This window comes from Xenopus laevis, chromosome 3L (genome assembly GCF_017654675.1).
Source record: "Xenopus laevis strain J_2021 chromosome 3L, Xenopus_laevis_v10.1, whole genome shotgun sequence".
Taxonomy (NCBI): Eukaryota; Metazoa; Chordata; class Amphibia; order Anura; family Pipidae; genus Xenopus; species Xenopus laevis.
This window is the reverse complement of record NC_054375.1, coordinates 152128167-152200255: the sequence shown is the minus strand read 5'-3', so window position 1 is coordinate 152200255 and position 72089 is coordinate 152128167. Positions and strand designations below refer to the sequence as shown.

The 72089-nt window shown below is 40.0% G+C and overlaps 1 protein-coding gene and 1 long non-coding RNA gene across 4 annotated transcripts; both read right to left on the bottom strand.

Annotated features, from left to right (window-relative positions):
* Positions 1 to 12283: 12283 nt before the first annotated feature.
* LOC108711738 (mucin-3B) lies at positions 12284 to 30161 on the bottom strand. 3 transcript variants are annotated; one of them, XM_018253743.2, is made up of 8 exons: positions 29883 to 30143; positions 17616 to 17714; positions 17079 to 17197; positions 16923 to 16981; positions 16589 to 16731; positions 14986 to 15042; positions 14716 to 14878; positions 12284 to 14449 (listed from the first exon to the last, which is right to left on the bottom strand). In XM_018253743.2, the coding sequence occupies exons 2-8, from the start codon at positions 17635 to 17637 to the stop codon at positions 14257 to 14259; spliced, it is 756 nt and encodes a 251-aa protein (XP_018109232.1). In that variant the 5' UTR covers positions 17638 to 17714; positions 29883 to 30143; the 3' UTR covers positions 12284 to 14256. The 3 variants fall into 3 exon arrangements, with proteins under 3 accessions (XP_018109232.1, XP_018109231.1, XP_041443258.1); XM_018253742.2 differs by having other exon boundaries at positions 17616 to 17717; positions 29883 to 30142; XM_041587324.1 differs by lacking the exons at positions 14716 to 14878; positions 14986 to 15042 and having other exon boundaries at positions 17616 to 17717; positions 29883 to 30161.
* Positions 30162 to 44197: 14036 nt separating this feature from the next.
* On the bottom strand, positions 44198 to 47092 carry LOC121401653. The gene is made up of 4 exons (XR_005966418.1): positions 47009 to 47092; positions 46405 to 46511; positions 45516 to 45592; positions 44198 to 44315 (listed from the first exon to the last, which is right to left on the bottom strand). It is a non-coding gene; the product is annotated as an uncharacterized LOC121401653 (long non-coding RNA).
* Between the last annotated feature and the right edge of the window lie 24997 nt (positions 47093 to 72089).

Sequence of the window (72089 nt, the reverse complement as noted above, 5' to 3'; positions counted from 1 at the left end):
TCCAGAGACCGAACTGAACTGTTCAGCTGCTGGATCCACCAAATTGGTTTCTTATACTATGAACCCGATTTATGATGTTCTCTAATCTTTATGAGTGCACTATTTATACGCACACCCTACGGGTGCCTCCCCACCTAACTCTGCGTACACATGTTTTAGTTGGCACATTAGAGCAGATCTTGTTTTTAACCTAAACTGATTCATTTTCATTATGGAGTTATTAGACTGACAAATTTACAACTTCACCCTCTGGGGCAAATTCACTAAGATTCGTAGTTGCGCCAGGCGTAACTTCGCCGCACTTCGCCGCACTTCGCCAGGCGTAGTTTCGCCAGCACTTCGCAAATTCACTAAAATCCGAAGTTGCGCTCAGGGGTAGCGTAAGGTTGCAAAGTTGCGCTAGCATTGATTCGCTAAGTAAAGCGAAGTTTCGCTAGTGAAGGCTAATTTGCATACGGCGCTAAATTCAAATTTCAATGGAGGAATACGTATCAGCACTACAAATGGCTAGAAAACCTTCAAATCATCAAATAAAAATTTTATTTTGCCCTATACATGTGCCCACTGTATAGTTAAGTTGCCATGAGTCAGGAAATGTAGGGGGGAAGGAGGGGAGCCCCTAAAAAATTTACGATCTTTTTCAGCCTATCACCCATAATGTAGAAAACACGCCAGCGTTTTTTTTGACTTTTTTTGAAACAATCCCTATCTACTCTATTGCGCTTCGCCTGGTCTGAGGTGGCGAAGGAAGTCTAACGTAAAAGGTAGCGTTCAGTACACTGCGCGCGTTAGTGAATTTGCGTAGTTACGTCGCTAGCAAAACTTCGCCAGGCGTAAGGGTGCGAAGTAACACTAGCGAAACTACGCCAGCGTTCGTTAGTGAATTTGCGCAGTAACGAAAATGACAAACGCTAGCGAAGTAACGCTAGCGTTCGGCGCTTCGGCGCTTAGTGAATTTGCTCCTCTGTGTTTTATTGTTTGTGGGTAGTGATGGGCGTATTCGTCCCGTTTTTGCAAAACACGAATTTTGACGCCAGCATCAATTGTGACGCCCACGTTAATTTTGACACCAGTCAATGGGCGTCCGAATATATGATGTGAGCGACGTTCAAATATTTTTGGTGCCGGCGAATTTTCACAGCAGTTTTGCAAATTTATTCACCGGTGGCGAAATGCAGAAATTCAATATAAATTCGCACATAGCGAAAATTTGCTTTGTGGGAATAAAATCTGATTTTCAAGTTTTTTTTGGATTTTTCATCCGATCTTCACAATATTTACGGAATTTTCACCCAAAAACTCTGAAAACTGGGTAGTCCACGAAACCCAGTGCACGTAAAAAAATACAACCTTAACAGGTCTGAGATGCCGAATTTTCAGATACTGATTTTTCCATCCTCAGGGTTTAATAAATTACGAAAAAATTTTGATTCTTTAAAAGTCTGATTTATAAAAAAAAGCACACATCTTTCATGATTTTTGCATTCAGAGTTTAGTAAATAACCCCCTTAGTATTTCTCCAAGAAACTTTTGAATTGGTCTGCATTATGTATTCTTTCATAGTATTTTAATTATTTCCCTTCTTCTTCTGACTCTTTCCAGCTTTCAAATAAGGGTCACTGACCCCATCTAAAATTAAAATGCTCTGTAACGCTACACATTTATTTTTATTGCAACTTTTTTATTACTCGTCATTCTGTTCAGGCTTCTCCTATTCATATTCCAGTCTCTTATTCAATTGAATGGAAGGTTGCTGGGGTAAATTGGACCCTAGCAACCAGATTGCTGAAATTACAAACTGGAGAGCTGCTGAATAAAAAGCTAAATAACTCCAAAACCACAAATAACAAAAAATGAAAACCAATTGCAAATTGTCTCAGAATATCCCTCTCCTCTACATTCAACTAAAAGTTAACTCAAAGGTGAACAACCCTTTTAAGACTATGAAGATTTTCATTCATTCAGATCATGGTATATCTCATATAAGTAAATCTAAAACAACTGGACTTGGTGAGTAATCAATGAAGACGTTTCACTACTCATCCGAGCAGCTTCTTCAGTACAACTGACTAATCCAATCACAATGGCCCATTGTAACTCTTCAGAGAGGTGACTTCTGAAATTCACTGAAACCCTTTTAAGTAGTGATGGGCGAATTTGCGACGTTTTGCCGAAAAATTCGCGAGTTTCGCGAAACGGCGAAAAATCTGCGAAATTTTTTTGGCACCGGCATCTCGTTTTTGACGCCGGCGCCCGTTTTTGACGGCGACGGCCGTTTTTTCGAAAAACATTTTTTGACACCGGCGAATTTTTGCCGCGAATTTATTCACTGGCGGCGAATCGCGCAAATTCGCTGCGAATTTGCGCCTGCCGAATAAATTCGCCCATCACTACTTTTAAGAGATCTAAATTACAGAAAGACCCCTTATCTGGAAAACCCCCATCCTAAGCATCCTAGATCACCATTCCCATTTGCTTTTTGATGCCAACATTTCAGTCTAGTAACTCTTTCTATTACAATTGATTTTACTAGATAATCAAAGCAACTCATTAGACGTTTAATAGTAGAGCCCCCACACAAATTCAGGCCAAAATCGTGCCAACAAAATCCCATGTCAATGCTCCGCATTTTATAAGAATTCCCTTAAATACCACACTCTTAAATACCCCATTATTTTATTATAATACACATCTCCATCAAGTTCAGCCTGTACTCAAATCACAAGGGAAACCTTTGTATGATCGACTAGAGAATATGAGAAGATTGTCGTCCCTCCGATATTATCACCTTATGACCCTTTCCAATGTTAACAATCCCAGGTCGGTCAGGCTATTGTTTATAAATGAGATTGTCCATTCCCTTTATTAGTTTAGTTGCTTTTCTCTGTACTGTAATTAAATGATTCTATTTATGTGTATTATACATTTGCATTTAATATTCAGCACTAATCTCTTCACACCACAGCACCTCTACTGAAATGAATAAAAAGCCAAAAACTTACCGGAGACTGCCAATACAAGATAAAGCAGCACCGCAGTTATCGCGGCATTCATGTCCGGGACTCTCCGTATCGTCCTTAGGAGGTGGAAGGCATTACCCAGAGAATCTGTCAACAACGCTGTCGCTTCATGAAATGAGTAAATTCTTTGATATGATCAGGATCTTTAATCCCTCTGTAACAGAGCTGGTCAGTCTTAAGTCATACAATGAGATAGATAAGGTGCTGAGGTTTTTTTTTTTAATAGCACCCTCTGAGTAACATGCAGATATGCGAGAAGTCTGCCAAGTTCTGATCAATGTAATCGTATTTAGACTTTCTCTTACATAGTTCCATCTCATTCTTCTGATCAGGTACAGAGTTTTAAACCAGCTAATGATACATTTATTACTTACTTTAACCAACAATGAATTGTGCAAAAAAGAGGACATTTCATTTACTAGACCAGTAGAGGCTCCTGGGGAAGATTAAGGTAGTAGATATAAAGGAAAGGTTGATCTGCTGTAACCTTGTTATGAGCTAAGGGGCCCAGCCTGAAGGTCAATTAGGGGGAGATTTGGGGTGAGTGCTTATTTGTACCCTGGGTACCCCTGGAACTATAGCAGGGTGACACCCCAATGTTTCTATATATCTGTAACCTTGTTATGAGCTAAGGGGGCCCAGTCTGAAGGCCAGTTAGGGGGAGATTTGAGGTGAGTGCTTATTTGTACCCTGGGTACCCCTGGAACTATAGCAGGGTGACTGTTACCCCAATGTTTCTATATATCTGTAACCTTGTTATGAGCTAAGGGGGCCCAGCCTGAAGGTCAATTAGGGGGAGATTTGGGGTGAGTGCTTATTTGTACCCTGGGTACCCCTGGAACTATATCAGGGTGACTGTTACCCCAATGTTTCTATATATCTGTAACCTTGTTATGAGCTAAGGGGGCCCAGTCTGAAGGCCAGTTAGAGGGAGATTTGGGGTGAGTGCTTATTTGTACCCTGGGTACCCCTGGAACTATATCAGGGTGACTGTAGGGACAGAAGCTGCATTTAATGAATATAAACACTGTAATAAATGTTGTAAATCAGCAATCCGGAAGGCTAAGAAAAGAAATGAAGAGTTAATTGCGGTGGAGGTGAAAACTAACCCTAAAAAGTTTTTTAAATATATTAATAGTAAAAAGATGCAGGTTGAGAGTGTTGCTCCATTAAATAATGGTACCAGTATGGTTGTAACAGATACAGATAAGGCTAATGTGTTAAATCAGTTCTTTTCTTCAGTGTATACAATAGAGGAGTCTGGGTTCACAGGCTCACTTAATAACTGCACGAATGGTTCAGCTCAATCTAGTCAGTGGCTGACTCAGGATATGATTCAAAAAGCTTTAATACAAATTAATGTAAACAAGGCTCCAGGGCCTGATGGCATACACCCCCGGGTTCTAAGAGAGCTTAGTTCAGTTTTAGACCAGCCCCTATTTCTGATTTTCTCAGATTCACTGTCATCTGGTATGGTGCCTATGGATTGGAGAAAAGCTGATGTTATTCCAATATTTAAAAAGGGATTACGATCTCAGCCTGGCAATTATAGGCCAGTAAGATTGACATCTGTGGTGGGCAAATTATTTGAAGGCTTGTTAAGGGATCACATACAAAATTTTGTCCTAATGAATGGCATTATGAGCAGCAATCAGCATGGCTTTATGAAGGATAGGTCATGTCAGACGAATTTGATTGCATTTTATGATGAGGTAAGTAAGATGCTGGACAGTGGGGGGGCAGTAGATGTGATCTATTTGGATTTTGCCAAAGCGTTTGATACTGTGCCCCACAAACGACTGCTTTCTAAACTAAGGTCTGTTGGGCTTAATGAAGTCGTTTGCACATGGATAGGAAACTGGCTACAGGATCGGGTACAGAGGGTGGTTGTTAATGGGACATTCTCTACTTGGAGTAAGGTTCTTAGTGGGGTCACTCAGGGCTCAGTATTGTATTTAACTTGTTCATTAATGACTTAGGGGAGGGTATTGTAAGTAATGTATCAGTGTTTGCAGATGACACAAAACTATCAGCCCAATTAATTCCATCCAGGATGTGGCACTTGCAACATGATCTTGACAAACTGGCAATCTGGGCAGCTAAGTGGCAAATGAGATTCAATGTTGATAAATGTAAAGTCATGCACCTGGGATGTAAAAATATCCACTTATACCCTTAATGGGACTGCACTAGGCAAATCCATTATGGAAAAGGACCTTGGAGTCCTTGTAGATGATAAACTTGGCTGTAGCAAGCAATGCCAGTCAGCAGCATCAAGGGCAAATAAGCAAATAAGGTCTTGAGCTGTATTAATAGGGGCAGAGAGTCACGGGAGGAGGGGTCATTCTTCCACTGTATAGAGCACTGGTAAGGCCCATCTAGAATATGCCGTACAGTTTTGGTCTCCATCACTCAAACAGGACATTATTGTATTAGAGAGGGTACAGAGAAGGGCAACTAAGCTGGTAAAGGGAAAATCTTAGCTATGAGGAAAGACTGGCCAAATTGGGGATGTTCACGCTGGAGAAGAGGCGCTTAAGGGGTGATATGATAACTATGTATAAATATATAAGGGGATCATATAATAATCTCTCTAATGCTTTATTTACCAGTAGGTCTTTCCAGCTGACACGAGGTCACCCATTCCGATTAGAAGAAAAGAGGTTCCGCCTAAATATTCGGAAGGGGTTTTTTACAGTGAGAGCTGTGAAGATGTGGAATTGTCTCCCTGAATCAGTGGTACAGGCTGATACATTAGATAGGTATAAGAAGGGGTTGGATGGTGTTTAGCAAGTGAGGGAATACAGGGATATGGGAGAAGTTCATAGTACAAGTTGATCCAGGGACTGGTCCCATTGTCATTTTGGAGTCAGGAAGGAATTTTTCCCCCTCTGAGGCAAATTGGAGAGGCTTCAGATGGGTTTTTTGCCTTCCTCTGGATCAACTGGCAGATAGGTAGTTAATAAACAAAAAAAAAAAAAAGGTTGAACTCGATGGACATGTGTCTTTTTTCAACCTTACTTACTATGTGACTGTTACCCCAATGTTTCTATTTATCTGTAACCTTGTTATGAGCTAAGGGGGCCCAGACTGAAGGCCAGTTAGGGGGAGATTTGGGGTGAATGTTCATCTGTTGCCCTGCATGGTGCTGTAAGTAGAACAGGGTGATTGTACACAGGGTATCTAATTCATACCCGCTGGGGATAGTTACGCAAAATTTACTCTTTAGGAAATTGTAAGAAAAATTGCATCTAATCATTATTTTGCTTCTATTTGTCATTTTTTAAATTATTATGTTGGCTTTGAAAAAGCCAACATCTTGATCTACTAGTTCAGCTCGTTCTTATTATGTTGGCTATGAAATAGCCAACATACTGTTCTTCGAGTTCAGCTCGTTCTTCTTCTTATTATTATTGGCAAACCCCATTTTCTAAACGCTACTCCTCCTACAGTTTTAGGGGTGCAAGCGCCAAACTTTCCACACTTATTCCTCTTATAGCAAAGTACGTTGCTTGTGCTTTAATAAGCGATCCCACCCACCCCGCCCCTGTGGCGACCCCCCTACGACCCCTTTTTTCCCATTGACTTTGACAGGGAAAAATTTCAAATCGCCGCCACTCGTACAGTTTTGAAGATACAGTCCCCAAACTCGGACCACATATTGTTGATGTCACCCCGAATAAAAATAAGTGGGCGGAGCTACCAACGCCCAATGAAAATTTAGCAATTTTCTATACGCTACTCCTCCCAGAGGTTTAGGAGTACAATTATGAAACTTTGCACACTTGTTCGGCTCATACCCGAATAGGTTGCTTGTGCTTTGTTAAGCGATCCCACCCTCCGTGCCCCTGTGGCGACCCCCCGACGACCCCATTTTTCCCCATAGACTTTCATTGGAAAACTTGAAACTTTTGCCACTTGTACAGCTTTGAAGTTACACTCACCAAACTTGGCTCATTTAGTCAAGAGGTGAAGCTGAAAAATTCTGTCCTATTTTGGGGACCCACCCCGCCCCTGTGGCGACCCCCCGACGACCCCTTTTTTCCCATTGACTTTGACAGGGAAAAATTTCAAATCGCTGCCACTCGTACAGTTTTGAAGATACACTCCCCAAACTCGGACCGCATATTGTTGGTGCCACCCCGAATAAAAATATGTATTTTGGGGGGGGCACCCCAAAGTGGGCGGAGCTACCAACAGCCAATGAAATTTTAGCAATTTTCTAAACGCTACTCCTCCCAGAGTTTTAGGAGTACAATTATGAAACTTTGCACACTTGTTGGGCTCATACCCGAATAGGTTGCTTGTGCTCTGTTAAGCAATCCCACCCTCCGTGGCCCTGTGGCGGCCCCCCAAAGACCCCATTTTTTCCCATAGACTTTCATTGTAAAATGTGAAACTTTTGCCACTCGTACAGCATTAAAGTTACACTCACCAAACTTGGGTCACTTAGTCATGGGGTCAACCTGAAAAGTTCTGTCACATTTTGGGGACTCCAAAAAGTGGGCGGAGCAACAAACAGCCAATCAGATTTTCCCTATTGACTTCAATGAGAAAATGTCAAACACTGTCATTCCCACAGTGTTAAAGCCAGAGACCCAAAACTTGGCACCATGGGTCACTGGGGTTAAAATTTGGAAAAGTGGGCGGAGTCTACCACAGCCAATCAAATATTAGCCATTTGTTTCAATGGGAAAAGTTAAAGCTGTCGCCGCTCTTAGATTGTTCATGGGAGGGTCCTCAAACTTGGCACAGTTGGTCACTGGAGGACCGGGATCAAAATTTGGAAAAGTGGGTGGAGCCAAAAATCTGATTTCTTTGATGATTTCAATGGGAAAAATTAAAATTGCTGCCATTTGCACATTATTGCTGCTATCAAATGTCATTCATTGATTTTCAATAGAAACACATAAAATTGCTGCCATTTTCACATTTTAAATGTCATGATTTCGAAACCTTAAAGTGTTAGTCACTTGGTGACTCTGGTTCAGAATTAGGAAAAAAAGGGGGCGGGGCAACAACAGCCAATCGGACTTCAGCCATTGACCTTAATGAAAAACGCCAAATTGCTGTTATTATTACGGCGTCCATGCCAAGTGTCCCAAACTCAGCACAATTACTCACTGGGTGACTGTGGTCAAAATTTAGGAAAAGTGGGCGGAGCCAATAACAGCCAATCAGATTTTACCTATTGACTTCAATGTAAAAGTTTCAAATACTGCCATTCTCACAGTTTTAAAGCCAGAGGCCCCAAACTTGGTACAGACCATGACTGGGTGACTGGGGTTAAAATTCGGAAAACTGGGTGGAGCTTAAAACAGCCAATCAAATGTTACCTATTGCTAATCAATGTCAATATATAAGTTGCTGCCATTCTTTCACAGTTAAAGGACCAGTAACATCAAAAATTTTTACAATAAATTTCGTTAGAGTAGAACGAAAAAAAAACACCAACACAAATTAAAATTTAAAATAGCAAAGCCTTTATTAAGAAATAACTTACAGAAATTCCACTTCCTGTCCTCTTCAGCAACGGCGAAAAGGCGACCATCCATCCTGCAGCACTCGATTTCTCCTCCCTGGATATTCACAGATCTTCTTCAAACTCCTTCATCCAGCAGCAGTAGGAAGGCGATGTCAGTGGGTTCCATTGAAGAGAACCAGCTGGGCGATTTTGCTTGGGAGTCCGGACTGAGCCTGATTATATGGAGCGGGGCAGATACCGGCGCTGGGGAGACTGACCGCAATGACTGCAGACAATGACTGTAATGCTCCGCAAACCATGGACTGTGTTTAGGCAGTAAAAACATAGAAGTTTGCACCGGCCCTGCTGCCCCCACACCGGTACCCGAAAATAAAAGTATTACAATGAGACGCTTCTATGCACTAACCGATCCGAATTCCCCCAGCACCCTCCTATCTCAGGTACATCAACCCGGCAGCCCAGCTCTTACCTCCTGCTCTAAACTGCCAGCCAGAGGGGTGATAATCAGAGACGTCTCCTGCGACTGATGGAGCTGACCGGCACCTTGTACTTGTCACACGCCATCTGCGAGCAGCCGGTCCCTGATCTCCCTGATGTGCCGGTCAGCTCCAGTACTTGTCACACGCCAATCAGTCCAAGCGCAATCGCTCAGCTGCTTCACTTGCAGGGACTTACAAGCAGAGGTAACCGGGCATATTCGCATGGGAGATCAGGGACCGGCTGCTCGCAGATGGCGTGTGACAAGTACAAGGTGCCGGTCAGCTCCATCAGTCGCAGGAGACGTCTCTGATTATCACCCCTCTGGCTGGCAGTTTAGAGCAGGAGGTAAGAGCTGGGCTGCCGGGTTGATGTGCATGCACGGGAAGTACCTGAGATAGGAGGGTGCTGGGGGAATTCGGATCGGTTAGTGCATAGAAGCGTCTCATTGTAATACTTTTATTTTCGGGTACCGGTGTGGGGGCAGCAGGGCCGGTGCAAACTTCTATGTTTTTACTGCCTAAACACAGTCCATGGTTTGCGGAGCATTACAGTCATTGTCTGCAGTCATTGCGGTCAGTCTCCCCAGCGCCGGTATCTGCCCCGCTCCATATAATCAGGCTCAGTCCGGACTCCCAAGCAAAATCGCCCAGCTGGTTCTCTTCAATGGAACCCACTGACATCGCCTTCCTACTGCTGCTGGATGAAGGAGTTTGAAGAAGATCTGTGAATATCCAGGGAGGAGAAATCGAGTGCTGCAGGATGGATGGTCGCCTTTTCGCCGTTGCTGAAGAGGACAGGAAGTGGAATTTCTGTAAGTTATTTCTTAATAAAGGCTTTGCTATTTTAAATTTTAATCTGTGTTGGTGTTTTTTTTCCGTTCTACTCTAACAAAATTTATTGTAAAAATTTTTGATGTTACTGGTCCTTTAATGGCAGGGACATGAAACTTGGCACAGTCGGTCACAGGGGGACTGGAGTTCAAATTTTAAAAGTGGGTGGAGCCAAAAACAGCCAATCAGGTTTTTTGGATTGATTTTAATGGTACAATTTGATCTGCTTCAATTTTCACAGTTTTAAACCAGATTCTACCAACTTTGTGTACTCTCTATGCACCAGGGGCGACTGGCCCCAACACCTCTTGCGTTTCAAAGCCAACATCTTGTGGTTTCTTCAGAAACGACACCATCTAGTTTAACTTCTTATTCTACAGCTCTCCATTGCAGAGTTTAAACTGTTATCTGTTTGGTAGTATTGACACTTACCATAGAAACTAGGCAGGGTTTTGAATGGCATATTTGATGATAATAAGCAGAGATTGTGGTTTCCCAGTTTTGAATATCTAACAAAGACAAACAATGAAAAAAACAAAAAATACAGGCCAGTTCAAATGCTTGGGGAACCAACTACCCTCTAAAGTTTTCTTGAAGAATCCTCTCTGGTCCAATGAGGTTTTCTGTTGGATCTATAGACCATTCAGTTAATCTAAAAGTAATACATGTTGAATTATTCATCATTAACATCAGTCAATGCCCAAGTGGAGCTTACAATCTAAGGTTATTAGAGTTAGGTTTATACACTAGCCCTAATACATTTGAATGATAACCAGTGGCGTAATTATAGAGGAAGCAGACCCCGCATGTAAGAGGGTGATTAAGTATTGAATGTGAATTTGAATGTAAGTTATGTAAGATGTGTGATTGATGGAATGTTGAATGGATATGTGATTGAAAATTTTTGTAGAGTTTGCATGTAATGTTTAAGTGTCACCACTAGGTGGCATTTTTGTGTTACAGTTGGGGTTGGGAATTGTCTCATGTGTTTAGAGGGTTGATAGGCACATGTACAGAATTTGGGGAAGCACGTGCACAGGAAATGGTTGGATAATTAGTAAAGTATTTAAAGGGGAGACACACCCAGAAGAGATAATACGTATTTTAGATGTAGACAGTTGCAAGGCATTAGTGTAAAAGTACTAGGTACTTGAGCTAGCTAGATGGTAGCTAAGTGAGAATGGGTAGCTGTTAGTGATGAGCGAATTTGCGCCATTTCGCTTCGCTGAAAAATTCGCAAATTTCTTGCGAAACGGTGACGGCGTCTCGTTTTTTGACGCCGGTGCCCGTTTTTTGACGCCGGCGCCCGTTTTTGACGGCGGCGTCCGTTTTTTCGTAAAATTCGCACCTGACGAATAAGTTCGCCCATCATTAGTAGCTGTCACTCCAACCAGGAGCATTAGAGGCTTAGAAGCCGTGGTTCTGCCATAGTGAGGGAACAAGTGTGTATTCAGGATTCAGCGGACAACCCAAGCAGAGGTCAAGGAAAAAAAGTCCTACCCAGAAAGGTGAGAGGGGCAATGAAGCGGTGTCAGCCTGGCTGAAGGAGGGAGGTGGCACAAGGTAAAATTCATGGTTGGGGCGAGGTGGAGGGTCACAGGTCGTGTGACGGACTACTTGACATATTAGGTGGTGCACAGAAGACCTTGGTTGGGTTTGTGAATCCCTTGTATCTTGGAAGCATCCTGTTAGAGTTCACATGTGCCACTGAAGGTGTTCTGGCGGTTTTTTGTGTGAGTACCCTGCAACTGTTAAATAAAAATAATTTTTTCTTCAAGTTCAACTATTGGGTGTACTTGGCCTTTAATCCACCGGAAGGCCCCTTACACGCAGTCGCAGGTGGCCCTGGGGAACAGGGGGGCCCAGAATGTGGGGTCTGCTTTCTATTACCGACAAGGAAGAGGGAAGTAAGTCGGGCGGGAGTGGGTGGAGTAGGGGCAGGGCATGGGAGGAGTCTGGTATGATGTGGGTGGGGCAGAACATGGGTGGGGTGGAGGCAGGACAGGAAGTGGGCAGGAGGATAGGGATTGGAGTGCACTGGGCCCCTCTGAAGATTTTTTTTGCAGAGGGGCCGACACATTCTACTTACCCCACTGATAATAACTATAGACATTCACTATATGACAATAAAAACATACTATAAATATAGTTCAAAGCTAACAGGTCTTCCATTGTGATGTTTATGTCAATTCATCAATGCCAAAATAATAATGCCCATGTGCTATAGGCAATTCATGCTAAATAACAGCACATAACTATTCAGTGACTTCATTTGGAGGTTACATTATTGTATATAATTAACAAGACAAACCTGTGTATCCTCTGTATTCCAACCTAAGGCTGATTCCCATTGGGATGTATAGTGCACCGCTTACATTCAACTGAGCCCTCGCTTCGAGGGACTAGAGTAGCAGAACTGCATCTCTCTGCCGTACAATTTCAACAGATAGGACACCAGAGGTTCTGGATCATGACCAAAAGGTTTATTTGCAAAACACAACAGGGTTAATACACACAGCATCAATTGAGGCAGATGAACTGCAATAATAAATCACGCACAGAGCATAATGATTGCAACACTGGGGAGATGGTCTGGCAGGTTTTCAGTTAAAACTTTAGGACTACCAGCAAATGGCATGAGTCCCCTCCAGCAGGAATATTTAGGGAATAATAGACTGATATCTTTCCCAACTGTGGTCCCTCCATTATAAGGCCAGTATTGACTAGGAAGTGCTGCCTCCAACTATCTCCTGTGATAGAGCTACTCTAGTTGTTGTCTAAATCTTGTTCTTGTTCTCCGACTCCTCCAAATGGTTTGTCCCTTTGGAGCCTTGTTGTCCCAGACTCCCCAGCAGACATCCACCTTGGTCAGTAGGTGGAGGACAAAAAGGAAGAGACCTGGGGCTTCAAATCACCCAGCCAGGCCTATAGCGAACAAATTTCTCCCAGGTACCCAAGTTACAGGTACCAGGCTTTCCTAAACAAAATTCGAGGGGAAAGCCTAACGGGGTTTTCTAAGCCAAGTAGGGAAGTGAACCCTATGGGTCTCTACAGATGCAGAAAGTAGTGTTTCTAGTCTTTTTTTAGCAACCAAACTGCTATAAACCAATTGCATATTGTCTCAGAATATCACACTCTACATCATACTAAAAGTTGATTTAAAGGTCAACAAGCCCTTTAACTGTGAGTTCTGATGTAGGGTCATGAATATTAGTTATTTCCATTATTATTTGTTTACAAACTCATTATAGCTTGATATGTTCATGGAAAAATGGAAGGCATATAGGTACAGATTTGAGCTTAAAGGAGACATATAGGATAACTGAAAAACCCCTAATATTGTATGCAATAATGAATACTATATGGTGCTGGTTTTGGCCTAAAAATGTATATTATGTTCAAAAATGGCCCCTTTATTAAAGCTCCCTATAGATCTGCTACAGTCCCTGGATGTGTTTTAAATGAGGGGTAGGCGTGTCTTAATGGTCCCTGCCAGAAGCACAGTAGGAAGGGGGCAGCCAATCACAGCCATGCAGTCACACAAGCTACCAAATGATTCAGTTCCCTATCAGGTCAGCCTAGCTTGCTGATTGGTTCCTGTCCTACTTGCAGCATGCTGAGTGCCATCGACTCCCCAGCACAGCCTAGGAAAGGAGGCAGCAGAAAATTAAACAAATTGGCAGGACTAGTAGGGTTATTCCTTCGTTATTTAAAAGAGCATAATGCATTGGTACATTCTTGGTTTTCACACAATGCAGCAGCTTTACTAACATTTGGCTTTCCTTTTCTTCATTAATCATGAATTATTATTTTTTTACTAAGGGGGTTATGTAATAAAAGGCTCTACGTTTGCCCAGGAGCAGTAACCCATAGCGACCAACCAGCAGGTAGGATTTACTGGTTTAAAAGCAAACATGTTATTGGTATTTTTTAATCACATAAAGGGGGATGCGATTTATGAAGTGTAAAAACCACGAAAAACAATGGGAGCTGTGCTGATACTATTGGATATTTTTTCACTTATAATTGTCAAAAAAAATTGAATTATTTTTAGGTTTTTGAGATATTCAGATTTTTTTTTGGATCATTCAGCACTTTTCCGTTCATACTTTTTAAATTCTGATAATAATAATTTAATAACTTTCATGACATTCATGAATTTAGAGAAATAGAGTTTCAAAAAGTTCAAACACCATTAAAATTCGCCTTTAATAAATGGGCCTCAATTTGTCTCCTATAAGGTTCTGCCCCCAAGACCATGCATGCTACAGAGGTAAACCAAATACATAGAAATACAGATTATGGTTTAGAACATGATTTCGGATAAGCCCAGGCCATTTTAGATCGATAACTTGGGTTTGCCTTGCAACAAATCGAAACAGTTAGTTAGTATGAAAGACAATGGGATGTATGTAGATTGATGCCGAGATAATTCAACATATTAAGACATATTCTCATACACATTCCTTGGGATTCTCGTACGCTTCCTGGATTTACAAAGCAAGATTCCAAGAGTAACAATAAGAATCAACAAAACGGCCAGTGTGGCTCCAACTCCACCGTACAGGACTGCTTTATGTACCTTTCCGTTGCATTGAGCGTATATGTACATATATATGTCTGTGCTTGGGCACCTGCCAAGATAAAAAAGACATTTCCAGTTATGGGGCAGGAAAATCAAGTCACATCTTCCCAAACTCTTCCCAGACTACAATCATTGAGTGTAAAATAGTTTCTACTACCAAGTCAGCATGGTATCTTTAAGCAATTTGGGAGATTTGTTCCACTCACTATCTGCTCTTACCCGCCCCCTTCTTATAAGCCCCACCCCCTTTTAATCACAAATTCCAATGAAGGTTGTTGATAGGAGTAAGTGGAAACAGTAAAACAAGATACTTACAAGCACTTTGGGCCTCTCCGTGACATAATACAGTCTCCACCATTACAATTCAGATATTGGGGTGACTCGACACTACACTGAGATACACAGAACAGGCCATTGGAAGTGAATATTGGAGAGTAAAATTCCCAGTATCCCGGTTCAATGACCTCTCTGCAGAATTCTGAAAATGTTAAAAGGTGAAGAAATTAACAATATATATATATATAGCTATATATTTAAAAAAAAAAAGTGCCAGAGGCTTGGACAAAAGTTGTAACTGTAACTTGCCTTCTCCTGTTGGTGGAGGACGTGTGATTATATTCGATTCACCCATACAAAAGGAATCTGTAAAGATGACGGATGAGAAATTGAAACAGAGCCATGAGGGGCAGCAACAGGACAATTTAAATGACACTGAAGGTGCACCAAGGCATTTGATTTATATTTAAAGAGTCATAGCACAAGAACAAAATGAGCTGTAAAAATCATTTTTTCTGTGTTTTCTGAAACTCTTCTGTTTTTCAATAAATTGGGTAAATAATCAGATACATGGATTTTAAATGGGTTCTGTCATGGGAAAACATTTTTTTTGCCAGCCACTCTGCTGGATGTGTACAAGAATAAGTCGACAAGTATTCCGTTGATTCCTTTCCCCTCCTCTCTCCGTTCCAAACCTTTTTCTTCTCACTTTTCTTCTTTCCCTACCACAAATGTTGTTTAAAATTTTAAAGAAATTTTAAATGGCAGAATAAATACTATACCTTAAAATCATGACAGAATCCATTTAAAGTCCTTGGCAACTTTCGTTTGAGACAAATCCCAAATGCTTTGTTTCCACAATAAACCCTCAGAAATGCAAGTTTATGCTTCTTCTGGGTTTTACTCCTTTACTTCCTACGTGCTATGCAACTACTTTTATTTAGATGAGTATAAGATAAAGAAACTCTGAGCTCTGGCATCTAAAAGACTCATGTGGGACTCCTCAGGAAAGCAGGTGAGCAGATAAGGAGGAGTAAAAAGAGTGGTGGAGTGTTGAAGAACCTTATGCTGTTCACCTGTGTCTTTCTCGGTTAATGGTAGCTAAAATGATGACCAGCTGAATCTACCCAGAATATTATATTTTGACCTCAATGGAATGGTTTGTTAATTGATTAATTAGCTTTGTACCCAGAAATATTTGGACCCACATCACTTATACTTATATTCCCTATTAACGCAAATGTTACTCATATGTTCATAGTTATTACAACTAACCAAACAATCAGCTCCAATATCGACACTCTGGTGTTCCATGATACAAGATGACCATAGTAATCTTTTATGAAAACATTGTCAGTGTGCAAAGTGCAATTTTAGAAGCAACTAGCCATACTTTGTTACCTAAAATTCAGCATTTACCCCTATAATTACATGTGGTTGTACTCTGTGCTGTATCTACTGAGGTTGCACCCAATGCTTCCAAATGGAAGTCATTGAACTTTTGGTTTGGTCCAAATTGGGTGTAAGTTGTATTTAGCATATTCGGAATGGGGGTTTGAGTCACCTCTGGAGTGAGTGTTCAAACTGGTTTTGGATCTGATTCACTGGTCACAATCCTATTGCTGCAATCTCCTGTGGGAACCCTGGAGCTACCACCAGGTCCATGGTCATGGTAGCTTCAGGGTTCTCAAGCATCAATAGATACAGTTGCACATCATAAGGAACTATGTGTAAGTGCAAGAGCATATACTATTGCAAGTAAACTAATGATTTGCGTCAATATGTCTATTCTCCATTGGGTACATTTTAGAATATGTGCGTGCATTTGTAAATGACCCCATGAAACCATGAACAGATCACAGAGCCAAAACATAGCATAACAAGAGTATTCTAGATAATTCTTATTACTTACCTTCTGAGCATTTGTTCGACTGCAGCTTCTGAAGGGCATTTTCTACTTCTTGAAATATTGTATTGTACAAATCAGTCAGAGTGATATTTCCATTGTTTTCAGCTTCCACAATCACATTGTGATCCACAATGATGCTGCCCGCCCTGCCAGAGACAAAATGGTGAAACCAATATGCCACTGGAATATCTTAAAATGAAACTCTTCAATTTTACATACTAAAGTCCCTCCTCCAATGTTCAGCCCATGGCAGCACATGCATTCTGGTTTTCATTAACATCAACATAGGATTCTGTGATGAGTCACTTATTAGTATAACAGAGGAATTTAAACTTACCTAAGAGACTCTATTTTTATGTCTTTGAACCCAATGATTTTGGAGTAGACTGTCAACACCTGTTGGAAGAGAGACAACAGGTCACACATCAAACAAAGACACGAAGATACACAACAGTCCCCATGCATATGTAAAGTGTTTGTATTAGCTTCTCACCTCTGCCCTGAATTGCTTCTCAAACTCCATATACTCAACACTTGTTGTATCGGTCAGGCTGGGAGTAAAATCTCTGTTGAGGATCCTCAGTGTAACTTTCACTGGGACAGTCACCCGATCTACGGAGAGAGTTTTATTATACAAGACATTGATTTTTTTATGTAGAGATTTATGGATTGGGCCTCCTAGGGATCACAAGAGAACCTGATATCCATGGCCCACTTATTATAAATGAGCTGCATTGTATTTGTTGACTCCACCCCCTGTGTAAGCAACAACAACACATGAATTAGGCACCCCCAAACTGCCAAAAAAGAAAGCCAGTGCAATTGGTACACTGGCGGTTCATTTAGATTTGCCTCTGTTTTTTGATAATGTTGATATTTTTTTCGTTCTAAATACAATATTTATTTCCATTGATTTTAATGAAATGTTTTCTTCATGCATTACAACAACATGTTATTTTAAAAGTTCATATTATGCCAAAAAAGCTTATAGGGAATAAGATATATGAGCCTTTGGTGTTACCACACTTACCAATAGGAACTCTGTCCGTCATAAACTCACACACAGAGCCATAAAAGTTCACCGGACAAATGCACCTAATTCCGTCATAGATTCCTCCATTCTGGCACACTGCTAATCAAAAATAAACACGCGTCAGGCCAAGAGGGAACTTATAATGGCAATGATATGGCAGAATAACAATGACATAAAATATATGTCCTAGGATGTGTCAGGGTTAGTATTTCTATAATTGCATAATTCTGACATTAGAGGTCCTTTTAAAATATTGTTGAATTGTGTTTCTGTATAAAGTAGACACCAGTATTCTCAAGAGTGTGCAACTGTTATTCTTTTGTATAATTATTATATATTGCATTTCTGTGTTGGCCCTTTCCAATGTGTCTTTTTTACATTTTTGGTTGGAGGTCACTTTTGTATTCCAACATTTGCCCATGATCACCCTTAGATCAAAATAAAGGTTATAGATCTATAAAAAATGTTGGTTTATAAGTCATTCAACCATAGTCCTAAGAATCTAGCATATCACATAATCCCCCACCCCAAAACTCAATTTAATTTAGCTTCATGCTGGACATTTACAAGTATCTAGGAGAGAAAATAGCCATTCTCCCCATATCTCAAATTAACTGACCTAGCATGAAGGAGTGATTGTCTTCCTGCTTCTTCTTTCTTACAATTTCCTGGGGCAGATGCATGCGCAGTAGGATGAAATAGCGGCTTTTTTGTTAAAGTTTGGCTTTTCGCTCTACTGCGCATTCACACCCAGCGAGAAGAAAGAATAAGCCTGAAGACAATCCCTAGTGGGAATAACCCCGGGTTGGTGCAGTTTTCTCCTGATAGGAGCACCGGCCTGGGGTGTCAGGTAAGTAAATGCACATTACGGGGCTGATTCACGAAGGGTCGAATATCGAGGGTTAATTAACCCTCGATATTCGACTAGGAATCAAAATCCTTCGCGGATTTAGCGCAGATACAGTAGTTCGATCGAACGATCGAAGGATAATTCCTTCAAACGAACGATAAAATCCTTCGGATCGAACGATTCAAAGGATTTTAATCCAACGATCGAAGGAATATCCTTCGATCAAAAAAAGTTAGCCAAGCCTATGGGGACCTTCCCCATAGGCTAACATTGACTTCTATAGCTTTTAGATGGCGAACTAGGGGGTCGAAGTTTTTTTTAAAGAGACAGTACTTCGACTATCGAATGGTCGAATAGTCGAACGATTTTTACTTCGAATCCTTCGATTCGAAGTCGTAGTCGAAAGTCGAAGTAGCCCATTCGATGGTCAAAGTAGCCCAAAAAAAACTTCGAAATTCGAAGATTTTTACCTTCAAATCCTTCACTCGAAGTTAGTGAATCGGCCCCTAGGTTTACAGCGGAAAACATGGCACCTGTGTCAGGCAGTATTTTTGGAATGTAATCACATTCAATTGCAGGCTACGTAAGAAGATTTTGGCAAAATACAGGTAGCGATTCGGTACAGCAGGGGGGTACTCTATAAAATGCTTAAAACTGGTTGTAAATGGTTTCCTTGTCCTTCCAGTAAGTCAAAACTACAAAATTAGGAAAATATTTATGTATTGGGTTAAAGTATAATGTTCAACATTTTAGACACCACTGGCCTAAATGATTCATTGATGAGATCTATAAAGACAGTAACAAACTCCATAGGGGTAAATTTATCAAAGAGTGAAGCTCCGCCACTAGAGTGAAATTCCGCAGCTCTCAATTCATTACTATGGGATTTTGAAAGGCGTATTTATCAATGGGTGAAAGTGAAAGTTCACCCTTTGATAAAAAAGCCTATAGAAATTAATAGAAATGAATGGAGAGTGGTGGAATTTCACTCTAGTGGCGGAACTTCACTATTAACTTCACTCTTTTTTTAAATATACCCCTACCCAAGAGATGATTGAACATCCCCTATTCTTTGACACATACAAAACCTGGATTTCAGTGCAGCGCAGGTATAAACTAACTCCTAACCATTCCATCTATTTGACATGGCTTGGTAATCCATATTTCCCGATGGGAAAAAATAATAAGACAGTTGTGGATTGGCAAAATCAAAATTTTAGATTGGTAAAAGATATTATTAGAGAGACTTTTACTATACCGCCAAAGGAATCTTTTATTCAAAAATTCCCCTTTCTCTCCAACGACTATTTACTTTCAATTCAAATTATCCATTTCACTAAAACGGTTCTTCAACATCTCTCTCAGGAGGACAAAGCAAATCCGATAAATACACTATGGCCTAAATCCGACTCACTCAAAACTACGTCCCTAATATACCGAATTATTCGAACGACATTACCAATACAATCAACAGATACTTTTCTAGCTAAATGGACCTCAATGCTTCCGCAAACAGATACTGCGCAAATACTTCAATATCATGCAAAAACGATGCGGGTATTGTCTTCGTGCAAATACCAAGAAATGTCACTACAGATCTTGCATCATTCCTATCTTACACCGCTCGGGCGCTATCATATCGGCACCTTGGACAGAGACAACTGTCTGAGATGCAGTCAGCCCCGAGCAGACCTGGTACACTGCATTTGGCTTTGCCCCGTAATATAGAAATGTTGGGAAAATGTACAGGGATACTGGAGATCTTTAACTCAACAGACGGCTCCCTTTTCTTTACTATGGGTGCTTTTCGGGATTCCCCCTTCACAACTAAAACTATCACGATCTGAGAGTCGCCTAGCGGAAAGACTAATGGCAGCATCTAGAAAAACTATTTTTCATCATTGGCTTTCCCCATCGGTACACCCACTTTCGCTAGTTAAACAAAAACTTCACTATATCTTTCACATGGACTGGCTAGAAACCACTACAAATAAAGAGGAATACACAGAAATTTTTTTTTCGACTTGGATGACATACATATCCTCACTCCCCACTCATACTAAACATTTAACGATTTACACATTTCGACATACCACATGGTTTGATTCAGAACTGTTACTCAGCAACACCGTAGTACAAGACACAACTTGATATATACAGAATCTTTATAGATCACAGACACGGAATCGTCAATCACCCCCCAGGAGTCACCAAATCAATAGTCTATCCAAAAGTACTTTATGAGTGACAGGGAGGATATTTTGGGTATGGTCCTTCGCTCCTCTAAACCTGCCGTTTGTTAGTCCTGGTACAATCGTATGATTATCATGTTTAATATCTATATATGTTAAGCTATGTAATTTATGGCATTTCCTGTTGGTCTTCCAAATTCCAAACAGATTATTTATATACTTTGTTAAATTTTGTTTTGTTTCTTTTGTGAAAATAAATAAAAACATTTATTAAAAAAAATATATATACACAGTATATACCCCTAAGTTGGGTAGCAGTCTGTGACTCTCTGTGAATAATGGCTTTGGATAGCTATAATTATATTGTTATACCAGCACTTAAATGCAGACTTTCCCTAGACGTACTCCATGTCAGTACGTTACGGGATAGCCCCTCCTCCCTGCTCCAATTAGAAGGAACCTCCCCAAGCCTTTAAAAGGCCAACCACACCCACCTACCGGCGTCTTTTTTTTCCTTCTCTTATGCTCTTGGCTTTGTTCTCTGAACAAAGGCCTCAATCATTAGAAGCAAATTTTTGTTTTTCTCTTTTACGCCTAGGAAAGCATTAGGCCTGCCCGGAAGGCGTCCTAGGGACAGGGGTTTTGGTCCATGGGACCTTTTTTCCCCCCAGCACACTACCTCAGACCTGGAGTCTTCTGAACTTCAGCTTTTGAATCAGGTAAGGCACTGAGGTGCAATGTTTGCTACTCCTTGTCTGCCTGTATTTCAGTTGCCTTCCTGTATTGCTATCAAGAGCATTGGGTGGCAGGTGCTTGTCCCCCCATTCGTGTGCCCTCCCGACCTGCCCAGAGGGCCTCAGGCGGCACTGGTGTATGTGGCCCCTACACCCCATTTTTACGAATGGGCGAGGGAGGTGGCAGTTAACTTAGGCTAATTAGTTAGGGGCCTGAACCTTACTGCCCCCTGTTACCTTTGTTTTATTTTTGTTTTAATGGGGGCAGGTCATGGCCAACTGCCTCCCTCAACAGACTTTCCTAAGGTGGAGGTAGTTAAAATAATTATAAAAAAAAAAAAAAAAAAAAAAAGTTTCACTATAGGCTTCATATTATAGCAAACTTGGGCCTGTGCAGGAAGCACCAACACTAATTATCCAATTCGCCTCAGTATACCCTACGCAGTTGCTTTGGGTTCCCTGCCTATACAGACACCAGCTGAGTATAATCAACCCCCCACTGAGTGCAGACACCAGCTGAGTATAATCAGGTCCAGCTAAAGCAAGTGGAGATGGCTCCGCCCACTCTCTAACTCAGCAAGCGAGGAAGCTGCAGCCTCAGGTAAGTCCTGCTGTTGTCAGTAAACTTGTGAGGCCTGTTTTCCCGTTAACAATAGAGTGTCCTGGAATTTGTGACATTAAAGGGTCTGCTTCCAGCCTTGCATAATGAGCAGCAGGTAAGGTGTGTCCATATGCTGTTCTGCAGTGTACTAAAGTCTAACTAACTGCTTGCAGGCTATATATTCATATGCTTATCTGCACTGTGCCTGGTTATGATTGTTTCCTGCCTGAAAGCACAAGCCATTTACAAATAGGACACCAGTAGCCCTATTGAATATGGATCACTGGGCTGGGGGGGCTGCTAGGCTCTGATATATACTTGCTATAAACATCAGATAATCCATAATATGTATTGCACTATTTTTGTTCTGCATTCTATGTTTTGGCTATTGCTCACATAGAAAAGGTAGCCATAATAGAGGTCGAGCAAAGGTCTGGCTGAATGCTAGGGCCTGATATAAGCTTGCTCTATGCAGCAGCTAATCTAAACTATGGACCTCATGTTTCCGTGATTGTACCTGTGCTCCTATTTTGTTCTACAGCTTAAGCTCTGGCTATTGCTCACAGGTAAAACGTGGCCCTACAGGATGTAGAGCACAGGTCTGGCTGGCTGCTAGGCCCTGAGACATGCTTGCTCGAAGCAGCAGCTAATCTAACTATGTATTTCATATTGCTGTGATTGTACCTGTGCTACTATTTTGTTATACAGCTTATGCTCTGGCTATTGCTCACAAAGAACACGTAGCCCTGTGAGATGTAGAGCACAGATCTGTCTTGCTGCTAGGTCCTGATACATGCTTGCTATAAGCAGCAGCTAACCTAACTATGTACTACAGGTTTTCTGCAGTTTATGAGTTGGCTATTTCTCTCATGGAACAAGTAGCCCTAATGGATGTAGAGCACAGGCCTTTTCAGTTGCTAGGCCCTGAGATATGCTTGCCCTAAGCAGCAGCTAATATAAACTATGTATTTCATGTTACTGTGATTGAATCTGTGCTTATATTTTCTTCTGCAGTATATACCCTGGCTATGGCTCACCTGGAATAGGTAGCCCTAAGGTATGTAAAGCACAGGCCTGGGAACGGCTAGGACCAGATTTACGCTTGCCCTAAGCAGTAGCTAATATTTTATGTATTACATGTTGCTGTGATCATATCGGTATGCTCCTATTCTCTGCAGTATGATATGCTCTAATTATTACTCACCTTGAACCAGTAGCTCTAATAGATGTAGATCACTGGACTGGGTGGCTATGAAGGTCGGATATAGGTTTGCTCTGACTGCAGCTAACCTAAACTATGCATTACATGGGGTTGTAATTGTTTCTGGGGTACATTCAGGTTTAATCCAGATGACTACTGATAGGAATACCTACATATGAATGTCTTTTCATTCCATGGCATTGCTCCTGGGATAAGATATGGCTTAATAAATTAGACACTAGGCAATATTTTTTCCCGATGGCAGGTAAGCTTAACTTTGTCTTGATAAACACTACAGGAGTTCTGAAGCCTGTCCGTCATAAGGATTGCTGGGTTAACAATAACCACAGGTATGTACTACTTTTGGGACCATTGAATGTACATTTTTCCAGATTCAGCAGCCTTGTATCACCGATCACTGCCTGAACGAATGGAGGACCAGATAATTGCTTTGCCCAGTCAATTGTGCAGTTTATTACTACCCACGCAGCTCGAGCTCTGGGGTCGGGTACTGTGCTCTACCAGGAGCTTAGGACTCTGACCGAGGTACATATTATTATCACATAATTTAATATATGCTTGCACCATGGCCCACATCCTGCAGGGGGATTCTACTGCCTTCAGAACAAATGCTCAATTAATGGATAAACTCCATAAAACAACTGGTCTACCAAGCAACATATATGTTTGCATCTATAAGAGGGCCATAGGCAGGTGCATATATTTTAATACTAAGGCATGTATATGAGTGTGTATATATGTTTGCACAGATATCTATATATGATTTGTGTCCTTGGGATGGGTTCTTTTTTGGAACCAGAAACGTTGGCTCAATAAACCTATATTTTTATGCAACATATAGTATTTTTGAAGATTCCTGGAACAATCAGTACTTGAACTCTTCATCCATAAATTTCACTATAGCAGCCAGGACATCTGGCTAGTTTCTAGGGGTGCAACCTGTGGAAATTCCATATTCATAGGTTTAAGGAAGAACAAGGTATACAGTTCTCTATGCTTGGCTGAAGGATCCCCAGATGTATTTCTACCATTTTCTAGGGTGACTCCTTAGTGCCTCCTACAAATTAGAGAGGGGAGCCACTACCCAGTGTTATTCCTATACTATTTCTACTGATATTCTTAATGTCAGGATAGATGGGACATTTTATCTGCCAATACAGGGTGTCTATAGAGACAGGGTACACATACATATCAGGCCACTGGGAATTTGCATAAGGTATATATTTCAAACCAAGGGTTTTCAGGCTATAGGAGTCCTCAAAGTGTCTTGTTAGTCCATAGAGATGACCTCTGTTCAAGTCTGGCCCAGGATAGGGATATTCTGCTTATACTACCTTATACTATCATCAAAACGGCTTTGTGACTTAAGGCTCTGTGTCCAGAAGGCACTTATTTTGGGCCCATTTATTTATTTTTTTCTTCAATTTCTCAATCCCCTAGTTAGTGGTTTTTTAGAATACAGGGCTGGCTGTTCTTCCACACCAGATAGGTAACTGATTGGACAGCAGATGGAGGCGTCCTAGGAGCGTTAATTATTTTCCCTCTCTATGTCTGTGCCCTCTTGGAACACCAGCAGTTTTGGATCTTTCCTCCTTACAGTTACATACTGCAGTTGCTACTTGTCCTATTGTTTCGGCCGAAAATGTACTTGGTTCTTCTGAGCAGGATCATAGTCTTCCCTTAAGTGGGACGGTTGCAGTCATTACAGTAGAGTGTAATCTCTTACCACTTCTAGTCATTAATTTCATTGAGAATGAATTAAGGATATTTTATGTATCTGTCATACAGGTTTGTCTAGCTTCAAATGGGATGCTTGGAAGTATTTTTTTTTTTTTTTGTCTGTTTTGACCATGTCTGTCACATTATTCCCTATGCTAGGGGATTACATTTACACCTGCTGAAAATTGTGTCTGAAACATTCGCACAGAGCTCAATGTCCAGGTAACTTCCAGATACAACACTCCTATTATCCTGGTTTGTTCTCGGATTCACATTCCTGCGCCACTCCTGATACATATGACCCAGCATTACTCTAGTAGATCAGAGGCCCTTCTGACACTTACTGGAACATCCATAGCGTCCCTCCAGTTCCAAGGTCAGCCTCAACGATTAAATATGTAGTATAGTTGATTCCACATATAAGTGGGTCCCTTATGGGTAGAGAGAACACAGGTTTGTGGGTGACTAGAAACATTTATCCAGGGCATATAATCTGCCTCCATAAATCTTGGAATTAGTCCTTTAGTTGCACTGTGGTTATTGGGATCTGTAACCTTAGGGGTATTCAGTTATACCTCTCAGAGTACTAGGTTGGGTCAACCAACAGGGGCTCTTTCTTAGGTACTGGAGTTGCTCAACTCTTTACAGTTAATTGAGTCTGCCTCATCACAGGACCTTACACAGGGTAAGGAATTCTAATCCCAATTATTTTCTCAGGTGCCCTTGTCTCCGATCTTTAGGATCTGCTTTCGGTTAGAACAGTCCTGACTAACATGCATTCTGATATAAAGATATTTATGGTACTGGCCTTGGGTACCTCAGGGTTCATTGGATATCCTACATTTATGGATATATCCTAAGTAGATCATTTCTATATTGTGTCTGTTTTGGGTTCTTACTCCTACCAAGTGTTTCTTACAGGTACCTTGCAATTTGCACTGAATTTAGGCATACATGTGATGAATGCTATTTGGTGAGTAGGAGAGTAAGTATTTCAGCTTGCTGAATTCGCCTTTTACAGGACTGTCTTCCTCTCTCTCTCTCTCTCTCTTCTGGAGGGTGAAGTGGTGGTTAGTGAGCTAACTTGTTCCTCACTCTCAGTGGGCTAACATCTCTCTCTCGCGCTCTCTCTCTCTTTCTCTATAGTATATGCTATACTATAGCTCTATTCTTAGCCTGGTGAACTTATTCTGGGGTTTTCACCTGGACTCTCTATATTAAGGTAAGGAGTTTGCATGATGGTGGACTATCTAGTCAGAGATACTCCTTTCCTTATTACAGTTTCTTCTTAAAGCATATTCCCTCCCATGGGATAACGTTAACTTGCTATGTCCCGTAACGTACTGACATGGAGTACGTCTAGGGAAAAAGGAAGATTATTTCATACTTACCGAGATCTTCCTTTCCTAGACGTACTCCATGTCAGTACACCCGCCCTTTCTTTTCCGGTAATTTAAGAGCTTGTTACAAAGACGCCGGTAGGTGGGTGTGGTTGGCCTTTTAAAGGCTTGGGGAGGTTCCTTCTAATTGGAGCAGGGAGGAGGGGCTATCCCGTAACGTACTGACATGGAGTACGTCTAGGAAAGGAAGATCTCGGTAAGTATGAAATAATCTTCCTTTTTCATTTCACTTTTTAAATGTCAAATGTGAATACAGAAGGAGTTTGGTTTTAATCTTGTTTGTGCTCCTTCTGCAGATGGAACACAGGAAGGTATTTTTATTTTACTTTGCTACTTTAGTTTTTGGCCCAACCAATATTGGTTTTCAAATGTTGGGCTATAAAAGGTTTAGAGTAAGACATTTCTGGAACCTAGACACAAGGCTTTCTTTGGGCCAATAGTCTAGGCTCTTAGAGACAGATTAAAAGTCAGTGGATATAATATCAGAACATATAGCAGGGGGAAAGCCCAGGCAGGTTCATGTCAAATGCTTTCGTGAGTGTGATACATTGGGGCATACATTGATGCTGAATGCATATTTTGTTTGTGATGTCAATGTAGGATGGGATTTGAGGTCAATGATTATAGAGCTGACCCAAATATAATATAAAAAATTAATTTGGATTGGTTATGTGCAGTAGATAACTTAAGTTGTCATTGTGAAGGCACAGTCTAGGCCAGGGATCCCCAACCTTTTGAACCTGTGAGCAACATTCAGAAGTAAAAGGAGTTGAGGAGCAACACTAGCATGAAAAAGATATTGGGTGCCAAATAAGGGCTGTGATTGGTCATTTAGTAGTCCCTTTATGGACTGGCAGCCTACAGGAGGCCCATTTACACCTGGTTTTTATACAACGAAAACTTGCCTACAAGCCACAAATTCAAAAATAAACACCTGCGTTGAGGACACTGAGAGCAACATCCAAGGGGTTGGAGAGCAACATGTTACTCATGAGCTACTAGTTGGGGATCACTGGTCTAGATACTATCGTTTTTTTTTTTCTTTTTTAAATTGGGCATTTTGCGACCCTGTATGCCTGGTTTCTGATTACAGAGACAATAATGTACCCGAGCTAATGTAGTACTTATTTTATGCAAGAGAATAAGAGGGGTTATTTATCAAAGGTCGAGTGTTAGAGCCTTTTTTTTTTTTACCTCAAATGAACTCAAAACTTGGTATCTTATTTCAGAAAAAACTTGAAAGTCTAAAATGTTACAGAACTGAAAACTCAAATCAAATTCTAATCGAATTCAAACCAAATTCTAATCGAATTCAAACCAAATTCTAATCGAGTTTTCCCCCGAAAAAAACTTGAATGTCAGGAAGGCTGTTAACTTCTTCTAACAGGTCAGTGGACCTCTGCCATTGACTTCTACATGAACTCGGCAGGTTTTATGTGGGGACCTATCGAATTCTGGTATGGGGATGATAAATCTCGGATTAAAATTCGATTTGGTGGATTTAAACTCGAACTTGTGAGTTTTGACCAAACAACCAACTCAAAAATTCGAATTTACCATTCGAACCTAAGTAAATCGGCCCCTAAATGTTTTTGGCTTCTATCTCATTAACATAATGCATGTAAGCACTGTGAAAGCAATTTATTGGGACACAAAAGATGCAATGCAACTTTCAGGGTGGGCTGTATTTTCCTTACCCATGTCTCAATAAATGGGGTAAATTTCCATACACAAACCTGTATTCTTTTTACTGTAGAGATATTGGCTACAAGTAAGAGCTGGCAGAGGGTATGGACATTTATATATAATGAGTCTATTGTGGTACAGGTATGGGACCTGTTATCCAGAATGCTCAGGATAATCTGCATTTTCAGATAATGATCTTTCTGTAATTTGGATCTCCATGATGTAAATCTGCTAAAAGTAATTTAAACATCAAACAAACCCATTGGCGTTGTTTTGCCTCCAATAAGGATTACTTATATCTTAGTTGGGATCAAGAAAAAGGTACTGTTTTATTTTTACAGAAATCATTTTAAAAATATGAATTATTAATTTAGAATAGAGTCTATGGAAGATAGTTTTCCTGTAATTCAAAGCTTTCTGGATAACAGGTTCTTGGATAACAGATCCCATACCTGTATGGTGCAACAAAAGTTGTCTACAGCACTAGCTGGGTATGCAGTTTGGGGTCAATATGATGTATAGCTCCATTGTTATGCTGTAATACACTGTGGGGCCGATTCACTAAAGGTCGATAAAGTGAGTGTTATTTATAGCATGCCTTAAAAATTTTTATCACTTCTTATATTTTTAGAATTAACGATCAATTCACTAAAAGTTCACTTGTCTAACTTAAGAAGTAATATTTTAACGTTCATTTTAGTTGAACTGTGTGCGGTATTTTATAGCATGCGTTATTTTGTGCGTTATTTTGAGCGATATTTTAAGGCATATGATAGAGTCACACATTATTAGTGCAATCTATAGCACCTAAGGCATTCGAGATGCCACTGGCAGAGTAGAAGTTTCTTTTTACAATATTCTAGTCATTCCTTTCCCTGGGAAACAATATAATTGGACCTAATCTGGACCTGCCCAAGGCATTATGAAAATGGGTTAGTGGCTGTAGGTAAGTCTCTAGTTCCTCATAAAGGTCTTTAATTGCTGCCCTACAGCTCCTCACTACATCTGATGTTGTTTAGTAACGCCTACTCCTGGGAGGTGTTAAAGGGATACTGTCATGGGAAAATGTTTTTTTTCCAAAATGAATCAGTAAATAGTGCTGCTCCAGCAGAATTCTGCACTGAAATCCATTTCTCAAAAGAGCAAACAGATTTTTTTATATTCAATTTTGAAATCTGACATGGGGCTAGACATTTTGTCAATTTCCCAGCTGCCCCTGGTCATGTGACTTGTGCCTGCACCTTAGGAGAGAAATGCTTTTTGGCAGGCGGCTGTTTTTCCTTCTCAATGTAACTGAATGTGTCTCAGTGGGACATGGGTTTTTACTATTGAGTGTTGTTCTTACTGTAGATCTACCAGGCAGCTGTTATCTTGTGTTAGGGAGCTGCTATCTGGTTACCTTCCCATTGTTCTTTTGTTTGGCTGCTGGGGGAAAAGGGGAGGGGGTGATATCACTCCAACTTGCAGTACAGCAGTAAAGAGTGATTGAAGTTTATCAGAGCACAAGTCACATGACTTGGGGCAGCTGGGAAATTGACAAAATGTCTAGCCCCATGTCAGATTTCAAAATTGAATATAAAAAAATCTTGCTCTTTTGAGAAGTGGATTTCAGTGCAGAATTCTGCTGGAGCAACACTATTAACTGATTCATTTTGAAATTTTTTTTTTTCCCATGACAGTATCCCTTTAAATTTCACAGTAATTATCACACTGTTTTATGCTTTCAACACTTAGAAGATGTTAGTGAATAATGTGTTAGGATTAATTCTATTCTATAAATATCACAATGCGACTAGAATACCGATGTGCAGAAATGTAGAATTTACAAATTCCAGGGACCCTACATGTGCATATATTTACCAGTTGGGGGTTTTGTGCTTGCTGACTTGGAGGTGGTCAGAGGAGTTGAAGTGGTTGCGATGCCAGTTGTTGAGGTTGAGTTTAGAGGTCTTGTAGCGGTTACTATGTCTGGTTTTGAAGTCTCAGATGTAGGACCTGGAGTTGTGATGGTCTTTGTTTCTGAAGGAGTTGAGGTAAGGGACGTAAAGATGGTAGTGGATTGAGAATCTGCTCCAGCTGAAAAAATAGTAAGTAAAGATTAGTTTTTTAATAAGACTGAAGAGGGGTTTTTTCATGAGTAAAGTATTAACTCAACGAATATGGGTGAGCCCTCAGCTTGGGGAGCGGACAACCATGAATAAATCTGATGGCAGGCACTCAAATAAAGGCAATCTTCCAACGAATTGTAGAAATCAAGTAGAATAGATGTATTGTGTCCTCTGCCTTATGCGTTTCGTGTTACAAAGACTTAATCATAGGCAGCCTAGGATTAAGGGGCACATTTACTAAAGGTCGAATATCGAGGGTTTATTAACCCTCGATATTCGATCGTCGAAGTAAAGTCAAAGGATTTACCGCAAATACATCGATCGAAAAATCATTCGATCGAACGATCATAGCAAACTTATGGAGAAGGTCCCCATAGGCTAACATTGTAGCTCAGTAGGTTTAAAGTGGCGAAGTAGGTAGTGAAAGTTTATTTTAAAGAGACAGTACTTCGACTATCGAATGGTCAAATAGTCGAACGATTTTTAGTTCGAATCGTTCGATTCAAAGTCAAAGTCATAGTCGAAGGTTGAAGTAGCCTATTCGATGGTCGAAGTACCCAAAAAAAACCTTCGAAATTCGAAGTTTTTTTACTTCGAATCCTTCACTCGAGCTTAGTAAAAGTGTTTGTAACATGAAAGCATAAGGCGGAGGACACAATAAATCTTTTCCATTTGATTTCTACAATTCGTTGGAAGGTTGCCTTTATTTGAGTGCCTGCCATCAGATTTATTCAAAGATAATTTTTTTATTTAAAAAAAAATGGATAGCTCAATACAATAGACCACCAACCTCTTTTAGAGTTAGAGCTCTAAACCATTTGTATGTAAAACAGGTACTGTAGTTATTTTATTTCTCAGTAGGCTTGGCATTTAACCTGAAATGTAGGGATGAGATGCCAATGGTGTTGGAATACATGCAATAGCATTCATGCTTAAACGCTGGAGTATTAAAATGGTCACAAGGTGGCGCTGTGAATATTGTTAATGTATGATTGCAATGATCTTTGCTGTTGTTTTTTTGTGCACTCTGTTGTTTTTTTTTTCTTTTCTCTCCACCATATTGGTTTTGATCTTTCACACTGTTAAATGTGCTCTGTATTATCCCTGAGTGATTCACAAGTAAATCCTTTTCCAAGTTGCTGTGCTGAGTGTTCCCTGTGTGATCATCATAAAGACCATCTCTGCCAACAAATGGGACATACCTCCCAACTGTCCCTTTTTCGGAGGGACAGTCCCTCTTTTGACAGCTCAACCCGCAGTCCCTCATTTGTACTGGAAAGTCCCTCTTTTCTCTGTACTGAACAGCCAGAACAAGAAACAAAGTTTCTCACTTAATTGGCTTTTAGCAGAGAGCCCAGAACAGCTAACAGGTGCAAATAAGATACTTTGTAACAATTTTGAGACACAAAAACACAGTTTAGATAAGGAGAAATATTTTCAAACTTCCATAACCTGCCAAATTTTGTAAAACAAATATGGTAATTAGGGGGTGTGGCCACAGAAAGGGGTGTGGTCAAAAAATTGCTGTGCTATGTGCGGGAAAAAAAAAATTTTGTCCCTCTTTTTACTTCCAAAATGTTGGGAGGTATGATATATCCAATCACCCTATTCATTGCTGGAAAACCAAAGAGAGATTGCTTAAGGGCCAATCTGTTGGAAGAGTGAAATCTGGACATTCATGAGTTTGTACAATACCAAAATCACTGTTGTGTGCCCCGCTTAAATTTAGCATTCTATCTACCTTGTAACTGAGTTCAAAATGTCCAGGTTAGACAGTCGGAGTGAGAAATATCAAGGTTGCAAGAAGTTTACCTTATCACAAAATTTATCAGAAGGGGAAATATAGCCCAACCCAGGTTCCCAGAGAGAAATTTGCCAAAATATAGCCCAACCCAGGTTCCCAGAGAGAAGCAGCCAAATCTCTTATACCCAAAAATTGGAAGTCAAAAGATGCCCCTATATTTAACAATTGGATAAGAACGGTTGAGGAGATAAGAGAGCTAGAGGAACTAACCTCCATATATCATAATAATAGTGATATATACTGGAAGACTTGGTCCCCATGGATCAGATATAAAGAAGTGCTAGACTTGGATTTGTACCCAACTGTTCCCCTTTTTTTTTCTGTACCCTTTATTTATTTTTAATTTTTTCTTGAGAAAACAATAAAATAAAGAATTATAAAAAAAAAAAGAAGGGGAAATATAGCCCAACCCAGGTTCCCAGAGAGAAATTTGACTTCTCTCTATTCACTGTATGGACTTTTAGGGCATTTTTAACAAAGTGTATACATGTGAGTTCACCCTCTGATAAATACCCCCCTAAAAACCCCATACCAGTGAACATAGAGCAGCAGAATATCCCCGTGGTGACCTAAGATGAGGTATATTTCACCTTTTGATAAATATGTCCCAGAGCACCACTCTTCCCTCCTTTCCCATATTCTATTGTATTGATAGACACAAATAAACTGAAATACAAATTATAATCATTAGAGGTAGTGCTACCATCATAATCAATCACTTTTTCCTTGGTCTCACATTTCTTTGAAAAGAATTGTAGATCTTGTATCTTTAATTGTAGAAACTGGTTCATAAACTGAAATTGGAGTTGGGAAACATTGATCTAAGGCTGGTGGCAGACCAAGGGGACTTTGGTCACATCTGACTGACCCAAGCAGAGGCAATGCTTCTGAGAGCAGACAAAGCAGCAGTAAATGAAGAGCAGAGAAGCAGATTATTGGCCTGCGTTCCCCACAAGCCGAGGTCTTCTTGGTTTGGCATTAGCCTAAGCCTTCAGGAGGTCACTTACCTACTATCAGAAGCAGAAGACATTCCAACACAACCTTAACTTCAACCTTCATATCTGTATCCCAGCTCTAAGAATCTCAAGAAGCTCTGAATTGTCAGTTTGTACAGGCTTGTAGTCAACACTAACAGCCAAGTGAAATTCCGACTGATATGTACTAAGTAATGCAAATTAAAGGTCCAAAGGACAAGTGCAGGTATAAATGGGAAACTATTTCCTTGAGCAGCCAGCAATGACTTTACTGAATTAAGTTAATAAGATACTTATATACAAATATTTCCTGCTCTATAAACAGCTGGAATTTTATAGGGAGGTTGAGTTGATTGATTTCTGCTACAGGCACCCCTCGGTAGCACCCCATGTCTTCCACTATAATCTTCTCTTTCCTGACTGCCTACTACACAAAATCCTATTCACAACCCTATATAATGTAAATGACACGTTTGCCTTTATGCATGTGAGCAGCCATAATGGAACAATGGTATCTATGAGCACAGAATCCAAGAAATTAGAAAAGTAGCAATCAGCGTGGAAACCAGCATATTAAAATTGTTTAAATACTTTATTGAACACCACTTTAAAATCACAGGAGTTGCGGGCAGGGGAATATGCACTTGATGCGTTTCGTGACTATTGTGTCACTTCATCAGAAGCATGGGTGCCCTGGCCCTGGGCACCCATGCTTCTGATAAAGTGACACAACGGTCCATTTCTAATTTCTTAGATTCTATGCTCAAAGATACTATTGTTCCATTATGGCTGCTTATGGATTGTTTGCACGCCACGGCCAGAACGATTTCTTTGGACACACTGGTCTGCAGATTTCCCGCATGTGGACTCACCCTACCTGAATATAACGGTTCCTATTTTCATATCTAAGAGCATAGTACAGGTATTGGACTTGATACCCAAATGCTCAGGGTTTTCCAGAAAATGGATCTTAACCTAATTTGGATCTTCACACCTAGAAAATCATGAAATAAACCCAATAGGCTGATTTTGCCTCCAATAAGGATTAATTATATTTTAGTTTGGATCAAGTACAAGTTCCTGGATTATTTGATTATAAAGGCATCTATGGGAGACTGCCTTCCCATAATTCGGAGCTTTCTGGATAACGGGTTTCAGGAAACGGAGCCGGTATCTATATTATTATAACTGACCATTATATTGGCATTATCGTATCAGTACCTTCTGAACTAGTAGTTCTGACACACAGGAGCTCTATTGTACTCATTTTGTTGTTGATCTCAATTTTAAACTGAGGAATTTGCTTTATAACACCACAATTCAATGTGTCACATTCAAATACATGGGATATAGTGTATGGGTAATGATCATCATCATCATCATCATCATTTATTTATATAGCGCTGTCAAGACACGCAGTGCTTAATGATGCCCATGAGGGTAAACAAACAATGCTACTGTTGTACTGTACAAATGCATGTTTGTTGTTGTTAGTATATTCCCTTATCTTAGTATATGAGACATGTACCTATATTTATATTATGTTGTCTGGAGCAAACTTAATTGATATGATCACTTAATATAATAGAAAGCTCATAGTACAAGTTGATCCAGGGACTGGTCCCATTGCATCTTGGATTCAGGAAGGAATTTTCCCGCCCTCTGAGGCAAATTGGAGGGGCTTCAAATGTTTTTTTTTTTGCCTTCTTCTGGAATGTGTAATGAACAGAAAAAAACGCCTTTGGTACACCGAATGGTTGAGTCAACTTATCCTGCAAGACAATATCAAGAAACAATATAAAGAACATACACAATCAAGTTGAAGACAGGATGTAGACCATGGTGCTTTAGGATCTCCTCTAGTGGAAGCCTCTTGGTGATAAGTGATATCCTGCATCCCTGTCATGATCGGTAATCCAAAACCCAGAACAATTGACAAGATCCAATCAAACTTCTGCCTATAACAGCCACCTTTGGCTTCAGGTGGAGCCCTCTGCTACTCGGGTGCTGCCAGGTCTTAAAGTGAGAGGATAAAGGCAAAGATCCTGAGCAAGCAAGGGAACCAGATTGTATAATGAAGACTAAGGTAGCTTACAAGAATCAGAGTCAGGCAGGCCAGGTCAAAACCAGTCAGTGACACGGTACACAGACGGCATCCAGAAGAGAAGTCAAGCAGGCAAGAAGGTCGTCCGGGCAGAGTTTAGTCAAAGTCAGGATACAGGCAGGGGTCAGAATCAGATTAGCAGAATAGAAGCCCTTCCGGGAACTATACTTGATAGACTTATAACGGGCGTGGAAGGAACTGGGAGGCAGAGATTTCTAGGCTGGATAATTGAGATATGTAAGCCATCATTCCTGCCTGAAAAATGAAGGATATTATTGAAGTGAACCAGAAACCTAGCAGTGTGCTTAAATAGGTAAGATACAAGGCGACCGCACAGCAAATAGTGAGTTACTGGTTCAAATCCAGGCAAGAACTGCTCTTGATCACTAGTCCTTACTATATTGCACCCCTGGGGTGTTCTATAATAGGATGCTTGTTTGTCACTAAACTAAATTTGTTCAGAGGGTTCTCGAACTAATGAGGCCTACTTCCATCTCTGGTCCACTGGTACTGTATATTCATCTCCTGCTATTGTGGAGTCCCACCCTTTTTGTACATTAGAACCAACAACTGGTAAATTACCCATGGGGCAATATATCATTTGCAGAACTTGTTTGTACTGTTGAGTGGAGTTGAGTAGAGCTCTCTACACTTGCTCTGCATCCTGAATATTCTGTTGCTTGTCTGCTCATAGTTTTTCTTTTGGTATCATCATTTTTTTTAATTCTTAGCCTTTTTATATAGGCAGGGCACTGTCTATGCTCTTTCCCTCTGCAGTATCCTATCCTCAATATCTCATCGCTGGGCTCTAATATGTACGGGAGTTTTTTTGCTTTGAATTCAGTTCTTTTTCCATCTCTATTAGCAGCTATAGACAGAGCAAGACACACTAAGCTCATATTTTCTGTGTAGCCGCTATGATAATAAGCATATAAGATATAATAGGTGTGTTACAGATGTGCATGGCAGTGAAGGCTGGTTCATTAACATCATAAAGTGATAATAAAATACATGCAAGTTTACCTTAAGACATAAGCAGACGCAGTTTATTGGTAACATAAACATTATTTACAGCTGATGGGGAAAACCACCTTCCTTTCCACTTGGTATTTCTTCATTTGTCTTCCTTAGTAAAGAGCAGACTATTGATCTAGAAATATGGAATTTAGTTGAGCTACAGATGTCATACTCAGCTCCCATCCCCTTTCCTCAATATAAAGCGTCTTTTCTATATCATTCATGTTAATCAGTGATGGAAAATGTAAATAACACCCACATTTACATGCACCGAATATCCTATTATTAACAGGAAATATTGCAGCTATTGTAGTGATGGATAAGGCTGACATATTCCCAGTACTATACCCTCACCTAAGCTATAGCACAAACTCCATCCACTGACTCTTTTCCTGATCAGTAGGGAGGGGTGTGTGTATGGGGCTGGGTTTTCATTTGGAGGGGTTGAACTTGATGGACTTTGTCTTTTTTCAACCCAATTTAACTATGTAACTATAAATTGGATCATCTGTTGGTCCCCTCTTGCCATGGGGCCACTGACTGGACTCCTATCTGCTGCCTTGTGGTATCTGTCTCCATCTATTCAGTACAAAAACGTTGGTGTAATGACTGCTGGAAGAACTTACTAGTGAATGAAGCATTATGGTTCATTGTATGGTCCCCATTTATATTTATAGGTACCACATCCCCCTTAAAGAGCACCTGTTGGGCAAAAATTCTATCCCCAACCAAAGGTGCGGGATAAAAGTAGTTTTTTTAAAAATTGCCCCCCCCAGCACTAGGACACACAAAAATTGCCCCCCATAGGCCATTTAGTACATAGCACATGCACATAATGCACTTCTGATCTCACTCACATGCACATAATAGACAAGTAGCATCATTATACGCATTCGTGTGCCCCAACATGGCCATGGCTCTCTCCCAGTGTGTGTGGTCTAGCACTGGCAGGGGGCAATTTTTTTTAAATAAAACTACTGTTACCCCCAACCAGAGTGCAGGCTCTATTAGCCCACACCTTTGGTTGGGGATAATATTTTTACGCAACAGGTGCCCTTTGAGCTCCTCTTCTTCAGCTTGGCCAGTTAGAGACCCTTCATTGGACTCAAATTCAATACAGGAATGCAGTATGCATGCAGGATCCATTATCCGGAAACCTGTTTTCCAGAAAGCTCCAAATTACAGAAAGACAGTTTTATCCAAGTAATGCAAATTTTTATATATGTTTGAGCACTTGACCCCAAAACTGCATGGCATATTTTAGATGGGGCCTTACCAGCGCTCTTTAAAGGGAAATCCTCTCCTACTGCAAATATTTGCCCCTTTTAATACTGCTTCATAACCTTGTTTGCCCTTGTACCTAGTGGTTGGCATTTGTTTGCTTCAATCATCTGTAGTGTTGATTTTTTTTTTAAATATAAACAAAAAAGATGCTCAAAATCCCTCTTGGCCCAGTTTGTTTTTTTCTGAAAACATGTCCCAGGTAGGGTTTTCAGGCTTTCAGGAAAAAACCCCACAAACTGACTGACCCTGCTGTCTGTCAGTTTCTATGATAGAGATACTCTACTGCACATGTGCTCCGTCCTGGACTGCCAAGGGGATCACTTGGAAGAAACAGAAGATGGTGCCACAGCTCTATTAGGAGAATACCCCAGGCCTGTGTGTTTTTCAACCAAAAAAGAAGGATTAGTGATGACCATATCTGTCCCATTTTGCTTCACCCAAAAATTAGCGAAACTGGGAAAAATTTCATAAAACGGTCAAAAATTCTCAAAATGCATTGAAGTCTATGGGCATCAATTTTTTTTTTTTTTTTACGAGTGACAATTTTTTTTACTCGGGCGACAATTTTTCTCGCTCCAAATGCCAAAGTCATTGGGAGATTTATCTTGTGCCAACTTTTTATTTCTCTGCAACTTTTTTGTCCAAATGCATTAAAGTCAATGGGAGTTTTGTCTTGTGCCTACTTTTTTTTTTCTCTGCGACTTTTTTCTCCTAATGCATTAAAGTCAATGGGAGATTTATATTTTGGCAACTTTTTGTTCAAATGCATTAAGGTCAATGGGAGTTTTGTCTTGTGCCAACTTTTTTTTTCTCTGCGACTTTTTGTCCAAATGCATTAAAGTCAAAGGGAGTTTTTTCTTATGGCGACTTTTTGTCCAAATACATGACAAGGGGACTCCTCAATTTGACCCTTCGCCGAGCTATCCCACTGAACCCCTTTATTACTTACCTTAATGAAACCAGGAGACAGACATGGGTATAAAATGGCCACATCATTTATTCGCATTTTATTAAATAAATAGGAACTTGCCAGCTTAACCTGAAGCAATATTCTAAAGCCAGAAGAGATCACTACTATGCTCTGCCGCCAACATGAGAGAAGTTCAGCAGCCCTGCTGACGGACCTGCATCTGCAGTAGGAAATCCAAGCTGGCTGCCCCCTAGCACAAGCAGTAGTAGCGTCTGTATCAATCAATCCACCGTGCAGTCACAGGAGAGAACCTCCTTTCTCCCTCTTATAAACTTATCTGTGCAGTACTCTGGCAATTTTTGAATAAAAAAAAAAAATCTAATTTCAAGCTATTTTTTGTGTTCTTCGACCAGAGAAAAGTCGAACTGATTCGAATTTGAAAAAAATTAAAAAATTTGAATATCGAAATTTATCATGTATTGTCTCTTTAAAAATTCGATCATTCGCCATCTAAAACCTGTCGAATTGCTGTTTTAGCCCATGGGGGACCTCCTAGAACCTATTTGGAGTCATTTGGTAGAGTTTGGGAAAAACTTTGATTCAAATTTGAATCGAATGTGCTATTCCTTAAATTGATACAATTCAAATTTGGCCGAATACAGACCTATTCGATTGAAAACGGACCTATTCGAACAAAAAAAACTTTGACTTAATTTCGGTTGGTCTTTTTAAATTAGAATTTTGACGTTTTTTCAATTCGAAATTCGACCCTTGATAAATATGCCTCTTAATGATATTTCACTGTAGTCAAGGTCAATCTTAGGATACTGTAAATAGCTTCTTTCAGAAGTTACAGTTTTGATAAACTTGGCTCTTGGACCAGAGGGAATGAAAGAAAATCCAAGTTTTTTCCTGAATAAACACACATTCAAGTTTGGTCCATTTTTGAGTTTTTAAAAATCCACAACTTTAAATTTTGAAAAATAGCCCTCTATTTTTCAAAATATAGGGGCCGATTCACTATGGGTCGAATATCGAGGGTTAATTAACCCTCGATATTCGACTAGGAATTAAAATCCTTTGACTTTGAATATCGAAGTCGAAGGATTTAGCGCAGATAGTTCGATCGATAATTCCTTCGATCGAACCATAAAATCCTTCGAATCGAACGATTCGAAGGATTTTAATCCAACGATCGAAGGAATATCCTTCGATCAAAAAAAGTTAGCCAAGCCTATGGGGACCTTCCCCATAGGCTAACATTGACTTCGGTAGCTTTTAGATGGCGAACTAGGGGGTCGAATTTTTTTTTAAAGAGACAGTACTTCGACTATCGAATAGTCGAATAGTCGAAAGATTTTTACTTCGAATAGTTCGATTCGAAGTCGTGGTCGTAGTCGAAGGTCGAAGTAGCCCATTCGATGGTCGAAGTAGCCCAAAAAAAAACTTCGAAATTCGAAGTTTTTTACCTTCGAAATCCTTCACTCGAAGTTAGTGAATCGGCCCCATAAAGTTGTGGATTTTTAAAAACTCAAAAATGGACCGAACTTGAATGTGTGTTTATTCAGGAAAAAAATTGGATTTTCTTTCATTCCCTCTGGTAAAATACCAGCCAGGTAACAAACCCTGGGAGTTTTGTCTTGTACCAACTTTTTTTGTTTCTGCAACTTTTTTTTCCAAATGCATTAAAGTCAATGGGAGTTTTTTTCTTATGGCGACTTTTTTGTCTCTGTAACTGTAACTTTTTTTGTTGTGGCAAATGTTTCTGCAGTGAATTTTTGCTGCAGTTTCGAGAATAAATTTGCAGAGGGCGAAAAGGCGTTTTTTCTTATGGCGACTTTTTCTCCAAATGCATAAAAAGTCAATGGGAGTTTTTTTCTTATGGCAACTTTTTGGTCTCTGTAACTGTAACTTTTTTGTTGTGGCAAATGTTTCTGCAGTGAATTTTTGCTGCAGTTTCGAGAATAAATTTGCAGAGGGTGAAATGCGAAATTTTGGCGCAAATCCATGGCTGCCAAAACAATTCGCTCATCACTACCCAGGATCAATTATTATAAAAATCAAATGCTTCCTCTTACCCTGTTGATAAAAGTTATAATTCATCACCACTAAGCAGCTGGCTTAATAATAGTAATAATAATAATAGAATTATTTTTTTTTATCATATAAAAAAAAAAAATCAAATTAGTAAATTTGGGGTGTATATGTTCCATTTTATTGGCCCTTTGAAAAGTAGCAGGAATACAGTGGGAAATGAACCCGTGGCTGTTTGCATCAACAAATCTCTCTCCTTGATAAACAACTGGAATGTATGAAGCCTACTCATACCCTTTCTTATTAGTGGCTTGGTGCATGATGATAAAGGGTTTGGTGACCTCCAATATAGCCAAGTGAGAAAAATTCACTGGCACACAGGACCTCTGTTTGCAGGGCAAAAGTTTTATGTGCCGTGAATTTCTCTTTCTTGACAAGAAATTCAGAGTTGTTTGATTGTGCATCTTGTGCACCTGGGCCGGCAGAACATCAGGAAAAAACACGGTGGGCCCTTGCCAGCCCAGAACCGCTCCTCCGATTGGCCTCCCCCTAAAGAAAAAGATTAGCCGCTTCACGCATGTGTCCTTTGGGGGGGGCGCGGGAGTTTGGATGTCCAGAGGGGGCCTCTGGTGACTGCTAGGAGGGCCCTTGTTGTCGCAGCCCTGGTGGGCCCCCAATGCTCCAGTACCACCCTGTGTTATTTGTAGTAATACTTTAGTAGTAGTTGGAACTCTCATGAGAACTACAGATGAAGCCACTTGGATTTGTGAGTTAAATGCGTCATGACTCAGGGTTAATTGAATAAACTGTGTTATCTAAAGTCATCTTAACTCATTTAATGCATTTAACCTTTTCATTAGCATACCAAAGCACCATTGTTCACAATGGTGAATGCTTTGATTAGGTGGGATGTTGTGACACAGTTTTCTGTGTTAAATGAGATAAATGGGATATCTGTGTTTAGTTATTCTGTGTCAAACAGATAAACCAAAGTGGCTGCATCTGTAATATTGACCAACTTTTGACCTTGCCCTCTTGGTGCTGTTCTTACTGAAGTTGGGGGCCCATTTACTTAGCTCGAGTGAAGGAATAGAAGAAAAAACATTTTAAATTTCGAATGGTCGAATATGGCTACTTCGACCAATGAATAGGATACTTCGACCTTTGACTACGACTTTGAATCGAACGTTTCGAAGTAAAAATCGTTCGACTATTCGACCATTCGATAGTCGAACTACTGTCTCTTTAAAAAATACTTCGACCCCCTACTTTGGCAAATACAACCTACCGAGGCTTCCTAACAATTTTCTGATCGAAGGAAAATCCTTCGATCGATGGATTAAAATCCTTTAATCGTTCAATCGTAGGAATTGCGGTAAATCCTTCGACTTCGATATTTGTAATCAAAGGATTTACATTCGGCAGTCCAATATCGAGGATTAATTAACCCTCGATATTCGACCCTATGTAAATCTGCCCCTTGGTGTGTGAGTGTTGCATGAATTCCCATGATCCGGCTACTAAATGGAAAATCAAATTAAAAAGCATTATAACTGGATGTTTGTCCCTCCTCATGATTTCCACCTTGTGGTCACAACCTGAATATACAGCTGCAATATCCATCTTAAAAACAGATACATATATCTAATTCAGCAAATGATTTGTTTGGAGCTTAGCCATACCTCCCAACTGTCCCGTTTTCAGTGGGACAGTTCCGCTTTTGACAGCTCAACCAGCAGTCCCACATTTGTACTGAAAAGTCGTCACTTTCTCTGCACTGAACAGCCATAAAAAGATACAAAGTTTCTAGCTTAAGAACAGTCCAGAACAGCCACCAGGTTCAGATGAGATACTTTTGTTACAATTTTGAGTTAAGCAAATAAGTAATTGTAACAATTTAGATAAGGAGGTCCCTTGGGAGAAGTTAGACTCACAGCTTAAAAGGCAATTCACCTTCATTAACGAAACTGTAATAACTGGAAAAAAAACCCCACAGGAATATGTTCAGACTTTCATAACCTGCCACATTTTGTAAAATGAACATGGTAATTAGGGGGTGCGGCCACAAAAATGGGCATTTTTTTTGTCCCTCTTTTTATTTCCAAAATGTTGGGAGGTATGGCTTAGCTTGGCAGAAAACCGCTTACACTGGGAGTGGTGTTGTATAACTACACCTCTCAGCAGCTGGTAAGAAGGTATAAAGGATGCCAGAGGTTCATAAACAGGCCCGGCAGAAAGGTGGCAACCCTAAACACATGGGCCCAAATTCACTAAAGGACGAAGCGCCTAACGGTAGTGTTAATTCGCTAGCGTAGTGCATTTTCGTTAATTCGCTAACGGACGCTGGCATAAATTTGCTAGTGTTACTTCGCATCCTTACGCCTGGCGAATTTGCGCAATGGACGTAACTACGCAAATTCACTAATGTGCGCATTTTTCTGAACGCTACCTTTTACGCCAGACTTTCTTCGCCACCTCAGACCAGGTGAAGTGCAATAGAGTAGATAGGGATTGTTTCCAAAAAAGTTAAAAAAAATTCTAAGTCCCAAAAAATGCTGTTTTTTTTTCTTTTTTATGCGTGATAGGCAGAAAAAGCTAGAAATTTTTTTTGGGGCTACCCTCCTTCCCCCCTACATTTCCTAACTCATGGCACCTTAACTATACAGTGGGCACATGTGTAGGGCAAAATAAAACTTTTATTTGCTGTTTTGAAGGTTTCCCAGGCATTTGTAGTGATGCTTCATATACCTTCAATTTGGCGCTGTATGCAAATTAAGTGTCGCTAGCGTAACTTCGCTTTGCTTGGCGAATGAACACTAGCGCAACTTCGCAACCTTACGCTTCCCTTGAGTGCAACTTTGGATTTTAGTGAATTTGCGTAGCGCTGGCGAAAATACGCCTGGCGAAGTGCGGCGAAGCGGAAGCTGGCGCAACTACGAATCATAGTGAATTTGCCCCCTGGAGTCTATCCAAGATTTATTTCTCATAAGCATGACATTGCAACTAGGGTGTCCACCTGTCCAGTTTTGACCCGGACAGCTAGTTTTTTTGAGGCTCAAAACTGCTCAGTTTTCAAAAAAACAGGAAAAAGAATTTGAATATGGCCTATTTGCATTTTACTTAGGGCAGCTCCCATTGACTTATACATTTATTTGCCAGCTCTTAGATGCAGCATTTTTACATTTGAGTTTAGTAAACTTAGTACATTTAAGTATTGGAAACTCTGATTTGAATGTGTGAGTTTTAGCACAAAAAACTTGAATTGAGGTACAAATTTGAATTTGAACGTTGATAAATCAGCCTCCTAGAGTCTTTAGTCACCCACCTTAGTATATCATCTTCCACTATATGTTTGGCTCATCATTTATATTAGGAGGCCAAAATAGTCATCCTGTAGTGTAATTTCTGGCATCTAGTGGTCCATTCTTGGGCTAATGAGTTCACCAATTATAACAAAGTCCATATAACGTCCAATAATAATCACAAAGTCAATATAATTTTTCACAAAAAGGCCAAAACTTGTTATTTTTTTAAATACATTACAAAAATTACAATTGAAATAAATTATAAGTGCAATAAATCATAAAAAATAAATAATTGAAGCAAACGTCAGAAGAGAATATAAGAATAACGGAGAGCTCTACGCAGAGTAGTTCTAACCATTGTCAGTGCTTATAGGCATGTTCATGGGCAAGAGTTGATGGAAGGATCACATGATGTAGCATCATGCCCAGAACTGGATTCTCCTTTAAAATCCCACTTGGTTCCTTCCTAAGTCTTTGTTACGTGAACCCCTCTTCTTTTCATTGCTCTCTTTTAGATTAGTTAGATTTTATTCTCCAACATTCCATTCAGAAAAACTGTCCGTATTATTATGTTCTACAAAGTACAGGGTCATCTCTTAGTTAGTTGTCCTAATGTGATGTTAATCTGAATGGTGAATCCATACACTGTAATCTCCAGGAAGCTGTTTGTGTTGTATCTTGTAGTTGGGGCAAGTTAGCAGATGTTTACGGTGCTGACTGTTTATCTCTGATCTCTGGACGCCTAATATTAACCTGAAAGAAAAAATATGTATGTAAATGACTAAACAAAAATATATTGCCAATAACTTTGTTTGTGTTCTCTTACATACCAAATTGTGTTTATTCTGTTAAATTACATGAAAAGATTTCTAATTTTCCTATCGCAAGTATGATTTACTGGCACTATTGCTAAGCTGAGGATACTTTGATAAGAGTGTGGTTAATTGATTTGTTAGATCACAAGATCACCTTTCACTACAAATATTTTCCAAAATGTCTTGATTGTGTAGGGATCCATAGGATGCTGTGGATGCCATACCATCTGTATGAGTCCCCAGTGAGTGCTCTACATGAGGGAGGGTATTGAAAGGCTCAAGTTTGTGTCCCCTGTGTGAGCACAGGTTTTATACGTGTGCCTTCTACTTGGGATCAACTACCTCTGTCCATTTGGGCAGGTAGCACTACCTGGGGAAAGTTAAGAGCTCTTGTGGGAAAATGGACTGTGACTCTCTTTGTCCAGCATCTTAATTTATGTAAATAAGAACTATCTACCATTTATCTCTATACCTATTAAGGGCATAGTTTTAAAAGAGTGAAAAGCCCTCCCTACATCCTATCCCTGGTAAATTAACGCCAGTGCCAAAGTATTGACACCACCCAGAGAGACAGAAGGTGTTTATAATTTTCAGGATGTTTCTATGATGATAGTGATGAGTATTAAGTAGCCAAGAATATCAAATCCCATGAGAGTGGGCTAGATTCCCATATGTTATAAATAGGATAAGTGACACCCTTAGTGTATAAAAACAAGGGGAGAGTCTTTATTCAGAATTTTGGATGTCGATTAGTGATGAGAAATGAGCAAATCAGGGCAGGTGGGACATGAATTAGATAGCAGCCATACTGAGGCTGTAGCAGCATGATACAGACCAGGCTAGTAGAAGCCCTTTAAATCTGGAGTGAGTAGTTATTGCCCATGAAAAGTCTCAGGCGTGCCTCATCAGAGAAAAGAAATATATGCCAATTAAACTTCCATAGATAAATTAAAAACTTGCCTGTTTGGTTGGTAGATATTAATATCTATACCTGAAAAAACTGAAAGTGGGCGATTTTTTTAGATTAAGATCACTCGCTACCAGTGCATTGCAAATAAGTAGTAATAAGAAAATTATTATTTCAGATGACATTTTACAGTCACCAGGATCAACAGCCAGAGCAACCAGAATTTCATACCTTGATTGCTGTGTCCACATTTTCTAGTTTTGGCTGAAAGCTGCTTGTGGTGGATTGACTGCCGTTAAAAGAGATATCTGTCAACCAGAAAGAGAGGCACAGCATATGATTAAGCAGCAACCTAAGAAATATCTATACATGTGTGCTAACTAATATGCAACATACAGCCTTGTTTATGTTCAAGACAGTATTCAGTCTGCATTGTTCTGATTCCAGCAATGTGGTAAATATGATCCAACCAAAACTGGATGTACTGCACGTACAATAAATATGATGTACAGCATAGCAAATATACTGCAACCTTTATGAATATGTGCAGTCACCTTCTAATCTAAAGCATAAAAAAAATATTTCTTTAAGATTGGTGTGCATTGATTTGTCTGGGTCTAACCAAGGGGTTCCTAATCTCTGTCCTCTTGAACGACTCAAAGTAGTAGATTAGGTTCCATTCTGTAGGGATTTCAAGTTATCACTGATTTTCTTGTAATTATAACATAATGTATGTCCTTGCTATATAATAATTGGGGCTTGGAAGCTTGAGTCTAAAAACTTCTGCTCAATTGGATTTAATTGTATTTAACCTGTATTTTTGGGCTCCATTTGCCAGCTGCTTTTAGCCTACGTATTTTTGCAGACTGAGATCCGCTTCTTTCAGCCTGCAAAAATATACAGCTGGAGCCTTCAGCCTGTGTGCCTTAAAGTATCAGTAAAAGTAAGTACAAGTTACATATTGTATCATAACCTAACTGTATTCCTACTTGTAGGGTTGTACTGTAGCTGGCAGTTGTAGTTTAAATGCAGATGGGCTACGTATTGTCCATCTTCAAAGGTTTTTATTTCCACTAGCCAAAGCCTCAAATGTTTTAACTTTTCTTCAGTCCTAACTTACCGCCCTCCCGTAGAGTTGCTCCTGGATTCTCAAAGCTGAGCTTAAGGGCCCATACATCTTCGGTGTCCTCGTACCATCTTGATTCCTCACTTTCAAAGGAAGGATCCCTGCAACAAACAGGAAAATGGTCACCCCAATGCTTGGCCACAGACATATTACTATTATTTCTTTGGGTGTTTTGTAAATATGTATTTGTTGGAGACAAAAACAGTATAACAATTCTTTTTTAACAAGGATTTTCAACCTGTCATTTTAGTCCATATACAAACTACCAAGTCAGGGATATGCCTAGTTTGCAGCCACTATCAACCAGTGTATGGCTGTTTTCTGTTGTAAGAATAGGTATAAGGCTGCTCTGTGTAGAAATTGTATCTCTTTCATCAAATATTACATTAGAAATTTCTTAAGTTAACATCATGTCTTTTAAAGCCCTCCCCCAAATCTCTAAAGGCCAAACCCAGTTAATCCTGATTCAACCAAGCTCCACTCACTCTTTGGAACCCATTTGCAGGCCCATCATTAAGGACTTCCACCAAAATAAAGAGAGACAATAGGTCTAAACCTAAACCATAAACACTCCAAAGAATAATAATAGAGGGCTCACCATTTACGCCAGCGTTTATTTCTGTATACGATGTATCCGATGGTAATGAAGATGATCAAGAGAACAGCAAATCCGGCTCCCAGACCTCCGTATAAACCTGCCTTTAATACCTGCCCCTGACATCGATCATACATATATAAATATTTGTCTGTATGTGGACAGCTGTAACGAGACGTACCAGCAACATGTTATTACACATTGTCTTTATAATAAGCTAGAAGTTTCAAGTCAAGTGGATTTTATTGTCATTTCAGCCATATACAGTAAATACAGAACATAGTAGAAACTAAATGGCGTTCCTCCAGAACCCCCTGGTTATATCATATGTTTTGTGTTAATAGGAAGCTTGGGATGAAGGTTCTCAATCCCTGTAATTTGTGTTAAATTTAGGAAAGTATTCTACCATTCTTGATAACAAGATAACAATTAAGATATTTTACTGAATCTCATTAGAACAAGTAGAAAAGTAATGATAACTAGAACACAGTGAAATTATATATGTTTAAGAACACACTGAAACGTTTCATACTTACTAGCAGTGTGGACCTTTCTTGCTCTCAACTTGGCATAGACCAGGAGTACAGTCCCAATAATTTCTGGACTGAGAATCACAATCTGTAATGCAGATGATGCCTTCAGAAGTCTCCAGGGGATGGTAATATTTTGCATGGTCTGAATTCACCATCATTTTGCATAGTCCTGCAGACAATTAAATTGGAAAAAATATCATAGTAAGCGAAAGAATTTAATTCAACAAACAATGGGCCAGATACAACTCAACGAGAAAAACATGAAAAGTCATGGACGAGATTCATTTTGAGATGCAATTTAATTCAGAAAAACCTATCTCACAGTTTATCACGTGAAAACTCCATTGAAGTCTAAGGGGAAAAAAACTGGAATTGAATTTGGAGAAAAGTTTTTACTCTTTGAATTTAATCCCATCCATGAGTTTTCACATGATGAACCAGGAGATAACTTTTTCTCACTGAATCGAATCTGCCCCATAATTGTAGGAATGGGAAAAACAAAAAATGTATATTCACATTCAGCAGTTAAATATTCCTTATCAGAAAGCTATTATGTCATTATGTACACTATACTTGTATTATCAATAGCCAGAATAAAATTTTTTATTTTCTGAAAAATTTATTTTAAGAATCCGAGATTTTAGATAATCATGGTACCACAATCCATCACACCATTGGGGAACTTGAGGAACTTCAAAAAACAGTTTAAAATGTTTAATGTTTTTAAAGAATTTGGTTAAAGCAGTAGCCAACTGATGACTGGTCTTGGAAAATATTGATAAGGGCTACAGAACCAGAGAACAGAAAGGAATAAATAGATAGCACTTTCAATAGTACCGGCGCCAAACTAGAATCTCTGATTCTTCGAATACAGGGCAATGTCTTCCTTGCCTTTCCTATGGAAGCAGCTGTATTAATGACTGACCATCTGAGAGACTGCAGGTGCTTTAGGAAACATATCATCATGTTGGCAGTATGGAGAAGACAAGTGATATTTCATATGAAATAATAGCTAAAAGTCTTGAAACTCCTGTTTTGCATGCCAGCTGTTACATTGGATGGATCAAACCTAGAGTTTGGCCCAAAGAACTGAATGAGTGGATCTCACTTGCCTTCTGCACTGGGAGGATTTTCATCAGACACGTTTGCTGGTCCATTCAAACACAAGGCAGCTGGAAGAAGAAATATAAGGAAGGGGTAATTATCAGATATAAGAGCCATGGAAAATCTACAGTATATTAGATCTTTGAGAGTAGATGCTATGAGATGTACAGTAATTGGTAGTGATGGGCGAATTTATTCACCAGGCACGAATTTGTGGCGAACTGAAGGTGAATAAATTCGCTGTCGTAGAAAAAATTTTGACACCGGCAACGGTTCCGTTGCGTTTCAACGGGACAAATTCACCAATCACTAGTAATTGATGTATAGCCCCCCTTAAAGACTGTCCTTTAATTGTCTGGACATTAATATTGATGAGCCTGACACCTCAGCGTGGGTTGCTGTCAAAAGTTACGGAAGATAAAAAGTCTCATGGTGGGTCATGTGCAAAAGCAACATCAATGGGCTATACTGTATGTTATTAATTATGTTCTCAATTCACCCTGCCTACTAGGATAATATCACTCAAACAGGATAATATCTATATTTTATAGATATTTACTACTTACAGTTTCCATGGGTGCAGTTGAGATCAGTCAGCTGTTCTTTCACTTGTTCCACAATATTATTGTATTGTGTGCCCAGATCTACAGATGATTTCAGATCAACCTCCACAATTACATTATGTTTCACAATGATGCTGCCCTTTCTGCCAGAGACAAATTGCTAATATTAGACATAATCAAGTCTCCAGTGTAATGGAGTTGGGAATCTTTTTTTTTTTCATGGAATAGATAACCACTGTAAATGATTGGAATATAGACTTACAGGAGAACTTCCGCTATCAATAAATAAATCTGATCTGCACATCATTCAAAGAAGATGTTTGTACTATTACAACAGCACAGAGTACTTTTTTATCTTCACCAGTCATATAGAAGTTGGGGCAAATGGGCAGGAGGTGGGTTTTTCTTTCATGCCCCTTGCATTCCAGGAAGACTCCAGGAGCCTCATGGCAGGTGGAGCAATACTTTTATTGTATAAAAGAGGTCAAGCCATCCACACAGCACAACATTGTGATGATACTTTTCCCTAGCAGGAGGTTAGTTCATTGGTTGGTACATTGACAACACACAATTTCTGTATCATTCCAATCTGGCCATTTGGGCAATAACCCTAATGAATGTGCTGCTACTATTTGGCAATCTATGTTGATCCAAATCAGACAATTTTCATCCATTCTCTTTGCTTCTGTTTGGCTGCCTTTAATGATACCTAATAGTGATGTGCAGGCAGGTTCGGGTCGGCTCAGTGACGTAACTACCAGGGGTGTAGAGGGTGCGATGGCACCTGGGCCCGCACCCTCTTGGGGCCCACCGGAGCCACGATAATGGATATCGTGGATGGTTGGGCAGGGGGAAATTTTACAGCGCATGCGATTCATAGGGGGGAGGGCCCGACAGGGGGGCCCAGGTGCTCATCCTATACCAGGGCCTGCCGGTGAGTAGTTACGCCACTGGGTCGGCTCCTGCACAAAATTTTCAGGTCTCGGACGGATTAGAGTTGAGTTCTCCTCCTGCTCTCACCGCTGTAAGATATGTGTGTCAAAAGTGCACAATATCAAGTGTATTTCACCAGCATTAGGCTGGTGAAATAAGAAACTCCAGGGAAATGTGTATTGCTGCAGCTAATTAAGCTGTTTAAGTGGTGAACCAGTTTAGCAAAAACTGGATTATGGGTCCCTGGAGTGGGTGGAAGAGAGCAGGGTGGGCTTCCATTCCGTGCTCCATGTAAGGGTTTTGCAGCTGCCAATCTATAGACAGCTAAGTAATTAGCTACAGGTTTGATGTAGTTAAAAGGAGGTGTGGAGCAACACCTTAGGGCTTCTTCCCCTTGATATCTCCTGGAGCTGGAGGAGGGTGAGGGGCCATGTGAGGGGCCAGGTGAGGGGCCATGTGAGGGGCCATGTGAGGGGCCATGTGAGGGGCCATGTGAGGGGCCATGTGAGGACCATCTTGAGTGAAGGAAGGTGCCTGTGTGTAGCTGGGAAGGAGAGTGATTTCCTGCTGAACTGAGTTTGAGAGAGAGCTCTAAAGGACTGGAGAGGAAAAGAGAGACCCCTCCCAGGAGACAAGTGTGTCTCGAGTGTGGCCCAGAGAGAATTCTGGGATTTGCGGTCCACCAAAAGCCAGTGAGGGCTAAGGAAACCGGGAGTTAAAGTTAACACCAGTGCAGGTATGAATTGGGACTGTTAATGCTTATGTGAAGCGAATGTTATTCCCAATGTGAAGCCAGTGGGCTAAAGATTTGTTTGTGCCAAATAAAAGTCAGCAAAGCTGCATTTAAACTTAAAGTCGGTGTCCGTCTCCATTCTCTGTGCTGAAAACTGTGCCGGGCCCTTGGGTTTCACTACCTGAAGCTCACACTGTACACAACCTAGCAGTGCCGGCTTCTGCCCCTAAATTTATAGATCATGCCCACCTGCCCCTTTCGTGATGTCACTACGGGGCAGCCATGGATCTATAAATAGAGGAGGAACAGCAGGCTGGGCTGGTGCGGGTTGGGAGGGGACAGGTTAAGGTCGGGTAGTACCTAAGGGTTACACATCTCATATAAAAGAGAATAATGGTATGAAAGGTACTTACTGCAGAGAGATGATTTCCACATCGATATACCCAGAAACATTAGCATATACTGTCCTCATCTGTAAAGAGGGAAAGATACTAAGTGATTAAAGGCAGAAAACCCATCATGATCAGAACTGCTCTCAGTCAAATGTGGAGTTTAGGGTATTAATTTGCACAGAAGACCTTATGCAAAAAACTATACTTACCTCTGTCTTAAACCTGATTTCAAAGGTTTTATATTCCAGGCTTGTGTTATCATGTAAGTTCTCAGTAAAGATCTCATTAGCAATTTTCAATGTCACACCCAAGGAAGTATTGGTTTTCTCTGCAGGGGAGAAGAATTAAGCCTTAATAATTATGTTTTATAATTTATCTTTCAAAAATATGTGCAAAAAGTATGTGAGCACTTTTTCTGATAAGTTCAAAACTGTCTCTGGAAGCAATGTTATCACTATTCTTTGTGAGCTTGGGTTTTACATGGGTGAGAAGAGGACCAGCAGATGTGTCTGGAGGTGGAAGATGCAAGGAGAGAACTATTGCAATGATAGAGGAAAAATAATGGTGGGGAGCTGTTTAAAACTGAGGCCCTGGTTTAAATGAAAGCTACAGGGACCAATGACATTCTTCCTACTTCTTGAGGAAGTCTGTTTTCTGTTCAGCACAATAATGACCCCATTGTCAAAATTGATTGGGTTGAATGGATCCCTCACTTCAATTCAGCTCAAGCCCCTGTCAGATGAACTGGAAATTCAGCTATAATTTAAAGTAGGCTGAAGAAACGAATACTGGAAAATGGGATATGCAAGGTTACTTTGTGTTTTATGATTTAATTGGTGTATAATGTATCATCAGTACTAGGCAAATCCCAACAGCAATATGCCAGTATCTAGTGGAAACTCTTTTAAATTATAGCAGAAAAGGGAGATGTAACTCTATATTAATACCACTGGTTGAAGGAGGGAATAAGTCTAGTTCAGTTCACATCTCATGTTAATAGTTACAGTTTAACCCCAACAGCATTAGTTATTTTATGTATGTGAAATGTAATTATTCTGCAGAATCTCTATTTAAATGTTGAATTTGATTGTGAGTAAAACAGACTGTGTAAAGGGAACAATACACTCAGTACCCGGTCTTCATATACTCATTATGGTGATACAAGTTTTCCTTTTGGGCAGAATCAAGTTTAGGCTTCTTATAAAACAGCTTACGGCACAAAGAGACTGGTTTATACTTACCAATATTTACTCTGTCTATCAGGAACTCACACTCCGTGCCATAGTAATTGAAATGACAAATGCATTTAGAACCATCATGTGTGCCTCCATTCTGACATTTGTCTGTGGAAGAAAAGATTTTAAGAAGGCATTTGAATTAGATTATTAGTTATTAAGTTGATGGTTTTATGTAGATAATGACATTTTGCCATAAGCAAGTTCCTTCCAACTTCTAGTGAATGTCACAAATGATGGACCTGGTCTGACAATGTCTCTGGCACCTTCCACCTCTGGTATAATAAATGTATACCAACATCTCAAATACATATAGTATAAGAAATGAAATGGACAAATCTGAGAAACTGTACCAGTTTTTTAGTATCTCTCTGTAAAGGCAAGGAGAAAACGTAGGAAGCCCTGCTAAATGTGCTTAGTAGAGCGGAATATCTACATTGGCACCGTTTTATATTTATATTTAATTTAAACACTGAAGGGGGAGTGAAAAATGACTGTTGTGACCTGAGATAATGAAAAATTACATTACGTAAGGCCAAGGCTGGCCATACACACACCAATAATATAGTATAAAACAAAGTTTCATATAATTATTGGTATGTGTATTGTGACCCCCCCAATCCAAAAAAATATCCATGTACTATGGATATTGATTGCTTTAGGAATTGGGCAGTATTGAAAATTCCATCCAGTGAAGGGTACATTGCCAGGTAAGGAATCTACAGCTCCTCTTGATCTAAAATGAATTTAAAAAATACAGCAGATGATTTAGGTGCTAAATTTCAAAAGTAATGTTGCCCATAGCAACGAATCATATTTTTGTTTTTTTATTTTCTATAAGAATAAGCAGCCCTTCACCTCCTCCTTAAGAGATAGGGTTGCCACCTTTTCTGGAAAAGCATTTTCTATATTTGTGTCTTTTTTTCCCTATTAATAACATTGACATTTAGGGGCAGATTTACCTAGGGTCGAATATCGAGGGTTAATTAACCCTCGATATTCGACTGCCGAATTTAAATCCTTCGACTTCAAATATCGAAGTCGAAGGATTTAGCGATATACCAACGATCGAACGATTAAGGCCTTCGAATCAAACGTTTCGAAGGATTTTAATCCATTGATTGAAGGATTTTCCTTCTATCAGAAAATTGTTAGGAAGCCTATGGGGACCTTCCCAATAGGCTAACATTGGCCTCGGTAGGTTTTAGGTGGCGAACTACGGGGTCGAAGTTTTTTTTAAAGAGACAGTACTTCAACTATCGAATGGTCGAATAATGATTTTTACTTCGAATCATTTGATTCGAAGTCGAAGTCGTAGTCGAAGGTCGAAGTAGCCTATTTGATGGTCGAAGTAGCCAAAAAACCATTCGAAATTCGAAGTTTTTTTTCGTCTATTTTCCTCTATTGCTTCACTCTAGCTAAGTAAATGGGCCCTTAAGCTTCATTTTTACCGTCCAAGCTGGTAAAATAAAATCCAGGTTGTAACCCTATGCAAAGGTGGGATTTATCTTTGCCTGGACAATAAAGTCTTCAGCAGGATATGAAATTACTCATTAACTCATTAAATCCCATATTTCCTTATACATAAGGAAGTTTAAAATCTACCTACGTGAAAAATATCAATAATGCTCAAAAATGTACTTACTTAGAGAAGGGCTGGTTGTTGTTGGTCTATATGTTGGAGAAGAAGAAGAAGATTGATAAGTGGTTTTTACAAGAGTTGACGTCTTTGAAGTTGCTGTTGTGAAGTTTTCAAATGCTGATGTCTTTATAGGAACACTAGTTGGTTTATCTGTGGCTGTTTCAGTGCTAAAGGAAGAGACTTCTCCAGAACCAGTACTCCATAGAGTGCTTAAACTTATTTGTGCAGTTGCATTTTCTTGGGCTGGAGTAAATGCAGATGTGGTTTCTATATCGGGTGATGTCTTAGTTCCTATAGTTGTGTCCAGTGGAGTTGTCTTTGTAAATACACTTGACAATTGAATAGCTGTTGATGAAAGGGAAGGTAGAGTAGTAGACCCTAATGTTGTAAAAAGGAGATCTGCACTTGTTTGTGCACCAGAAGTGATGGTTGTGATCTCAGCTACTGCAGTTATGTCAGATATTTCTGCAGTGCTTTGTTTGGTTATAGTTGTATACAAAGCAGCAGTTGAACTTTTCTCTGAAGTGCTAGCTGCATCTGTATCTGACACTGCAGTTATCATTTCAGTTCCTATAGTTGTCTTCTGAGTGGTTGATGAGCCTCTTCCAGTTGTGTTCTCTGCAATAGTACTTGTGAATTGATTAGCTGTTGAGGTTTGGAAAGTAATTAAAGTTGACCCCTGGTCTATTGTAATGTCATCAACTGCAGTTGTTGATTTTGTTTCTGTAAGTGTTGTGGATTCAAAGGCTGAAGTTGTATTGTCTTCTAAAGTTGTTATCTCTGCAGCCACTGTTGTCTCAGGAATGGATGCTGTCTCAAAAACATTAATTGTAGTTTCTGCTAATGTAATTTCCTCTGATGGCACTGTTGTGGTTTCCATTGCTGTGGTGTCTGTGGCATAAGTTGATGTTTGTCCCACAGTAGTTGTTTCTATTTCTGTAATAGTGGTTTCTACTGCAGAAGTTGTTTCTTCAACTGTTGTAGTTGATTCTAGAGGTAGAAGTGTTGTCTTGGAAGAGATGCTTGTAACTTCTCTAGCTGTTGTCTCTTCAGCTAAGGTGGTATCAGAGGCAGTAGTTGTGATTTTAGCTTCTGTGGTTGACTTAGTGGTAGTTTGTCCCACAGTTGTCTCCTTACCCATTGATGTGCTTCCTCCAGTTGTTGTGTCTGCAATAGTACTTGTGAATTGCTCTGCTGTTGAGGTCTGGACAGTAATTATCGTTGACCCCTGGTCTGTTGTAATGTCAGCAACTGCAGTTGTTGATTTTGTTTCTGTAACTGTTGTGGATACCATGGCTGAAGTTGTACTGTCTTTGAAAGTTGTTGCCTCTGCAGCTACTGTTGTTTGAGGAATGGGTGTTGTCTTAACAACATTGGTTGTAGCTTCTGCTAATGTAGTTTCCTCTGATAGGACTGTTGTGATTTGTTTAGCTGTGGTGTCTGTGGCATAAGTTGATGTGAGTCCCGCAGTAGCTGTTGCTATCTCTGTAATGGTGGTTTCTGCTGCAGACGTTGTTTCCTCAACTGTTCTGGTGGGTGAAGGTGTTGTCTCCTCAGTGCTGTTACTTAGAAAAGTAGAAAAGTAATGATAACTAGAACACAGTGAAATAATAAATGTTTAAGGACACTCTGAAATGTTTCATACTTACTCGCACTGTGGGCCTGTGTTGCTGTCTACTTGACATAGACCAGCACAGTTTAAATAATTTTGGGACTGAGGATCACAATCTGTAATGCAGATCAGGCCTTCAGAAGTCTCCAGGGGACTGTAATATTTTGCATGGTCTGAATTCACCATCATATTGCATAGTTCTGCAGAAAATTAGATTGGAAAAAATATCACAGTAAGTGAAAGAATTTAATTCAGCAAACAATGGACCAAATTTGACTCCGTGAGAAAAAGGTTTATCAAGTGAAAAGTCATGGAGGAGATTCATTTTGAGATGCAATTAAATTCAGAATAACTTATCTTACAGTTTATCACTTGAAAACTCCATTAAAGTCCATGGGGAAAAAAACTGAATTTGGAAAAAAGAATTTTACTCCTCGAATTGAATCCCGTCCTTGAGTTTTCACATGATTAACAAGAGATACATTTTTCTCACTGAATTGAATCCGGCCCATTGTTGTAAAATGAAAATTCATCTAAATTCAGTTAAATATTCCTTATCAGAAAGCTAGAATGTCATTATGTGCCCTATACTACCTGTACAGGTATGGAGTCCGTTATCCATAAAACCGTTATCTAAAAAGCTCTGAATTACGGAAAGACTCATAGACTCCATTTTATCCAAATAATCCAAATTTTAAAAAAATATTTCCTTTTTCTTTGTATTAATAAAACAGGACCTTGTACTTGATTCAATCTATAACTAATCCTTATTGAATGCTAAACCAGCCTGTTGGATTTATTAAATGTTTACATGATTTTCTAGTAGACTTATGGTATGAAGATTATCTGAAAAATCCCAGATCCCAAGCATTATGGATAACAGGTCCGATACCTGTATTATCAATAGCCAGAACTAGACATTTTGTACTGAAGATGCCTTCAAAAATTTTTATTTTCTGAAACATTCATTTTAAGAATCAGTGATTTTAGATATTAACGGTACGACGATCCATCACACCATTGTTTTGTTAAAGGGGAACTTGAGGAATGTCAAAAAACAGTTTTTCTATTAAAATGTTTAAACTGATGACTGGTCATGGAAAATATTGCTAATGGCTACATTGTTTTAAGAGCCAGAACTGGTGAACAGAAAGGAATAAATAGATAACACTTTCAATAGCAATTATATTTACAAATAACTTTACAGCTACTAAAATGTGTAAAGAATGTGTACTAGAATGTTGCTTGGGTCCTTTTGTTATGATACAGGCCTGTAATAGTTAATAAAACAGGCCAAGGTATCATGAAAAAACATTTCTGCCAGTACTTAAATCTGGCACATAACAGGCCTCCCTTCACTAAGGTCTGGAGTCAGCCATTTGTAATGGGGCCATAGCCTATGATGCCCTTCTCTAAGCCCTTGCTGATAAGAGCCATTTCATGTGGACAGGGGAAAGCCCAAGGAGGGAAAACTTAAAGTTCCCAGCAAGGATATTCATCCTCACAGAACCCATACCTGTTGTACCAACAGTATAAAACATGGTGATGGGTTCAAGGTGATCTCAGCTTTCAAACAAGTCCAAACATGTCTAGGTTTGGTACACTGTATATCAGATGTGAATATCTGGGCAGGGGCAGGCCACACAGTATTGATGTTTAGTATCTATGGAATCCATGAGAGAATTAATAACCAATGAATATAATATTGTCTTTCTCCTATGTTCCTATAAGGAGTTATGGTCATTATATTGGATAAAAAAAATGGATCAGCGCCTTTGGCAACGGAGTCAAGCTCACCAGAAACAAAAAAAGGGGGTAAAATAAATAGACATATAGTGTAGTATTTTTGAGATGGTAGTTTCACACCAGGTGCTTGTGTGTAGAATTTATATTGTGTTTTATTAATTCCCCTTTTCCAGATTCCCCTTTATTTTAGTCCTCCGCTTCGGGGACTGTGCTTATTTTCACTTTACAGCATGCATGTGTGTCTTCCACCAAAAAATGGCTAAAGTGCCTACTTACAGGACTTTTACTTTTTAAATCACATGTAGTAGTGTTTTCCTTTCACTTTACGACATATATATATGTGACTTCCACCAAGAAATGGCTAAAGTGCCTACTTACAAGACCTTAATCTTTGGATCGGTTGCTTTCCTGCTCGTCAGCGTCTTGTCCCCACTACCGTGGGGACAAGACGCTGGAAAGCAACCACGAGGGATAGGAAAAGTCGGCTCTTTTATTCCTACCCCGGAAAGAACTGGGCAACCTGCAAAGGACAGCTGATTTTATAGAAACGCTTGTAAAATCTGATTAAAATGTGAGTGCAAATTTTTTTTAATATTTTTTAAATATTTATTAAAACATACTACACAATATAAGTCTCTATTCCATTTGGGAGTAATTGGATGGAGTGAGAGAAGAGGAGAGGGACGTAAAGCCCTATTACATGCGATCCAAAGATTAAGGTCTTGTAAGTAGGCACTTTAGCCATTTCTTAGTGGAAGTCACATATATATGTCGTAAAGTGAAAGGAAAACACTACTACATGTGATTTAAAAACTAAAAGTCCTGTAAGTAGGCACTTTAGCCATTTCTTAGTGGAAGTCACATATATATGTCGTAAAGTGAAAGGAAAACACTACTACATGTGATTTAAAAACTAAAAGTCCTGTAAGTAGGCACTTTAGCCATTTTTTGGTGGAAGACACACATGCATGCTGTAAAGTGAAAATAAGCACAGTCCCCTAAGCGGAGGACTAAAATAAAGGGGAATCTGGAAAAGGGGAATTAATAAAACACAATATAAATTCTACACACAAGCACCTGGTGTAAAACTACCATCTCAAAAATATTACACTATATGTCTATTTATTTTCCCCCCTTTCTTTTTTTCTGGTGAGCTTGACTCCGTTGCCAAAGGCGCTGATCCATTTTTTTATCTTATATGAAGCATTCTACAGTTGAGAGACTGAAGTAGGACCGGCAGCAGGAAACTAAACTAAAGGACTAACTTTTTTCATTTCTGGTGCATATTTTGCATTTTGTGCAGTGTATTGCATTTAGAGGATTTCTGTGTAAATATGGTCATTATATTATTGGTCCAGTTCCTACTCACAGGAGGTCATAAAAAACTAAATCTGTGTCCTACTAGGCCATGCCCCCTTGCATTTCTGAGGGAGGATGGAGTGTCCAGTTATCTGATGCTCCTGAAATCACTGATAAATTGTCAGCTCTTCTGACTAAGAATTGGATTTTGGAAGACCAATTGCTGTCGGAATTTCATCCGTTTTGTTCCACTTGGCTCCAGGACCAGGAATTCTATATCATTGGTAAAAGTATCTATGTTTTTCGTTTTTTTTTTTACAACTGTTTGTAATTTTATTTTTAATGTATGGCTCTTTTTGTAAAATATTTTTGTTAATTGCAAGTTCTACCTTTTATAATATTAAATAGATGGTGGCAGTGAAATAATTTTCTGGGTGTTGCCTGGTCTGTGGGTGTTTTTTCATTAGTCTAACCTGTGTGCAAGGTATGTGAGAGACTTGAGTTAGCAACACCTAAAGTCACATGCAGCCCCAAGTACTGTAATTGTGACACTTTTGTAAAGGGGAAGAAATATCATCTCCTATGAATCTATAATCCTTAGCATACAGGGCAAAGTTTTCCTTTTCTTTCTTGTTGCTGATCATGGAAGCAGCTATATAAATAACTGACCATCTGAGAGACTGCAGGTGCTTTAGGAAACATATCATCATGTTGGCAGTATGGAGAAGACAAGTGGTAGGTAACCTAATACGTAATGTTTGCTGCAGTATGATATTTCATATGAAATAATAGCTAAAAGTCTTGAAACTCCTGTTTTTGCATGCCAGCTGTTACATTGGATGGATCAAAACCTAGAGTTTGGCCCAAAGAACTGAATGAGTGGATCTCACTTGCCTTCTGCACTGGGAGGATTTTCATCAGACACGTTTGCTGGTCCATTCAAACACAAGGCAGCTGGAAGAAGAAAAAAAGGAAGATGCTATGAGATGTAATTGATGTATAGCCCCCCTTAAAGACTGTCCTATAATTTCTGGACATTAATATTGATGAGCCTGACACCTCAGTGTGGGTTGCTGTCAAAAGTTACAGAAAATAAAAAGTCTCATAGTGGGTCATGTGCAAAAGCAAAATAAAGGGGCTATACTGTATGTTATTAATCATGTTCTCAATTCACCCTGCCTACAGTGTACTCAAGCATGACAATATATGTATTTTATAGATATTTACTACTTACCGTTTCCATGGGTGCAGTTGAGGTCAGTCAGCTGTTCTTTCACTTGTTCCACGATATTATTGTATTGTGTGGCCAGATCTACAGATGATTTCAGATCAACCTCCACAATTACATCATGTTCCACAACGATGCTGCCATTTCTGCCAGAGACAAATTGCTAATATTAGACATAAATGAGTCTCCAGTGTAATGGGGTTGGGAATCTTTTTTTGCATGGAATAGATGAAACCACTGTAAATGATGGGAATATAGACTAACAGGGGAAATTCCTCTATCAATAAATAAATCTGTTCTGCACATCATTTGCAGAAGATGTTTGTACTATTGCAACTTCATGTGCATAAAGTACAAGAATTTGTACCTGTCTTTTATACTTTTCTACCTACACCAGTCATATAGAAGTTGGGGCACATGGGCAGGAGGTAGGGTTTAGTGATGGGTGAAATTATTCGACAGGCGCGAATTTGCGGCGAATTCCTGTGATTCGCCGCCAGCGAATAAATTCGCTGCGTAAAAAGAAAAAAACGGACACCAGCATCCAAAAAACGGACGCCAGCGTCACTGTTTCGCAATTTTTTTTCCGTTTTGCGAATTTTAGAGAAGCGAAATGCCCCAAATTCGCCCATCACTAGTGGGGTTTTCTTGCATGACCCTGTTTCATTCTAATCTGGTTATCTGGGCAATAAATCCAATGAATGTGCTGCTACTACTTGGGTATTGATGTGGATGGCCAAATCAGATCATTTCCATCCATTCTCTCTGTTTCTGTTTGGCTGCCTTTAATGGTACCTAATAGTGATGTGCGGGCAGGTTCGGTTTGGCTCCTACACAAAATCTGCAGGTCGCAGGTGGTAATGTGTTGAGCTCTTCTTCTGCTCTCCCTGCCACCTTCTGCCCCCTAAATTTATAGACTGGTGACTGTCCCCGCCCCTTTTGTGATGTCACTGCCGTCGGGCATGGGTCAGGCTGGACCAGTGTGGGTTGGGAGGGGGCAAGTTCAGGTTGGGTGAAGGTCAAGAACTTCTTGCACACCACTAGCACCTAAGAATTACACATATTAGTATGAATATATTACAATAATATTATGAAAGGTACTTACTGCAGAGAGATGATTTCCACATCGATATACCCAGAAATATTAGCATATACTGTCCTCATCTGTAAAGAGGGAAAGATAGGTGATTAAAGGCAGAAAACCCATCACAATCAGAAATGCTCTCAGTCAAATGAAGAGTTTAATGAATTCATTTGCACAGAAGACCTGATCCAGAATTCTATACTTACCTCTGTCTTGAACCTGTTTTCAAAGGTTTTATATTCCTCGCTTGTGTTATCATGTAAGGTCTCAGTAAAGATCTCATTAACAATTTTCAATGTGACACCCACGGAAGTATTGGTTTTCTCTGCAGGGGAGAAGAACGGGATTAAAGGAAGCCTTAATAGTCATATTTTATCATTTATCTTTCAAAAATATAAGCTGGACACTCTTTCTAAAACTGCACGTTGCCAGTTGATAAATTGAAAACTGTCTCTGGAAGCAATGTTAGCAATTTTCTTTGTGAGCTTGGGTTTTACATGGGTGAGAAGACCAGCAGATGTGTCTGGAGGTGGAAGATGCAAGGAGAGAACTATTGCAATGATAGAGGAAAAATAATGGTGGGGAGCTGTTTAAAACTGAGGCCCTGGTGTAAATGGAAGCTACAGTGACCAATGACATTCTTCTTCTTCTTGAGGAAGTCTGTTTTCTGTTTAGCACAATAATGACCCCATGCAAAACATTGATTGGGTTGAATGGATCCCTGACTTCAATTCAACTCAAACCCCTGTCAGATGAACTGGAAATTCAGCTATAGTTTAAAGTAGGCTGAAGAAGCGAATGCTGGAAAATGGGAAATACAAAGTGTGGCATGTCCTCCAAACCAACCAAGTTACATAGTAAGTGGCATCAGCAGGCACCAAAAATCATAGGTTACGTTGTGTCCTATGATTTGATTGGTGTATGCATGACCAATGCTAGGCAAATCCCAACAGCAATATGCCAGCATCTAGTGGAAACCCTTTTAAGTTATAACAGCAAAGGGAGATGTAACTAAATTAATACCACTGGTTGAATGAGGGAATGTTGAGGGAATGAATTAGTCTAGTTCAGTTGACGTCCTATGTTAATAGTTACAGCTTAACTCCAACAGCATTAGTTATTTTATGTATCTGAAATGTCATTATTCTGCAGAATCTCTGTATAAATGTTGAAATTGATCCTGAGTAAAACAGACTGTGGGAGGGTACAATACACTCATTATGAGTCTACATGTTTACTAAGTACCCAGTCCTCATATATTCATTATGGTGTTTGCTGATACAAGTTTTCCTTTTTGGTAAAATCAAGTCTAGGCTTCTTATAAATCAGCTTAAGGCACAAAGAGACTCTGCTTTATACTTACCAATATTTACTCTATTAATCAGGAACTGACACTCAGAGCCATAGTAATTGAAATGACAAATGCATTTAGAACCATCATGTGTGCCTCCATTCTGACAAGTATCTGTGGAAGAAAAGATTTTAAGAAGGCATTTGAATTAGACTTTATTGAGTTGGTGGCTTGTGTAGATAATGACTTTTTGTCATAAGCAAGTTCCTTCCTACTTCTAGTGAATGTCACAAATAATGGACCTGGTCTGACAATGTCTTGGCACCTTTCACCTCTGGTATAATAAATGTATACCAATATATATATCAAATACATATAGTATAAGAAATGAAATGGACAAATCTGAGAAACTGTACCAGTTTTATAGTATCTCTCTGTACAGGCAAGGGGCAATCTTAGGAGGCCTTGCTAAATTATGGTTAATACAGTGGAATATCTACTCCTTTAATGGAATTTTCTCACTGAAGCGGAGTAAAAAATGACTCTTGTGGCCTGAGATAATTAAAGAGGAACTCGGGCTTCCAAACCAACATTTGATAAAGAGGCCACATAACACCGAAATCCCCAATATACCCATCACAGTTCTCGGTTTCTTCAAAAATTATGAATAAATGCCATTTTGCTATGTTGAAATCCAGCTGTGTAACCGTTCTTCTCTTTCTGCATCATTCCAAATAATGTCAGGGAAGGAGGGACTAAACACTAATGTTACAAATTGTAACAACTTCTCCACAGCTTACAGACAACATGCAGGAACTACATAACCCACAATGCATTGCACTGTGATGTTCCTTTCCTTATTGAAATCACGTGTACAGGGAATTGTGGGTTTTGGAGGATGCAGGCTGAGGACAGATGGCTGTTGATACAAAGTAACAGTAGTCAGTCAGCTCAGCAAAGTAGTCAGACAGATCAGCAGGAGAGCAGGGGGCTAGTCTTGAACCAGAAACCATTAGAAAACCATTAAAAACCATAAAAAGTCTGCATATTTTTTTAAATTGATGTATATTGCATATTTGCATTAAATTATGTTTACTTTTCAAAAAGCTTAAGTTATGTTTATGTGGAGTTCCCCTTTAAAATGTGCATTAGGTAAGGCCAAGGCTGTGCAAACATGTACCAAAAATATAGTGTAAAACAAAGTTTCATATAATTATTGGTATGTATAGTGTGACCCCGTAATCCAAAAACATATACTTTTATTATGGATATTGATTGCTTTAGGAATTGGGCACTATTGAAAATTCCATACAGTGAAAGGTAAGGAAGCTGCAGCTCCTCTTGATCTAAAATTAATTAATAAAATACAGGAGAAGATTTAGGTGCTAAATTTCACAAGTGAAGTTGCCCATAGCAACGAATCATATTTTGGATTTTATTTTCAATAAGAATAAGCAGCCCTTCACCTCCTGCTACAGAGATAGGGTTGCCACCTTTTCTGGAAAAGGATTTTCTATCTTTGTGTCTTTTTAATAACATTGGCATTAAACTTAATTTTTACCGTCCAAGCTGGTAAAATAACATCCACGGGGCAACCCTATGTAGAGGTGGGATTTATCTTTGCCTGGACAATAAAGTCTTCAGCAGGATATTACATTACTCATTAACTCATTAAATCCCACATTTTACATGAGGAGGTTTAAAACCAACCTATGTGCAAAATATTAATAATACTCAAACGTATACTTACTATAAGGAGGGCTGGACGTTGTTGGTCTATATGTTGGAGAAGAAGAAAATTGATAAGTGGTTTTTACAAGAGGTGATGTCTTTGAAGTTGCTGTTGTGAGGTTTTCAAATGCTGATGTCTTTATAGGAACACTAGTTGGTTTATCTGTTGCTGTTTCAGTGCTAAAGGAAGAGACTTCTCCAGAACCAGTACTCCATAGAGTGCTTAAACTTATTTGTGCAGTTGCATTTTCTTGGGCTGGAGTAAATGCAGATATGGTTTCTATATTGGGTGATGTCTTAGTTCCTATAGTTGTGTCCAGTGGAGTTGTCTTTGTAAATACACTTGACAATTGAATAGCTGTTGATGACGGGGAAGGGAGAGTTGTAGAATCTAATGTTGTAAACAGGAGATCTGCACTTGTTTGTGCACCAGAAGTGATAGTTGTGATCTCAGCTTCTGTAGTTATGTCAGATATTTCTGTAGCGCTTTGTTCAGTTATAGTTGTGTACAAAGCAGGAGTTGAACTTTTCTCTGAGGTGCTAGCTGCATCTGTATCTGACACTGCAGTTATCATTTCAGTTCCTATAGTTGTCTTCTGAGTGGTTGATGAGCCACTTCCGGATGTGCTCTCTGCAATAGTACTTGTGAATTGCTTTGCTGTTGAGGTCTGCAGAGTAATTACAGTTGACCCCTGGTCTGTTGTAATGTCATCAACTGCAGTTGTTGATTTTGTTTCTGTAACTGTTGTGGATTCAAAGGCTGAAGTTGTGCTGTCTTCCAAAGATGTTATCTCTGCAGCTACTGTTGTTTCAGTAATGGATGTTGTCTCAAAAACATTAGTTGTAGTTTCTGCTAATGTAATTTGCTCTGATGGCACTGTTGAGATTAACATAGCTGTGGTGTCTGTGGCAGAAGACGATGTTTGTCCCACAGTAGTTGGTTCTTTCTCTGTAATGGTGGTTTCAGCTGCAGAATTTGTTTCCTCATATGTTGTGGTTGTTTCCAGAGATGGAGGTGTTGTCTCGGCAGAGCTGCTTGTTACTTCTCTAGTTGTTGTTGTCTCTTCAGCTAAAGTGGTTTCAGAGGTGGTAGTTGTGATTTCAGCTTCTGTTGTTGTCTCAGATATGTCAGTGGTAGCCTGTCCCACAGTTGTCTCCTGTCCCATAGATGTGCTTCCTCTAGTTATGGTGTCTCCAATAGTACTTGTGAATTGCTCTGCTGTTGAGGTCTGGAGAGTAATTATAGTTGACCCCTGGTCTGTTGTAATTTCAGCAACTGCAGTTGTTGATTTTGTTTCTGTAACTATTGTGGAATCCATGGCTGAAGTTGTACTGTCTTTGAAAGTAGTTGCCTCTGTAGCTGCTGTTGTTTCAGGAATGGATGTTGTCTCGACAACATTGGTTGTAGCTTCTGCTAATGTAGTTTCCTCTGATAGGACTGTTGTGATTTGTTTAGCTGTGGTGTCTGTGGCGTAAGTTGATGTGAGTCCCACAGTAGTTGTTTCTATCTCTGTAATGGTTGTATGTGCTGTAGAAGTTGTTTCCTCAAAAGTGGTTGATTCCAGAGATGGAGGTGTTGTCTCGGCAGAGCTACTTGTATCTTCTCTAGCTGTTGTTGTCTCTTGAGCTAAGGTGGTTTTAGAGGCGGTAGTTGTGATTTCAGCTTCAGTTGTTGTCTCAGATATGTCAGTGGTAGCTTGTCCCACAGTTGTCTCCTGATCCTTAGATGTGCTTCCTCCAGTTGTTGTGTCTGCAATGGTACTTGTGAATTGCTCAGCTGTTGAGGTCTGGAGAGTAATTATGGTTGACCCCTGGTCTGATGTAATGTCAGCAACTGCAGTTGTTGATTTTGTTTCTGTAACTGTTGTGGATTCAATGGCTGAAGTTGTACTGTCTTCCAAAGATGTTATCTCTGCAGCTACTGTTGTTTCAGTAATGGATGTTGTCTCAAAAACATTAGTTGTAGTTTCTGCTAATGTAATTTGCTCTGATGGCACTGTTGAGATTAACATAGCTGTGGTGTCTGTGGCAGAAGACGATGTTTGTCCCACAGTAGTTGTTTCTTTCTCTGTAATGGTGGTTTCAGCTGCAGAATTTGTTTCCTCAAATGTTGTGGTTGTTTCAAGAGATGGAGGTGTTGTCTCGGCAGAGCTGCTTGTTACTTCTCTAGTTGTTGTTGTCTCTTCAGCTAAAGTGGTTTCAGAGGTGGTAGTTGTGATTTCAGCTTCTGTTGTTGTCTCAGAAATGTTAGTGGTAGCTTGTCCCACAGTTGTCTCCTGATCCTTAGATGTGCTTCCTCCAGTTGTTGTGTCTGCAATAGTACTTGTGAATTGCTCTGCTGTTGAGGTCTGGAGAGTAATTATAGTTGACCCCTGGTCTGTTGTAATTTCAGCAACTGCAGTTGTTGATTTTGTTTCTGTAACTATTGTGGAATCCATGGCTGAAGTTGTACTGTCTTTGAAAGTAGTTGCCTCTGCAGCTGCTGTTGTTTCAGGAATGGATGTTGTCTTGACAACATTGGTTGTAGCTTCTGCTAATGTCGTTTCCTCTGATAGGACTGTTGTGATTTGTTTAGCTGTGGTGTCTGTGGCATACGTTGATGTGAGTCCCACAGTAGTTGTTTCTATCTCTGTAATGGTGGTTTGTGCTGCAGAAGTTGTTTCCTCAAAAGTGGTTGATTCCAGAGATGGAGTTGTTGTCTCTGCAGAGCTGCTTGTTACTTCTCTAGCTGTTGTTTGTGCTGCAGAAGTTGTTTCTTCAAATGTTGTGGTTGATTCCAGAGATGGAGTGGTTTTCTCGGCAGAGCTGCTTGTTACTTCTCTAGCTGTTGTTTGTGCTGCAGAAGTTGTTTCTTCAAATGTTGTGGTTGATTCCAGAGATGGAGGTGTTGTCTCGGCGGAGCTGCTTGTTACTTCTCTAGCTGTTGTTGTCTCTTCTGCTAAGGTGGTTTTAAAGGCGGTAGTTGTGATTTCAGCTTCAGTTGTTGTCTCAGATATGTCAGTGGTAGCATGTGCCACAGTTGTCTCCTGATCCGTAGATGTGCTTCCTCCAGTTATTGTGTCTGCAATAGTACTTGTGAATTGCTCTGCTGTTGAGGCCTGGAGAGTAATTATTGTTGACCCCTGGACTGTTGTAATGTCAGCAACTGCAGTTGTTGATTTTGTTTCTGTAACTGTTGTGGATACCATGGCTGCTGTTGTACTGTCTTTGAAAGTTGTTGCCTCTGCAGCTACTGTTGTTTCATTAATGGGTGTTGTCTCAACAGCATTGGTTGTAACTTCTGCTAATGTAGTTTCCTCTGATAGGACTGTTGTGATTTGTTTAGCTGTGGTGTCTGTGGCGTAAGTTGATGTGAGTCCCACAGTAGTTGTTTCTATCTCTGTAATGGTGGTTTGTGCTTCAGAAGTTGTTTTCTCAAAAGTGGTTGATTCCAGAGATGGAGGTGTTGTCTCGGCAGAGCTGCTTGTTACTTCTCTAGCTGTTGTTTGTGCTGCAGAAGTTGTTTCTTCAAATGTTGTGGTTGATTCCTGAGATGGAGGTGTTGTCTTGGCAGTGCTGCTTGTTACTTCTCTAGCTGTTGTTGTCTCTTCTGCTAAGGTGGTTTTAGAGGCGGTAGTTGTGATTTTAGCTTCAGTTGTTGTCTCAGATAAGTCAGTGGTAGCTTGTTCCACAGTTGTCTCCTGATCCTTAGATGTGCTTCCTCCAGTTGTTGTGTCTGCAATAGTACTTGTGAATTGCTCTGCTGTTGAGGTCTGCTGAGTAATTATGGTTGACCCATGGTCTGTTGTAACGTCAGCAACTGTAGTTGTTGATTTTGTTTCTGTAACTATTGTGGATTCCATGGCTGAAGTTGTACTATCTTTGAAAGTAGTTGCCTCTGTAGCTGCTGTTGTTTCTGGAATGGATGTTGTCTCAACAACATTGGTTGTAGCTTCTGCTAATGTAGTTTCCACTGATAGGACTGTTGTGATTTGTTTAGTTGTGGTTTCTGTGGTGTAAGTTGATGTGAGTCCCACAGTAGTTGTTTCTATCTCTGTAATGGTGGTTTGTGCTGCAGAAGTTGTTTCCTCAAAAGTGGTTGATTCCAGAGATGGAGGTATTGTCTCGGCAGAGCTGCTTGTTACTTCTCTAGCTGTTGTTTGTGCTGCAGAAGTTGTTTCTTCAAATGTTGTGGTTGATTCCAGAGATGGAGGTGTTGTCTCGGCAGAGCTGCTTGTTACTTCTCTAGTTGTTGTCTCTTCAGCTAAAGTGGTTTCAGAGGTGGTAGTTGTGATTTCAGCTTCTGTTGTTGTCTCAGAAATGTTAGTGGTAGCCTGTCCCACAGTTGTCTCCTGTCCCATAGATGTGCTTCCTCCAGTTATGGTGTCTCCAATAGTACTTGTGAATTGCTCTGCTGTTGAGGTCTGGAGAGTAATTATAGTTGACCCCTGGTCTGTTGTAATTTCAGCAACTGCAGTTGTTGATTTTGTTTCTGTAACTATTGTGGAATCCATGGCTGAAGTTGTACTATCTTTGAAAGTAGTTGCCTCTGTAGCTGCTTTTGTTTCTGGAATGGATGTTGTCTCAACAACATTGGTTGTAGCTTCTGCTAATGTCGTTTCCTCTGATAGGACTGTTGTGATTTGTTTAGCTGTGGTGTCTGTGGCATAAGTTGATGTGAGTCCCACAGTAGTTGTTTCTATCTCTGTAATAGTTGTATGTGCTGTAGAAGTTGTTTTCTCAAAAGTGGTTGATTCCAGAGATGGAGTTGTTGTCTCTGCAGAGCTGCTTGTTACTTCTCTAGCTGTTGTTTGTGCTGCAGAAGTTGTTTCTTCAAATGTTGTGGTTGATTCCTGAGATGGAGGTGTTGTCTTGGCAGTGCTGCTTGTTACTTCTCTAGCTGTTGTCTCTTCTGCTAAGGTGGTTTTAGAGGCGGTAGTTGTGATTTCAGCTTCAGTTGTTGTCTCAGATATGTCAGTGGTAGCTTGTCCCACAGTTGTCTCCTGATCCTTAGATGTGCTTCCTCCAGTTGTTGTGTCTGCAATAGTACTTGTGAATTGCTCTGCTGTTGAGGTCTGCTGAGTAATTATGGTTGACCCATGGACTGTTGTAACGTCAGCAACTGCAGTTGTTGATTTTGTTTCTGTAACTATTGTGGATTCAATGGCTGAAGTTGTACTATCTTTGAAAGTAGTTGCCTCTGTAGCTGCTGTTGTTTCTGGAATGGATGTTGTCTCAACAACATTGGTTGTAGCTTCTGCTAATGTAGTTTCCTCTGATAGGACTGTTGTGATTTGTTTAGCTGTGGTGTCTGTGGCGTAAGTTGATGTGAGTCCCACAGTAGTTGTTTCTATCTCTGTAATGGTGGTTTGTGCTGCAGAAGTTGTTTCCTCAAAAGTGGTTGATTCCAGAGATGGAGTGGTTTTCTCGGCAGAGCTGCTTGTTACTTCTCTAGCTGTTGTTTGTGCTGCAGAAGTTGTTTCTTCAAATGTTGTGGTTGATTCCAGAGATGGAGGTGTTGTCTCGGCGGAGCTGCTTGTTACTTCTCTAGCTGTTGTTGTCTCTTCTGATAAGGTGGTTTTAAAGGCGGTAGTTGTGATTTCAGCTTCAGTTGTTGTCTCAGATATGTCAGTGGTAGCATGTGCCACAGTTGTCTCCTGATCCGTAGATGTGCTTCCTCCAGTTATTGTGTCTGCAATAGTACTTGTGAATTGCTCTGCTGTTGAGGCCTGGAGAGTAATTATTGTTGACCCCTGGACTGTTGTAATGTCAGCAACTGCAGTTGTTGATTTTGTTTCTGTAACTGTTGTGGATACCATGGCTGATGTTGTACTGTCTTTGAAAGTTGTTGCCTCTGCAGCTACTGTTGTTTCATTAATGGGTGTTGTCTCAACAGCATTGGTTGTAACTTCTGCTAATGTAGTTTCCTCTGATAGGACTGTTGTGATTTGTTTAGCTGTGGTGTCTGTGGCGTAAGTTGATGTGAGTCCCACAGTAGTTGTTTCTATCTCTGTAATGGTGGTTTGTGCTTCAGAAGTTGTTTTCTCAAAAGTGGTTGATTCCAGAGATGGAGTTGTTGTCTCTGCAGAGCTGCTTGTTACTTCTCTAGCTGTTGTTTGTGCTGCCGAAGTTGTTTCTTCAAATGTTGTGGTTGATTCCTGAGATGGAGGTGTTGTCTTGGCAGTGCTGCTTGTTACTTCTCTAGCTGTTGTTGTCTCTTCTACTAAGGTGGTTTTAGAGGCGGTAGTTGTGATTTTAGCTTCAGTTGTTGTCTCAGATAAGTCAGTGGTAGCTTGTCCCACAGTTGTCTCCTGATCCTTAGATGTGCTTCCTCCAGTTGTTGTGTCTGCAATAGTACTTGTGAATTGCTCTGCTGTTGAGGTCTGCTGAATAATTATGGTTGACCCATGGTCTGTTGTAACGTCAGCAACTGCAGTTGTTGATTTTGTTTCTGTAACTATTGTGGATTCCATGGCTGAAGTTGTACTATCTTTGAAAGTAGTTGCCTCTGTAGCTGCTGTTGTTTCTGGAATGTATGTTGTCTCAACAACATTGGTTGTAGCTTCTGCTAATGTAGTTTCCTCTGATAGGACTGTTGTGATTTGTTTAGTTGTGGTTTCTGTGGTGTAAGTTGATGTGAGTCCCACAGTAGTTGTTTCTATCTCTGTAATGGTGGTTTGTGCTGCAGAAGTTGTTTCCTCAAAAGTGGTTGATTCCTGAGATGGAGGTGTTGTCTCGGCAGAGCTGCTTGTTACTTCTCTAGCTGTTGTTTGTGCTGCAGAAGTTGTTTTTTCAAATGTTGTGGTTGATTCCAGAGATGGAGTGGTTTTCTCGGCAGAGCTGCTTGTTACTTCTCTAGCTGTTGTTTGTGCTGCCGAAGTTGTTTCTTCAAATGTTGTGGTTGATTCCAGAGATGGAGTAGTTGTCTCGGCGGAGCTGCTTGTTACTTCTCTAGCTGTTGTTGTCTCTTCTGCTAAGGTGGTTTTAAAGGCGGTAGTTGTGATTTCAGCTTCAGTTGTTGTCTCAGATATGTCAGTGGTACCATGTGCCACAGTTGTCTCCTGATCCGTAGATGTGCTTCCTCCAGTTATTGTGTCTGCAATAGTACTTGTGAATTGCTCTGCTGTTGAGGCCTGGAGAGTAATTATTGTTGACCCCTGGACTGTTGTAATGTCAGCAACTGCAGTTGTTGATTTTGTTTCTGTAACTGTTGTGGATACCATTGCTGATGTTGTACTGTCTTTGAAAGTTGTTGCCTCTGCAGCTACTGTTTTTTCAGGAATGGGTGTTGTCTCAACAGCATTGGTTGTAACTTCTGCTAATGTAGTTTCCTCTGATAGGACTGTTGTGATTTGTTTAGCTGTGGTGTCTGTGGCATAAGTTGATGTGAGTCCCACAGTAGTTGTTTCTATCTCTGTAATGGTGGTTTGTGCTTCAGAAGTTGTTTTCTCAAAAGTGGTTGATTCCAGAGATGGAGTTGTTGTATTGGCAGAGCTGCTTGTTACTTCTCTAGCTGTTGTTTGTGCTGCAGAAGTTGTTTCTTCAAATGTTGTGGTTGATTCCAGAGATGGAGGTGTTGTCTTGGCAGAGCTGCTTGTTACTTCTCTAGCTGTTGTTGTCTCTTCTACTAAGGTGGTTTTAGAGGCGATAGTTGTGATTTCAGCTTCAGTTGTTGTCTCAGATATGTCAGTGGTAGCTTGTCCCACAGTTGTCTCCTGATCTGTAGCTGTGCTTCCTCCAGTTATTGTGTCGGCAATAGTACTTGTGAATTGCTCTACTGTTGAGGTCTGGAGAGTAATTATGGTTGACCCATGGTCTGTTGTAATGTCAGCAACTGCAGTTGTTGATTTTGTTTCTGTAACTTTTGTGGATTCCATGGCTGAAGTTGTACTATCTTTGAAAGTAGTTGCCTCTGTAGCTGCTGTTGTTTCTGGAATGGATGTTGTCTCAACAACATTGGTTGTAGCTTCTGCTAATGT

Bases quoted from the DNA above. Each gene is read 5' to 3' on its own strand.
- LOC108711738 (XM_018253743.2), bottom strand. From the start codon at position 17,637: ATGACGGACAGAGTTCCTATTG. The intron at 15,043-16,588 runs GTAAGTAATAAG...TCATCTTTACAG, and splicing joins GTCGAACAAATGCTCAGAAG to ATTCCTTTTGTATGGGTGAA. The intron at 14,879-14,985 runs GCAAGTTACAGT...TAACATTTTCAG, and splicing joins TCCTCCACCAACAGGAGAAG to AATTCTGCAGAGAGGTCATT.